The sequence below is a fragment of the Benincasa hispida genome, chromosome 9, assembly GCF_009727055.1.
Source record: "Benincasa hispida cultivar B227 chromosome 9, ASM972705v1, whole genome shotgun sequence".
Taxonomy (NCBI): domain Eukaryota; kingdom Viridiplantae; phylum Streptophyta; class Magnoliopsida; order Cucurbitales; family Cucurbitaceae; genus Benincasa; species Benincasa hispida.
In genome coordinates, this window is record NC_052357.1 from 83,353,518 (window position 1) to 83,425,606 (window position 72,089).

At 33.9% G+C, this 72,089-nt stretch overlaps 5 protein-coding genes across 5 annotated transcripts; all 5 read right to left on the reverse strand.

Annotated features, from left to right (window-relative positions):
- Window positions 1-15,428: 15,428 nt before the first annotated feature.
- LOC120087006 lies at window positions 15,429-18,155 on the reverse strand. The gene is made up of 3 exons (XM_039043848.1): window positions 17,165-18,155; window positions 16,540-16,887; window positions 15,429-16,450 (listed from the first exon to the last, which is right to left on the reverse strand). The coding sequence occupies exons 1-3, from the start codon at window positions 17,594-17,596 to the stop codon at window positions 15,830-15,832; spliced, it is 1,401 nt and encodes a 466-aa protein (XP_038899776.1). The 5' UTR covers window positions 17,597-18,155; the 3' UTR covers window positions 15,429-15,829.
- A 3,822-nt stretch (window positions 18,156-21,977) lies between these two features.
- Window positions 21,978-28,301, reverse strand: LOC120086228 (aspartic proteinase 39-like). Its single transcript, XM_039042774.1, has 12 exons — window positions 27,892-28,301; window positions 27,676-27,796; window positions 26,371-26,798; window positions 26,118-26,274; window positions 24,936-25,018; window positions 24,755-24,851; window positions 24,547-24,619; window positions 24,116-24,328; window positions 23,376-23,500; window positions 23,053-23,154; window positions 22,855-22,952; window positions 21,978-22,499 (listed from the first exon to the last, which is right to left on the reverse strand). Exons 1-12 carry the CDS (start codon window positions 28,284-28,286, stop codon window positions 22,325-22,327), a joined length of 2,067 nt encoding a protein of 688 aa, XP_038898702.1. The 5' UTR covers window positions 28,287-28,301; the 3' UTR covers window positions 21,978-22,324.
- Window positions 28,302-28,853: 552 nt separating this feature from the next.
- LOC120084943 (cytochrome P450 81Q32-like) lies at window positions 28,854-40,788 on the reverse strand. Its single transcript, XM_039040755.1, has 3 exons — window positions 40,718-40,788; window positions 30,296-31,229; window positions 28,854-29,504 (listed from the first exon to the last, which is right to left on the reverse strand). The coding sequence occupies exons 1-3, from the start codon at window positions 40,786-40,788 to the stop codon at window positions 28,854-28,856; spliced, it is 1,656 nt and encodes a 551-aa protein (XP_038896683.1).
- A 7,829-nt stretch (window positions 40,789-48,617) lies between these two features.
- On the reverse strand, window positions 48,618-52,163 carry LOC120086634 (cytochrome P450 81Q32-like). The gene is made up of 2 exons (XM_039043374.1): window positions 51,004-52,163; window positions 48,618-49,364 (listed from the first exon to the last, which is right to left on the reverse strand). The coding sequence occupies exons 1-2, from the start codon at window positions 51,913-51,915 to the stop codon at window positions 48,750-48,752; spliced, it is 1,527 nt and encodes a 508-aa protein (XP_038899302.1). The 5' UTR covers window positions 51,916-52,163; the 3' UTR covers window positions 48,618-48,749.
- Window positions 52,164-64,524: 12,361 nt separating this feature from the next.
- Window positions 64,525-64,845, reverse strand: LOC120084944 (uncharacterized mitochondrial protein AtMg00810-like). Its single transcript, XM_039040756.1, has one exon. It carries the CDS (start codon window positions 64,843-64,845, stop codon window positions 64,525-64,527), a length of 321 nt encoding a protein of 106 aa, XP_038896684.1.
- Window positions 64,846-72,089: the final 7,244 nt, after the last annotated feature.

The following is a 72,089-nucleotide window of genomic DNA, read 5'->3' on the forward strand; positions in this document are numbered from 1 at the left end:
ATGTGTGAGAGCACGTGAGCGAGAATAGAGGCTTAGAAATAAGGCCTCGCGACACCATCTTATATACATCTCATGCATCTTCGTCAAGTGTGTATAGCATGATCGCATAGCTTGCGTTGGCTGGGGTTGCCCTTGCGGTCAAGCTTAGTGTTGCAATGAAGGCATCCTCGCCATTTTATCTATTTTTCCATGCATATTGCTACGCGTTAACAGTTGTCGTGTCTCTACCTCTCAGTCATACTTCCACCGCTTAATCTGATAGTTAGGAGTAGGAGTAGTGCGTAGCTCATAACCCTCAACATTTTTTTATTCTTCACCACAAACACATTACCGCATAACATTTAGCTACAAGTCCCTAAGTTCGACCTCGGATCATCCGAGAAACTTGCGATCTCATTATACTTGGCAAGAGCGCAAGAAAACTTGTGATAGAAACACATGGTCATTGCACAAGAGATTAACGCACACTTTCCATTCCAATGCATGACCACCGACGCATGAAAACAACCGCATAATCTAAGACATGCACATCACATATGCGTTCCATAATTTTCCAATGCATGACCACCGACGCATGAAAACAAACGCATAATCTAAGACATGCACATCACATATGCGTTCCATAATTTTCATCAACAGTGAGGGTTGACTCAACAATATCGGCTTAATAAACCTCAATTTCAAGGGTGACCGGGTAGATAATTGGGGACATAGGGTGTAAGAAGGAATTCGCTCCTACCCGCTTTTAGGGATAGTAGAGAGGTTGTTCCCTTAAAGTGCTAACTCCGAGTCTTGAACAAGAGGCCCCACCCTCTCATTGGCCCAAGAGGGACTCAGTTACTTGATTGGATCACAAATCAATTGTTCATTAGAGGATCAGTGGGATTTAAGGAATAAGAGGTAATCTCGGGGGTAAAACAAACATTTAACCTAACTGTTATTACGAACAACCTGTGAAGGGTTAACTTACTAATCATGGTTATATTGAGTAGACATAATATATCTACAGTGAGGATAATTCAACTATGGGCTTTATTAGAGCAACCCATTATTAACGAATGGGGGTTAATTCGGTATAATGAGTTTAGCCACACGATCTGTAGGTCTACGAGGTCCCCCTACTAGCTCGTTAATGGATTAGCTTTAGAGTAGCATGATAAGTTAATTTGAAACGTTCAAATTAGAATTAAAGGAATCAGTAATTATATGAGATATAATTATACGTTTAATTTTAAGAATTAAACGGAATAGGAGAATTAATATTTAAATATGATTTCAATATATGAAGGTGGATTTATGTAAAATTAATTTAATATTTGTTATTAAATTAATTTATTTAAATAATTATTTATTAATTTTATTAGAAAAAATAATTTTACAAAATTAATAATATTTTCAATTTTAGAAATCAAATTTATTTTTAAAATCATTTTGGTAAAAATTGAAAAAGTTAGAAAAACACAAAAATGGAATTATGGTTTTTTCCAATTACACCTTCAACTAGCCCACACAAAACCCACTTCATTTGGCTTCAATAACTCCAAGCATGAGCTGCATCTCATGCAACCATCTTCTTTGCATGATAGTCTGCAGTATATTGAGAAGAGTGGAGTGGAATTGAGGCATGCATCTATAGATTTTTTGTTGAAAAATTCAAGTTGAAGAAGGTGTTCTTCAAGTGGGTTTTTCTCCAAGTTCCCTTCATTCAAGCTTATTTTGAGTCCCACAACTCAATCTAAAGCTCTAAGAGAATAGTAGGGAAGATCTTGAGGTGGTCTACAACAAAATTTGGAGAAATTTGCAGTTGAGAATCAAGATTTCAAGAAGTTCTTCAAAGGTATGGCTTGAAACCCTCTTGTTTTAGTACGAGCATGCTTTAGTTACTGCCAGAATTAATGAATTAGAGTGTTTATTGATCCTTGTTGCTTCCGCTACCTGTTGATATACTCCAACACTAGTTTATTGTATTTTTATTTTATTCTTTTATAATCAACATTGTACAAATGTAAACCCACTAGAGTTTTGTCCAAGTGGGAGCTTGTTGGGTTGTATGTTCTAAAACTCGCAGTTTGTAAACATTAAACATATCTATTTTGCAATAAAGATGTTATTAAGATACATTCAGTAAAATTGTTGTTGAATAAGTAAACTGCACTTGTAAAAGTATAAATCCAATAAACTAAAGAACCCTTAGCTATAGCATGAATACTTGAACCTTATATCTACACAAAAGTGGATCAAGTTTGAGTATATAGCTAAAACGGTTTATAAATATAGGAGTTGGAGGTACTTTATCCTAAAAACACTATGAATGCGACCCACTTTGTATTTAAGACAAACGATGTGATCCTGAATCGTTCATATAGAGACATGTGATTGGGGGCATCTTATGAAAATGCAAAAAAAAATTGCATAAGACTGGACCACGATATAGTCACTTTTCTTTATAATACCATTTACTTTTCAAACTGACTGTTTCAATTTAATGAGCTAAAGTAAATTAATCTTGATCATGAGCTAACTATGAACTCTTGTTTATTCAGGATTATCCTTTAATCTGTATGGGTGATAGCGGCTCAACAGCGCCGACTCAATAAGCCTCCTATTTTAGAGGTAACACCGGATAGATATCTGAAGACATAATCCTATAAGATAGAATTCGCTCATACTCGATTTCAGGGTAAGTAGATAAGTTGTTCCCTTAAGTACTGACTCCTAGTCTTGAACAAGGGACCCTGCCCTCTCTATGACTGAGAGGGACTCGGTTTATTGGTAGGACCATAAACAAATTATTCATTAATGGATCGGTAGAGACTTAAGGAGCAAGATGTATTACAGGGGTAAACTAATAATTTTAACCCAGTTGTAATTATGAACAACCTATGAACAACTTACTAATCATGGTTAAATCATGTGGACAAAAATATATCTATAGTGATGAGAGTGCAACTACTGGGCTTCAATGGAGTATTTCGGAAGTTAATGAATGTTGGTTAATTAGGTTAAAGAGTTTAGCCAGTTAATCTCGAATCGTTGGAGCTTGTGATTTGTAGGCCCATTAGGTCTCCTTACTAGCTCATATCAGACTAAACCTTATAACAGTGACGTGTGAGTTTAAAGTGTTCATGCTCAAATGTGGGAATAAATGTTAAATATATGCAATATATTTAACGACGTATCATTCAATTGGAAATTGAATGATAAAGAGAGAGTTGGAGATACTTAAATAAGATTTAAATATCAAAACTATGAATACGAATTCATTGGCATTAATGTTGGTTTAATAATTGAATATTAAATTAAACTAATTAAATTGTTTAATTAATTATTTAAAATAATTTTGAATTAAATGGAATTAATCAAAGTTGGACAAAGTCAAATATTGACTTCACCATGATTTAAAGGTCAAAGATCAAAAGTTGACTTCACTAAGTGGAAAATTTCAAAATTAGTGAAAACATCCAACTTTTAATGAATTAGTAAGTAATTCATTCTGCAAAGTATTGGTTCTACAAAATGTCACTTATTCCACTAAATTGAGTGCATTTTTTGAAGTGTTAAAATTTGGTTAACTCAATTTTGCATAAATTACATGTAATTGCTCTATAAATAGGATGGATAGAAATTAATTCTTCTTGGCCATTTGGTGAGTTTCAAGTTGAAAAACAAATTCTTCTTGTCAACTTAAAGATTCTAAAAGAGCTTTAGAAATTAAGTCAATTCTCTCTCAATTTCTATACTAAATTTACCCCTACAAAGTTACTCATCGGATTCCACCATCCCATTCTAAAGCCGAAGAATAGTCTGAAAATCTCTTGTAGTGGCTCATAGCCGGTTCATGAGGAGATTGGAATGGAATTAGTGGTCAATTTAGAGCTATAAAGGTTGTAACTCAAACCCTAATTTCAAAATTATTTGCATGCATGTTTAATCTTTAAAATTAATGAAATTTAGAGTTCTTAAGATTCAATTTGTTTTCGCATGTGTGTTGTTTATTCTAACAATTACAACCCAATATAATGTTTATACAACTCCATATCTAACTTAGATAACCTTAACTCCTAGGTTACAAAACTCATAAAGAGCATACTTTAATCCAGAAGTGTGGCTACAGTGTAGTAGACCTTGACCTCAACAGCACCCTGAAACTTCTCTTTTTAACTACCTAGGAAGAAAAACATAAAAGAAAAGAGTGAGCTAAAAGTCCAGTAAGTGGTAAACAAACTACAGGATCTCTTTCAACCGTTAAGAGCAAACGACTCAATAATAGCATATTAACACAATGAGGTCATTATTTAAACCTCAGGCTTGAATGTATCCATTTCCTACTATCTCTACACACAAGGTAGACAATTAAACATTTTCTCTTATGTGCACATAGCTCTACACTATGTAGGCTCATAAGCTAGATCCATCGGTCCTCAACCATCCTACATGAGGTTCTTCCATAGGCTCAGGAGCTAGGTTTTACGACCCCCTGACCATCCTGTGAGATTCTGCCACAGGCTCAAGAACTAGGCCTTATGACCCCCCCCAACCATCCCATGCGGTGTATCCTTTATCACCATGCAAATTACATGTATGGAAATTCACAATTACAACTAAAGACAACTCATAGTTTACTAGTAAGGTTTTCCCCTTCTTCGAAGTCTTTTGGTTTCCTGGTTCCTCCTTATATCTCGAGCCAACTGCAACAGACGTGAAATTAGGCCTTGAAAAAACCTAGGACAACAGTGGTTGCAAGGTAGCCTTCCTCAGCACTAGTTGGATACATGGTTGCCTCCCCAGGCAAGTTGGACGCATGGTCCACCCTCTTAGTTGCATTTGCTGCCTTCTCAACTCATCTCAGACTCAGTTGGATGCCTGGACTTCTTTATGGACGCATGGCTAGTCCACTATAATACATAGCCTACCCTTAGAACCCTAACTCTCTCAAACACACCCCCTTTTTAATCTTATTTGAAAGAACTTTGAATTGTGAGGTGAAATTAGGCTTCTTTGGGGTATTTATAGGCAACTTAGACCATCTTTGTCACTAACTCCAAGTCTCCAACGCATGACACCTCATTTTGCATGAAAATCCTAAGTGTCAACAGTATGCAAGGTCCAACACAAGGTTACTTGACACTTCATACTTGCATGCAAGACTTAGATGTCTACACCTTGCATAGACAAACGCATGCTACCCTCTAAGGTGTCAATCCAACACTTTGCATGCTCCACATTACACCTTGGGCGTCCACATCAAGCTTTGACACTTAGTCAAATTCATGTCATGTTGCCATTTAACTTCCTAAGGTGTCCACCTCGAAGTTGGCCACCCCCTCTTTTGAAATTTGGTCCAACTAGTGTACGCATAACCTAATTCCTCATCCATCATGCGTCCAATTGTGTCCATTCCTCAAAGTATGCATCCAACCACTTCATTTTCCACCCTCTATGCATCTAACATGCCCCTATTAGAGTGTGTGTCCAACGAGCTGTCTAACACTTAGTCAAATTCTCAACTTGGACCTCTCAAGCATTCATTACCTCAGTACTATACGTCCAACTCTAGTTTTCTTACCTAGTTATGCATAGTTTAATGCATGGTTGTCCATCACTTAACCATTTCTTCCTGTATGCGCTCACATAGCCTTAGACATCCCAAGATGATTCATCTTACTCTAACATGCATCCAAATGAATCTATTCTTGTCCAAGCATGCGTTCAAGACCCCTACAATTCCAATTATGCTTCCAACTCTAGGGTAACTCATCAAAATCTAAGCCTTTACTTCTAACATACTTAGTACATAATCCAAATTTCTTATTCTACCTTGGACTATGCGTTCACATTGTCTCTCAACACTTAGTCATTTTGTTATCCTTTATTTTCAGGCCAATTCTTGCCTTTAGGCTTCTCTAGGTTCAAAGCATATTTTGAACACTTAGCCAAAATTCTGACTCCAACCTAGTATCCCCCCAACACTTAGAAAATTTTCCCTAGGTACTACTATTTCCTCCAAAGCATAGTTCAAACTCTTAGTCAAAATCTTACGCTCCAAATTTTCAGCTTGCGTTCCAACTAAATATTCTTAATCCCAATGATTATTTAATGATCTTTAAACTTAAGTGGAGGGAAAAGAAATCGAAGGCTTACACATGTCTTACTTCAAGTATATATTAATTAATGTCTAACATACTTATATTTTATATATGATATACGATGGATGAACTTAGAATATCATGCTTATAAGATGAAACACGTGGTATACTTCAAAATAATTTACTAATTGAACGTTGATTATTTTTAGGCATACTGTAAATACACTTTGAATGTTGATTGGTATTAGATATACTGCTGATATGCTCATGTTTTACTTCAAATATTTATTGAATTGATGTTTGATATACTTATGGTTTATATTTGATATACTATGGATATACTTGAAATATCGTGCTTACAAAACAAAACACACATGTTTTACTCAAAAATAAGTTACTGATAGAATCTTGATTGATGTTAGATATATTGTTGATATACTCATATCTTACTTCAAGTATCTACTGATTGATGTCTAATACACTTATGTCTTATATCTAATATATTGTTGATATATTTGCAATATCATACTTATAAAATGAAACATGCATGTTTTCCTTCAAAATATGTTTAAAGATTGAATGTTGATTGATGTTAGATATATTGTTGATACACTTGAAATTACTATTGATATACCAAATTTAAAGTAAACATAAATATTAAAACTTGATTTGAATTTAAATTTAAATTTGGTATATTAGTTATAAATATGACATACCTTAATTTAAAACAAAAAACAGATTGATTCGTCAAAATCTAAATCGGAGAAAAAAAATATTAAATCGAACAAAATAATATTAAAAAGAAACACAAATATCTCCTATAGTTGAACAAACAAATAATAAATGAAAAAAGAATCGAACAAAAATACAATATATGGTGAAGATGAAAAAAATTGACATGTTATTAAATTTTTAAAAATAAAATACATGTTAATTAAAGAGAGAAGAAAAATGATCAAAATAAAAGACATAAGATTCAGAAATTAAAAATAAATTAGTTTAAAAAAGTACACCTAAAATGATGTACATTAGTATTTACTGCTACCAAAAGCTGAAATCGAGAGGAAAAATAGGAATTAAAAACGTGGTTAAAAAGGAAAAAATCGGCATGCATAATAAACAAAATTAAAAGTTTTTTTTCTTTCTTTATCATGTGTGTAATTATGAAAAGAAGAAATACATGCTTGCTATTTAAGAATTCATATGTCTGGATTTGAGATAGAATTGAGTTCATATGTCTGTATTTAGAATAAAGTTGAGTTGGAATATCCAGTACAATTTTTTGAACTCTAAATAATATTCCTTTATGATGACTATTTTAGTATTGAAATTTTTTTATTCAATAATTCTATCCATGTTTGTGTTAGATAGATTATGAATTACAAGTTTTCTTTTAATTTTTAAATTTTTTCTTTCTTTCTTTTTTCTTTTGGAAAATCAAAGAAAAATCAAAAGTTTTTATTCCTAATTTTTCTCTATGAATTTCATCCTCATCTTTTTTTTCTTCTTCCTCCTGGTATTGCTATGTATTTCTACTTTGTCATGAATTTTTTTAATTGAATCTCCGTCACCATCTTAGCGGTCAATGAATTGTCATCACATTTCTTGTCAAAAAAATGTTTCAAGAAAAAAATCTCCATTTTATACTTTTTTTTTATTATGTGTTACATACTATTTAACTACATACATGTTTTTCCAAATATTAGTATCACTCATTTGATATGTGAATTTAGTTAAATAAAAATATATTTTACAAATTTCTACATATAAATATCGCATTTAATGTAGACAATACTATTATTTATATAATAAACAACCTTAAAACATACTTTAACAATCATCAGTCTTATAATAATAAAAAGTGATTGCCGAAGTTGATTATCGAAAATGATTTTCGTTAAAGTTTGTAGTTGGGAGTAGCTGTTGGAACCTGAAGTTGTTCGCATGAATGTGGTAGTGGAGTTGGTAGCCGAAATTTGTCATCGAATGTGGTTTTTGGAATCCAAAGTTGGTCACACAAAGGAGGTTGTCGAAGTTGATTATTGGAGATGCTTTTCGCGGAAGTTTGTAGTCAGAGGTGGTTGTCGGAGCTCGAAGATGATGAAGGTGGTATTGGAATTGGTTGCCAGAGTTTTGTCGTCAGAGATGGTTGTCGAAGTCTAGAGTTAATCATCAGAGTTGGTCGCTTGAAGGTGGTTATTGTCAAAGTTTGTAGTTGAAAGTGGTGGTCAAAGCCTACGAAGGTGGTTGTCAAAGATGGTTATCGAAGTTTGTTGTCGAAGGTGCTTGCCGAGTCCGTCGGAGTTGGTCGCGCGAAGGTGGTCGTCGAAATTAGATCACAAAAGTTGTCATCAGATGTGGTTGTCGAAACTCAAAATTGATCATTGGAGTTGGTCGTCGAAGTTTTCGTCAGTTATGGTTGTCGAAACCCAGAGTTTCTTCCCATATTGTGGCAATGATAGTCGTCGACAATGGCCGATGGGTAGAGTCATTGAAAACATTGGAAGAAGGAGAGTTGGGATGAGTTGGTAAAATATACCAACTTAACTATACCAACATTTAAAGTTTGTGGGCTAAACATTGAGTTGGTATATTATACCAATTAAATTCAAATCAACTCATGTTTGTGAGTCAAACATCTCCTAATAAATAAGTTAATTTTAGAAAGTATCAAACTGGCCAAAAAAAAATTCAATTTTATTGACCAAGTACGCGCAATTGCAAATTTAAAAACCAATTAAATACTTCTATTTAACATTAATTTATCAAAAAAAGTTGTATTTACAAGTTAAACACTAAGGTCTAAAGTTCAAATCTTGCTAACGAATTTTTGTGCAATTAAAATCATTTACATTAATGACATCTTACAAGTTCCAACTGATATCAATTTATATTTTTCATTTAAAATAAGATATTTGTAATAAATAGTAAAATAGGGGGAAAATGTAAAAAATTATCTTGACTAGTCAATTTCTTATTTTTTTTCAAATTTCCAGTTTCATCCTCTCTTGTCTTGTTGCACACCTTCTTTCATCTTTTTATTTTCTTTCTTTTCTTTGATTTTTGCTTCTTTTCTTTTTTATTTTCCTTCCCTTTCTTTTTTTAATTTTCTTTCATTTCTTTGGTTTTTGTTTTTGTTTTTTTTAATTTTCTTTCATTTATCTGGTTTTTGTTTTTGTTTTTTTAATTTTCTTTCCTTTCTCCAATTTTTGCTTCTTCCCTTTTTTTTCAAAAAAATAATCTTTCCTTTATCCAATTTTTGCTTCTTTCATTTTTTCATAAGATTTATAAGGCTGAATTTCGTACCCAATACTTGAAAGTACCCCATTCATAAGTGAATTAACACCAACAAACCAATCATCCAGTTTGATTATTATAACGAAACATTAAATATAAATAGCAAATGAAAATGGATTTGAAAGATACTATTTTTTTTAATCCACAAATTTGCACCATTTTTAGAAACATTTCATAAAAGTTTGAAATAAGAAATGAGAATAGTTATTAAACAAGTTTATTTCTCAAAAAATAAAAAATGTGAATGATATCAAATAGGTCAAAAGTCTTTTTCTTTTTATAGGACTTTAAGAGTATGATGTCTATCAGAAATAAACTTGAAAAAATAGCATAGATGGCCCAAAATGAAGAGCACAAATTGAAATATTTGTGTACCATAATATTTGTTTACAAGATTAAACAAAGAAGAAGAGTTTGGTTTGGTTATTCATTGTTTTTACGAAAGTGCCCTTGAGAGGTATCGAAAAGAAAAGGGACTGCATGAATGTTTGAAAATGATAAGGAAAGGGACAATAAGGTGGTTAGTTGCTATCATTGATAGAAGCTAACACTGATAGCACATTATCGATGATAGAAGCTACCACTGATAGCATGTTATCGATGATAGAAGCTACCACTGATAGCATGTTATTAGTGATAGAGAGCTATCACTGATAGCATGATATCAATGAGATCATTGATATCATGATATTAGTGACATCATTGATAGCATCTTATCAATGATGTTATCAGTGAAAGAAGCTATCACTGATAACCACGATATAAGTGATATTAGTGATATTGGTGATAAAAGTTAGGTGACATCTATATATCGAGTTTTTTTGAAATTTCATAACTAGTTATAGAAGTCTATCATTGCTAGCCTTAAGTGTTAATATTTCAAGGTTAACTCTAATTGATGAAAGTCTATCAGTGATAGCGGTTGATAACTGCAATCAGTGATAGCCACAATATAAGATTATTAGTAATAGCTATTGTATTAATCTTTCAAAGTTGATAGTCATTTATGAAAGTCTATTAGTGATAGCCACTTATAGTTTTCCATCACTAGTATAGTTCACTCTTTCAAAGTTATTGGTATTGGGATTGATGTCTTAAATCTTTTGTATTCTCGTAGTTTGTAAACATTGTATAAACAAGTTGTTATTAATAAAATAATTGTTATTTTATAAGCATGTATTCAATCCAATAAACTAAAGATCCTAGGTTATTTTATGTTATTTAAACAAGTATATAGAGAAATACAGATAGATCTTGTTTAAATAATAACCTAAATGGTCTGTAGTAGATGGATAAGGATGGATGCCCTATCCTGGTGACACTACTGATACGTCCCGCTTTGTAAGTGTTACAAGTGTTGTAAAGTGTTACAAATGATCTAATCCTAATCATTCATGTGGAGACACGTGAGCAGGGTATCCTATACAAAGAGTTTGTATAAGACCGGACCACGAAATGATTAGTCTCATTATATAACGTTGTTAATAATAGACTTACATTTCACTAAGATGACCATAGGTGACATAATATGGATCCTAAGTGAGTTATGAACTCCTACTCATAAAGGCAGTCCTTTGATTTGTATGGGTGAGAGTGACCAGACTACCAACTCAATAAGCCTACCATTTTGGGGATTCGTCTGACTAGGGAGCTGGAAACACAATTGCACAAGACAGAATTCACTCATTCCCTGAGTTATTCTTTTAAAGGCTGATTCTGGGGCTTGAACGTAGTGGTCACACTCTCTCCTGGTCCGAGAAGGACTTGGTCATGGTTGGACTATGGCTTATTGTTCATTAGAGCAACCAGTGGTACTTAAGGAGTTAAATGTAACTACAGGGGCAAAACGATAATTTTGGCCTAGTTGTATTTACGAGCAATTTGTGAAGAGTCATCGCGTTGTTGATTAGTTATATCCAATGGATACAGAAACATATCTGTAGTGCGAAAAGTGCAGCTCTGGTCTTTAGTAGAATGATCAATAGTTAATGAAATTGGGTAATTTAATTAAAGAGTTTAATTAATTATCCAAGTATAATTAGAGTTTCAATCTACAGATCCATAAGGTCCCTTCTATAGCTCAACAGGGATTTAATTGAGAATTAATATTAGATTAATCTGAAGTGTTCAAATTAATTGAAGAAATTAATTATATACGATATAATCAATTAATATAATGTATTTGACACATTATGATATAAGGTAATATGAGAGGAATTTGAATATGATTCAAATTATATGGATGAGATTCATATAAGTAATTTAGTGTAAATATGATTTATATTAAATGTCATGTATAGTTAAGAGAAAATAAATCTATAGGTTATATTGTATTTGATATAATATGTAACGATAGATTATGTGTTATATGGGATATAACATATAATTGATATACATATAATAAGGTTGTTATTATATGTATAATTATAATTATTATTAACTAAATTAATATTATTTTAATTAAAGGGAGGGAGTTGTAACCCAACCCATACGTGTAGTATGTGGGAGTTATGGAATGAGTGGGTCACTTCTTCATCTCTCTCCTTAGATTCCTGGGAGAACTGTTCTAAAAAATCACACAGAAAGGTTCTCTGAAAAATCCTCTCATTCCCTCTTCCAAATCAAAGACAGAGCCCACAACTTCTATCAATTCTCAGCCCTAGAGAATACAGAAGGCTTCATTTGTGGTGGTGTCCCAATTAGAAGAATAGATCGTGATATGTTCGAGGGAAATCTTGAAGAATTGTTCTTCAAAGGTAAGTCTTTCTTCTCCATTTTCCCTTTTGAATAGCATATTGTAAATTTAATTTTAAGGCATAATTTGTTTTCTTTTAATTCAGTAATTTCATAAATTTTTTGAAAAACGAAATTTGGATCGATCCCCACTTTCCGCTGCGAAAACCTTCAATGGTTTTCCATTCGATTGGTTTTCTTTCAATGTTGATAACTACTTATAAAAGTCTATCATTGATAGCCACTAATAGCCTTAACTACTAATATTTTAAGGTTGATGTCAATTGATGAAAGTGTTTCGATGATAGCCACTGATAATTGATAGCAAATTAAAAGCTAATGTTTCAACATTGTATTAATTTTTCTCAAATTGAAAGCTACCACTGATAGCAACTATTAGTGATAACAGTTGAAAGTAGCTTGACTATCACTAATAGTTGCTATCAGTGATAGCTTTCAATTTGAGAAAATTGGGAAGGAGTGACCAAAATGGTGGCTAGGTGTGGGCTTTTTATCTTTTACCATTTTTGTTCTATATATACAATTATTTTGTCATTATACTACATATTCTATTATTTTGTGAATTCCATTTATACAATTAGCCCTTCAAAATAATGAAAATTCGAAGGAAGATAATGATATGGTAGTCCTTGAAAACACTGAAAAGAATATTTTAATTTTTTAAAATTTTAAAAATTAGAATTATTTAGGCCCCGTTTGATAATCATTTAGTTCTTTGTTTTTTATTTTTGTAAACCTATTTCCTCTCAATTTGTCACAATCTAACAATGATTGAATTCTTCGCCAAATTTCAAAAACAAAAACAACTTTTTAGAAGCTACTTTTTTTAGTCTTCAAACTTTGACCTAATTTTTTAAATCATTGGTAAAAGTAGATAACTAAAGAAGAAATTTGGAGGTGGAAGTAATGTCTATAAGCTTAATTTTAAAAAACAAAAACAAAAAATCAAATGATTACCAAATGAGGTCTTCTTAGTTACGTCTTAAATGTGCTCTAAAAAGAACTATGCCTTCAAATCAAAACAACTAGCAAAAATGGGTTTGGCATATTAGAAGCACAAATCTCTTGGAGGGTGTTTGTTTCAAGGGTTGGGATTGGATGGGTTAGGCTTAGCATCTTAAGCCCAATCCTTGTTTGGGCATGGATTTCGCTTCCTACATCCTTTTCCCATGGGTTTGAATAGTGTTTACTATCCAAAGCCATGGGTTACCTCTCCCCTTTTTTTTTTCTAATTCAATCTAGGAAGTGCGCCAGTCAACCTCCGGACACCACCTTCAGTGACTACCGTGGCCAACTCCAACGAATGTTGCCGGTCAACTTTGGCACCACCTTCGACGACCGCCACTGAAAAACTCCGACCCCCACCTCCGACAACCGCCACCGACCAACTCCGATCGCCACCTCCTACAACCGTCATTGGCCAACTCTGATCGCCACCTCGTCGATTGCCATCAACCAACTCTGGCCACCACCTTGGTGACCGTCGTCAACCAACCTCTAGTCGCCATTGGCCAATTTCGACCACCATCGGCCAATCTTTGGCAACCCCCTTCCCCCACTGGCACAATTCTGACCACAACTCTACTGGCCCTGTCTCTTATACACATCTAGATGTGTATAAGAGACAGCTCTTAGTATATAATAAACTAGACAAACATATATATAAAAACACTTTTAAGAAAGAATTGCAATACATGTATTTTTTTTTTTTTAATGAGTTTTTATCAAAAATGTTTAACTAAAAATGAATTTTTGAAAGATATATTTTTTCTAAGTCATTCCAGATACGGCAATAGACTGCAATTGTATAGTTATATTTATTTAGGTTATATGTGTAGAACTATATATGTTTGAAAGCTCTAACTTAATTTAATAATTTTTTTTTGTTGGTCAATTTATGTAGCTCGAACACTTATAATCATTTTCTATACGTAAAGATTTAAAATGTTTAAAACAACTTAGCGATCAAATAAAAACTAAAACTCAAAATTTATTATTTTTTATTCTTCAAATGTAATTTGATAAGAAAAAAGTATATTAAAATATTAGTTTATTTCAATTTTAAGTTAGCGTATTATGTTAAAAAAAATGATCATTTTCAAATTAGTTAAAGTGACAAAAGTTTATGAAATTTTATTTCAAAATCTAGTAAGTTTAGAATATCAAATTATTAAAATAATAGACTAAATAAAATTATAATTTTAATAAAAAACTCTATTTCAATTTTTTTTAAAAAAATTCTCTTCTAAATTTTTTAGTTTATGTTAAACTTAACAATATTAAGATGACAAATTTAAACTAATCTAAAATCTAACTAGTGATTAAATAAAAAAATATTTCACAAACTAAATATTTATAAATCTGCACTTCATTCACAGACTACTTAAGTTTGCACTCCAATACAGTCTAAACCCCCAGTCTAATCCCCTAAACTTAACATTCCCAGGTTTAAGATTTCAAACCTGCACACCAAACCCTTTGTTGGTTATCAACACATACTTATTGTTAGGAGTGCATACAAAGTCTCACACTAATTGGGACAAGAAGTGACCATGAATATATAAACTTGAACAATTGTTTTTATTAATATGAAGCCTTTTGGTTGGTATCAAATATAAAATCTTGAGGGTTCATGCCCAAAACAATAATATTCATGACCGTTTATGTCCAAAATGGACAATATCAGATCATTATGGAGATAAGTGAAGGTTTTGTTGTTCTTATGACGTATGTTATTTAGCTGTGCTCATTTTTACACCAATTTCTTGGTTTTAATTTTTTGAATGTAAAATTATAAATTTACTAATAAACAAAATATTGATGGAACAAATACATTAAATAAATATAAATTTATTTTTTTTATATAACATGAGAAACAAATTATGATCACTATCTGATGCTCTATTTTTCAAATTAGGGAAGGAAATAAAGACAAAAATGGTTTTTCCTTGCAAACAAAGAGAAGGCAAAGAATGATTAACAGAAATCGTGGACACCAAATATCCAAGTCATATAAATGAGTTTATCACGAGGTACACGTCTCTTTATCATTCTCAATATCATCTTTAATAATTATATATATTGTTCATCATTATTATGTTTTAGTAAGTCCACTATAATCTTATTTAATATAATACATTTTTTTAAACTTTGTATTGCATCTGATTAAAATAAAACAGATGGTGACGTTTCATATAATGAGATTTTTTTTTTTTTCAAACATCGATAACAAAGTGATGGACCAAACTGTCATTTAAAGCTTGATCTTGTTGAACAAAATATGCTCCATTATTTCAAGTTGAAACTTAAACACAATCCTCATTCTGTAAGGCTGTACTATCAAGTACATTCCTTAAGAAAACAAGAGCACAGAAGAACATTTACATTCACTAATACTCCTCACGTTGCAAGAGAGAAAACAATGGTGATTGAAAGATTGAAAGAGATTTTCTGTTGGATTGGAAGATAAGAAAGGTAAATATAAAGCCAGATTCGGGAGAGAGCGAGTCGCTCAATCACCGAATAAAATGTGTGAGAATGACTATTGATCTATTTACAATTTGCCGCGTAAAATAGACCACAAGTTCTACTACATTGGATTTGAATCCTCTTCTAAAATAGTTAGCGTTGTCATCAATGCACTTACCTTGGCAAAGCATTTGCTTGCTTGCTAGGAGTTGTTGGCTGCTGGTTCAGATATCTGGTTTCCAGATAACTTTGACCTTGCTGTCGTGATTCTTCTCTAGAGCTGCAACTTTGGCACGATATGCTGCTGCTGCCATGGCGCTTTTAAAGCCATGTCCTCGAGAGAAATCGCAGGCTTCACTCATGGAAGCATATCTGAGTTCAGCAGGGGGAATGAAACAATCAATGGACAAACCAGGGACGTTAAATGCTACTTCCTCAATAGTCCAAGCTTCTTCCATCCTGGTTTTTGTGTGACTCATGGCTGTTTCCCCAAATCTGAAAAGCGTTACTACAGATCGACCGGAATGAGCAATCATGATCCCCTCTACTGGTCGGTAATCATCAAGGAACGAATTGATTGTGGTTTCCCAATAGACAGCATCGCTTCCATTGTTTTGAATTCGGGTTAAATGTGAATCTTCTAAATGTACAAGGAGCCCAGATTTCTGGCTGAAGTATCCAAACATGGTGTGTCTGATTATCTCTGCAGGTCCTTCACTTCTTGCCTTCAATGTTGAAGGATCTGTACAGAGCTTGAGGATGAAACAATCTTCGCTATTAACACTTTTCTCCCCAATGCATCTTGCATTAGCAAACATGCTTGCTGTAGTTTTTGGATCAAGTCCCTGCATATAATGAACTTGGTCAAGAATGCTTCAATGATAAAGCCAAATTGATAATATAAAATGAGTTCGGTCTAAGACAGCGGTGTCACCTGAAGGGCACGGCGAAGGGGTCTAACAGGCCCTTTGGCGGCATGAGCACCGAGCCAAGGTGTGTGCCTCCACACCAACTTCCCATTGCAACCAGCATGAACCTTGCTACCACCCAATGCAAGCTCAACATACCACATATCTGGCTTCATCTGCCATAAAACAAATCCGCCTGACTCTGCATCTTTGGAGGAATTCCGGGTCCTTACCACTTTGTTAGCTGTTTCAAACTCACATGCTATCATTTTCACCTTTCCCATGGCATAGGCATTGCTAACAGAGTTTTGAAGCTTTTGCCCTCCCGAGGCTGCTGTGTACTGCTGCAATATATATTGAGCAGATGAATTTTCCTGCAGGAAAAACCCTTTTGAAATGTTATTATCTAAGACTCATCCTGAAAACCCAGTATCCAGAAAACATACCATACATCTCATCTTGAATAAATAACACGAGACAGAAATATTAAGATCTCTCTCAGTGTACTCTACATTATACAACATTATTATCTTGAAAACATATAATATACAGAGATCTTAATTTTGGAATAAACTTGAGTGCCAACATAAAAGGAAGACAAGACTTCTCAGTGGAAAAAATTAGCTTAGAGAGTGAAAAATTAGGACTAACAATAGGGATGTCTTTAATGGCGAGGTGGGGCTGAGGCTCGGTGGAGCTAACATGAACAGGAGCTAACGGAGCACCCAAAACTCCAAGCAGCAGCCTCAGATCAGATCGTTTCTGGGCAGAGCAAGAAACAGCCGAAGGTGCCCTACAAAGCTGACCCCTCATCCAGTTTCCCCATTTCCCCTCCTTCGATTCTCTGCTCTCGTTCCCGTCAGGCCCTTCCTTCAACGGCGACAATGCCTCCTCCGGCCTTAAGCTTCCAGATCTTTCAATCATCAAGTCCGGTTGCGACATTTGGTGGTTCTTCCTCCGCCGTAGTAAACCCGACATAGGAGACGCACTTCTCGCCGGACTTTTGGCTCTTGACCTTCCAGGTGAAAGCCCTCTCACTATCTCTCCCTTTAGCGCCGAGAAGAATCCTTGTTTTCTCTCCATTTCAAAATTGAAACAATTTGAGAAAGAAGAGTGAAACAAAAAGAAGACGAGCTCTCGAACTATATGATGGAATGAATATCGTAATCAGCAGCAAAAACGGTGTACAAAGTTCACTATCTACCGAATAGCTACAAATCCAGAGGGGGAAAGAGAACGCCGTTTCGCAGAAGAAAACAAGGAGATTCAAAGGCTAATAATAATGATAAAGAATTGGGGTTACACTTCACTGGTAGACAAGCAAAACTGTAGCCAGCTTCAGGGTATTTTATATAATTACGATCTGGGTCGCCCTGTTTTGTCTTCAATTGTTAGTCACTAGGGTCGTTTACTATACTGCACTGCTATAGCCTTCGAAAGTGGGGTTGGTCCTGAAAGACGAGAAGGATCTAACAGTGACGGAAACTTGCAGGAAGAAAAGGGATTACAGCGATCTCCGGGCGGCGGGATCTTGGGAAATGGAGACGAAGAAGAAGAACCCAAACGGTAGATAGGGTTGGAGGAGCGGCTCAAAGCAACGGTAAAAGCCACTGGGAGGTCGTATTTGGTCAACACTACACCAAACTTTAGAAGGAAAATTGAAAAAGTAAAAAAAGAAAAAAAGAAAAAAAGATCATAGGGCAGTGTGCAGATTAATGCTGGGCCCACCCGCGGACATTAGTAGCGTGCCATGCGCTTGCGTTAGCCATTTTCCATTTTCTGTTCATTAAAATAGTTCTTTCGTAATTGGAACAAAATACGGTAAAAACCACGTGATAATTTTGACCATTAAGATTTTTTAGTATTCAAAATCTAGCCGTTCAATTTAATTTTTTATGAAATTTTTTATCCTTACCCTTACTTATAGGACCAATAATTTATTTCCAAAACTTTATTACATAATGATTTTTTTTTTTCTAGTTTACCTCTAATTTAATGGAGGATATAATATTTTAACCAGATCATTTAATTACTAACATGGGTAGGCTGGTGAAATTCATTGATTTGTTGTTTTCAGTTTGGACCTTGCAGAAATGAGGTTTATTTTTAATATACATGTGAGATTTAGGATGTTGTCACATCAAAGGATTGCTAAATAATATAGTTAAGAGAACATTATTTTTAGTTTTTTTTCCCCCAAATCTATGCACGTTGGTTTGGATATGTGGGAAGAAAGAAGATGGTGCGTTATTTGTTACCGGAAAGAGGATCGGCAATCACGGAAAAGACAAATGGGGTTTGCAAATGTTTGTCAAAATGTAGTTGGGAGTTTTCATTTGGAATCGCAGTGTTTGGCAGCTACCAAACACTTGACTTATCCCTGGATTATACAATCCTTTCTTCTTCTTCATATTTTCCCTGGTTCACAAAAGTCCATTTCACCGCAAATCTCGCTGAGTAGTAGCCAGTAGGTAGAGAGCTAGGGGCATTTTTGTCCAACTCTTCAAAGTAAACCACTTTACAGAAGCTATCTCGAATCTCGCTACCTGTATTATTATTATTATTATTTATTTTGTTTTGGAGAAGAGATCATTTCATAACCAATCTATATGCTTAAAAGAGCTGCAACTGCAATAGCCAGCCAGCTTCCTCTTCTGCTGCGGTTTGGCTTTTTGGGATCTCTATTTTGAGTTTTCTTGATATCATCAACCCATGTGGTCTCAGCCGTCTGATTGGGGATTTATCACATCATATTTTCACACCAAAACAAAGCTGCTCAAAAGACGATGAATCTTATCTCAGATGTCATACGCTTTATCATTGGGGAAGAGACCACACAACACAATTTTCATTTCCCTAAAAATACCCCTTTCCTTTTATTCTTTCTTACCTTTTTCTCTATGAGCCATCCAAAATCACGCAAATGGCATTTAGTTTAGGTCACCTTTACATGTGGATCTTCATTTCAATTGGACCTTCCATTGAAATGAGCTCCAATGCTAAATCTTTGAGATTGTGATTGTTGGTGTTTATTAATCTAATTTTTCAAAAGCAATATGATTCTAATTGAGCTTGTTTATTTCAAATTATTTATTCAAAGGTAGAACAAAAATGATGAAAACCCCATCACGCCATTTCTGATTGACAATGACAACATCGAACACAACCATTCACCCCTATTTCAAACAATCTATCGGCCGTTTTAACCCGCTATTCTTTACTTCCTCACAATTCATCTTTCGATTTCTATTTTCCAGTTTTCATCGGTCATTTGTTTGCTCGTCCTCATGTAAGTGTAACATATTCTACTTTTTACTTCGATTTTTTACTTTGTATCAACTAGCAGTCGTCTTCAATTAACTGTTCATATCACATACAACTAGGCTTCGAGGAACATATACATCCAAATTCCTAATGTTATTCGAAACTTGAACTTGCATGTTTGGTATCGTTACTTTTCAAGTAGTACAAATTCGTCATTAATCTGGCCAAATATCAACTCTATTTGATTTTTTATATCTTCTGTTTATACTTATCGATGTAAATATCGACTTCCTTATCGTCTATGGTATGGTTGTGTGCTTCACTGACAGTCATGTCGGTTAAGTCATATAGTAAGTCAATATGAAGAAGGATAAATAAATCAATCAATAATGGTTAATCATCACTGGATATCGATCAGTTGCCCCAACGATCGAAAAGGGAAGGGGAAGGTGGATGAGGTGGGGAGGAAGCGCCATGTTGGAAAAGGACCAAGCGACACGAAGGTCCAAAAGAAAAACTCCAAACGAACATTGGTGGTCATATCAAGTGACTCTGAGTAGGGTTCTTCTTCTTCTCGTAGGGTTGGGGGGTTAGGGTTTGCATATTCCTTTTTTGTTTGTCTGTTTTTGTTTGGTTTGGTGAATGGCGAACCCCAACCCCATTAACTCTCTTTTGTATGGTCATCTTCTCCATTGTATTTAACTCTAGTTTGTATAAACTTTTCTTATACAAATGAACGAATATTTCTGCTTTCATCGTTTGCTATTTTTCCTTTCCTTTATTCATCAATATTTGGTTTGTGTGATTGATGGAACATTATAGCGGTAGATCGACAACCATAGCACGAATGTCATTATAACAAAAATTTAAAAGTTCAACATTTGGACCGATCAAACAAAATAAAACTGATAAAAGTATCGGTATCTTAATCACTATCGACTTCACCATAGTAATCAGTAGATCGTTAAGACGAAGAAAGGGTGTTATAAATATTAAAGGCGCCAAAATCAATACCAATAATTTCATCTATAAACCGGTATCTCTTTATTTCAAAGGGCAAATGACGGAAATTGAGGCATAAATATTCGTACAAAATATGTGGGTCTCACTGCATATTCAAATGTAATAGGATTATGGACCTTCCCAAGCTCGATCAAATTACAATACTTCATTACAGATGTTACGGTAGACCTCACTTTTAATTACAATTACAGATGAACGTGTAAACAAAAGCTAAAGTAATCCTATAGGACACACAAACCGAATTGAGATTTATTTATACCCATTCCTCTATGTAAACGTGACCTTAATGTTAATTCAATTTGGTTGTGTTATCTCATTTTTTTTATAATCATTAATCGGTTATATAAAGTTGAAATGTACTCGCAAGAATAGGCCATGAGAAGGGTAGGTCATGTGACATGTGACACACGTGACATGTATGCCCCCAACCCTTCATATATTTATAGGGGTTCTAGTAGGGGTAAAAATGTGAATTCAACAATCCAAAACATTATATTATTTTGCTAAATCATAAGAAAAAATATCCCTTCTTTCAAAAGTTACAATATTACCTTTCACAATTATAAAAATTTCAAAACTATCTTTTAAATATAAATTCATTAGAATTTTGGGTGAAAATTGAGACACAAGTAGTATGACAATAACAAAAAAAAAAATTGAAACCAAACATTGTCACACCATTTTCAAGTCAGTCACACCCCTTTCAAACCTCAATTTTCATCAGATATAACAACATATTTTCTTTAATATTTCAACTTTAGAATAAAAATATTAATTTTTTAAAAAAATAAATGTCAAAATTCAGGGTTTATATTGAGCCTATTATTTTATATGATTTGATGCTTCTAAAAACTTGAAGAAATTAACATTTGGATGGGGACCAGTACACAGTACACACTGGCTCTGAGGGGCATACATGGTCGAAATTCTGAATTGGGAGTGGTGTCTTCCATTAGTGAAAAACTGCAGGATTTAATGTTGTAACCTGTAACCAATCCTTTACTATGTGGTATGTACAACCTTAAAAAGTCACATAAATATTTTGTTTACATTACAAAAGATTCGTATAATATTACCTTTGTTTATTGTCCATAAATCAAATCTGCCTCATGAGTCAAACGAATATTCTCAAACCAACCTGTAATAACAACAATGAGCAATGGTAACAGGTCAAGGCTGTACAATTTTGTCTCTGGTTCAATTTCTAAAATACAGAACTCATTCCAATAAAAATTCATGTTTTTCAACATATGTTTTTGTTTGGTGTGGTTTCTTTTCCTTCTTCCTGTGGTTTTTACTACAACTCTTTATCAGTGTACAAGGTTTCATCCCTACAGTCCTAAACCTTTCATAGTATGAGTGACGGTGTGACGCTACCATTATACACTCAGATTTAGAAAGCTATTTCAAACTCCACTCTCCCTTCCTAACCAAATCATATCTTTTCTTTAATTCTGAACTATACATCTGATAAACAGAATCATAACTTCAACCAAAAAAGGAAAAAAAAAAAAAAAAAAAGATCTATAATGGCTGAAGCTCTTGTTCGGGTCCTACTACACCAACAGGCTCATAGGAACTCAGTTCCCTCCGTCTATATCTCCAAATCAACCACGTGCTTACGGCTGCCAATCCAACTACTAAGGTAACTGCTACTCCAATAGTCATCATAGACCAGAAGTGCTGCTCCATCCATGTCCTGTATAAATCCGGATCAGGAGAAAACAAGAGTGAACATACAAACCACACATAAATGGGATTAACAAAACTGATCAATGGCATTTTTTAAGACTATATAACCTACCAGGCTGAAGGCAAATTACTATTTAAGAAGACGCATAAGGGAATACAGATACGAAACTTATTAGCAGTTACTGCAATTTAGATGTGAATGTTAAGCTTTGAAGGATTTTTCCCCGAGTACCATGCAGATAAATCCTTGCCCTCTCATTAGAAAATATATTCAAAAGATGAAGAAGGGGGGGATGTGCTCTAAATGCAGTGGCCAGTAAGAACTGAAAGTATAACATTCAAGAATATGGAATATATCTCACTTCTTTAACGGAGGTTCAACATTCAACTCAACCAGCTGATAACTTCCGAATTTTTCAGGAAGTTGCAAGTCATGTTCCTTTAAGCGAGAAATTATGTCCTGCAAATCATCATTTATAGTAAAAATATAGCTAATTGATGATATTCCAATGTCTTCACTTTGTATAAATAACCTCGGCGCTTAAGGACATAGCTTTTACCATTGCCGTGGTATTAGATATATAACCAGCAGGGTCAGCAGGGAAGATGGCCCATCTAATGAAGAATTCAGTTTCCCCTAATGTAAAGTTCAGCACATGAACCTAAGATCAGACAATTGGTAGTATTGTGTAAGAAAAACTTGAAACCGCAGACACTACAAAGAACGAGCATAAAGATATAGCAACAGCAGTGCAAGTCTTTTACGAGATTAAGTGAGAACATGAATTCTTCTTAAGTTGAGTTTGCACCATTAATTGTTTCCTTTTACGAGATTAAGTGAGAACATGAATGGTAAAAAGGTTAGCTCTAAATTCATTATTACCTGTGAGACATTAACTTCAAGCTCATTGGCAATAAATTCTGCAAGCTCAGTGATGTTAAGTTTCACGGAGGATTTGTTTACATGAAGCATCATATTAAATGTTATGACTCCAACCTGAAATTCACCTATACATGGAACAAAGGAAAACATAAAACACATACAGCAGAGATAGTACATAAATACTGCATAAAATAAAAGTCATCTGGTATTATAATCTTGAAACAATTAAGAGCAAAAAGACACTTCAACTTAAGAAAGGTAAGTTACTTAAGTCATAGGCAATCTCAAAATAAAAACTTGAGAACTAGGGATTAAAAACAGAGTTCTTTAATGTTTTCAAATATTGTTTTGGTAGCAAATACAAAAACTTGATTTCAATTTAAACATGTGTACTAATTGTGTTTGATAATATATTTATAAATCATAAAGCTAGTTGTAGTTACCCACTAAAATATTAGGTTAAATATAAACTATTATTAATTAATTTATGAACGTGTTTTAGGTTAAAAATTTTGTATAATTATTATTAGTTTCATATAATTTATAATACTTTACAAAGTATATATTTTAATTCAAAACAAAAATAATTTAATTTACAACATGAAATATTATATTTATTAACATTGTTATCCCTTTTTTAATAAAATTTTGCATTTTAAAATTTCAAATTCAAAATTTGGATATACTGAATACATTTTTCATAACAAATACACACACACAAACCAATAGCAAAACCTTACCGGAAAGAAATGGCACACTTGGAGAACCAGGTGGAGGAACTTCTTTACTTGTATTCTGACCATAGGAAGGTAAAGGAGCTGGAGGAGGAGCTGGAGGAGGAGCAGGAGAAAGATAATGCAGATTCTTCCAGAGTTCAGAACAGTTAGTCTTCCAAAACCCAATTGTGGTGTTCTCTCGATCATAAGTGACAAGAGTATTACGAACGATAATTCCTGCCGATGGAAAGAAACCATGACGTTTTACTCTAAAGAAGTACTACTTTGTTTTTCTTTTATTAATTTTGATGATCGTGATTATTGAACACCTAAGTTTTATCAAGGCATGCAATATAAAACCATCATATATACACAACCACAAAAAGCTCAAGAGAAAAACAATGTATACCGAACAAAAGAGAATTATCCAAAAATCCAGCAAAACTCTGCCATACCTCCCAAAAGTGTTGTCTGATCATTCCCATTTTTAAAGACTCCCAGACAATATGCACCACTAACCTTAGTATGCTGCAGAGATGGTTGATGAGAAGAGAAGGTATATACAATTTATGTAAAATTTACTACAAGTTATAGAAAACTGGATATATCATAACAATACATTGGAGAGGGAAGGCGAAAAAGAATTAAATCAAAGATGAGTACCCGGAACAAGTAGTTTTCTGGAGAAAGTGAAATTTTCTGTCCATTGGCAAAAACCATATCAACCTCTGGAAAAACTTTTGAAAGTTCAGTGACATCCCTAGCACAAAAAACCGATGCTCAACAATCAACCCAGAAAGGATAAACCTCAAATATCGGTGCTCCTAGCAAGAAATAAAAATACCTCCCAGCACCAGAGAAACAAATATCTTTAAAATTCGGGTCAGGACCACCAATTTGTTTCAGGAAACTAATCTTCTTCATTATCTGCAAATTAAACCACAAGTTAACAAAAAAAAGCACCATGTTTTGTAACAAAGAGCTGCAGAATAGAACGGGGGAGCAAACCAGGAATATGTACCAAACAATTGAGTCAAGAAACCAAAACTTCGTCATTCACGTGAACGAAAAAGTTAAAAAAATAGCATTATCCCTCATGCAACAACTGTAGAAAACCTGTTTTTTCTAATGAAAACAACTCTAGAAAAAAAAAAAAAAAAAATAGAAGAAGAAGAAGAAGAAGAAGAAAGAACGCCTTTTTTGCTAAAAAGAAGAGCTCAAGATGAATTTGGTATCAATTTCAAAATAGACATCTAGATCAGATCTTTTTGTCCAAAAGAAATTACAACGTTACATTCCGAATGCCAAAAACCGTACCCAACTCCTACATGTTTTTTCAACCATGAAACAGTCCCTCAACTGGGAGTCAATAGCATAAGCTAAGTGTCGCCTACTAGATGACAGCCATCCGTATGAGGAAAAAACAAAACAATTGCATATCATAACTATTATGTTTGGTAATAACAAATAGAAGACATCACCAAAATATGTTTTGAATATGTAAGAGTTCTTAGATAGTTGCACTAACGATATGTGATTATAAAGAACTACTTGAAGAAGTCTTCATTCAAAGATAAAATATAAAGGTAAAGAAAATAGTCAAATCAATGCAGAATGGTAAAAGATGAGATATATAACACACATGAATGAAATATTGGGACTGGGTAAACTCCAAACTCTCGATTGATCTGATTACACATAGAAGATCCAAATATCCTTCATAATAGATTTCTCAACAAGCATTTATACAGTTTCAATGGCTTTTAGGTGTTCCAAAATTCCATATCATATGCAGAATGAATGAGATGCTGAATCTTACTGGTGACAACATATTAAATTATAGGTGTATGTAACAGGCCCCAGACAGTAGATGAGCACTAAGAGTTAGCGAGAATATCGTGATAAGCACAAGGGTGCCTTTAAGCAGAAGGAATCATAAGTAGCACAAGAATGATATGCTTTGGGTGAAGGCAAGACCCTTTAAGATCAGAAACCAGAGATCAGATGTCGGAGTTGAAAAACTTACAGCATCCTTGAATGCATAGTAGGCTTTTTCTGGAAAATAAGCATATGTAGTTCCACTATCCAAGATAGCACCATACTTCCCATCAAAAGTGCTAGGATTCAACTTCAACGGCTTCCCAGCAACATGTATTTCCTTCAGCTCTATATTATAATATGGGCTGTTTCCATCCCAATGCTAGACTGTATTTATGAGATGTACACAAATATAAACCAGAAAAATGAATAAAACAAAGGCAGATTCAAAATTACCATACCTTCGAGATGGGTCTGAGTGGGTGAATACCATACCAGGGGGTGAAGAGATCCCGCCAAGAACCATTGCACCCCCACCAACATCCATCCCACCATAACATAACGAAAATGAATTGCTGATAACTCGTTTCTCAACAAGTTGGTCCATCACACTGAGTGTACCACGGCCCAAACCCATAATCCCATCAGCACGTTGGGTATAAAGATCACCAGTTTCCATAGTTTCACACCCAAAGACAGCACGCTGGGGTACAAGTTCACTTTCTTTTCCAAATGACATGATGTCCTCAGCAAGCACACCACTGCTAGTACTCATCTCTGCATACCGTCTCTCGTACGTACACTGGACTCCATTGTCATCACAGTTACAATCGACATTGCACTTAACAGGTTGATATGTGCTAGACAGCTCTGGTTGGAACCTTGGATCCTAAAAATAGCATGGTCTAAAAATAAATCAAGTGAAAACTTGTTTTAACAAGTTATATTGGTTTGTAGGGTATAAATAGAGTAGTCAGTAGTTCAAACTATCTAAACGTCCTATGACAATCAATATTTTATATATATATAAGACTATGACAATCAATCTAAAGCACCTAGTCCAATGGAACATGCATAAGCTTTAAGTGACTAATCTAGCATGATCTTCCAATGCACACCTCAGAACTACTATCCGCTAAACAATTTGCAAGGATACTAGTAAATTGAATGAGATTTGAACTTTCACATGAAAAAATATTTTGAAGGCTTCACATTTCCTAAAATGACAAATTATGACCAGAATTTTTCAGTGAAGCCTTTTTTTTTTTTTTTTTTTTTGAGCTATTCTCACAAGAGATCCTACTACATTTGGTTGTCAAGATAACTTCTAGGATATTAAATACTAAGTGGGCAGCCACCGTAACTAACTCATTTCCTTTTAAATCCTTTACTGTTTACATTAGTGTCCATTGATCACTGGCCAACCAAAAGTAGTTTTTCACCTTGTTGGCCCTAACTGGTTTGATTTTTGTGAACCCATACACAGAAATTCACTTCCAAAGAAAAACATGTACGAAGCCGTGATCCCAGATGGATCAGATGCGCGATCGCTAATCTCTCCTTCATCAGCGATTCGACCAAGCCCAGTTCTAAGATCCCATGCTTACACCGTCCTCGACAGTTATAGACTTTGAAGAAAAAAGTTTCAAGTAACAGTATCATTATCTGTAGGCCCAAATTCGAAGCCACAAAACAACTTGCAGATATTTAGATATAGATAGCAGAACTGAAAAAAGAACGCAGATCAGCAATCAACCGAAAGAAACCTGATGATTCCCGCACTCTACGCAGTTAGAGCATGGAACATACGTCACAGTACTTCCGGTATCGACGATAAGAGCAAATTCTTGTGGAGGAGTCCCAATCCAAAGACGTGTCGTGTAATACCTGCGGATATAAATGCCCAGAACCTCCAATTCTCGATAAACATATAAATAATTATAAAACAGAAACGTAAATTCGAAAATTTCTGAAAGACGGACCCGTTGGTAAGGAGGTCATCGTGGAGCCTCATTCGAGCATTTGACGAGTGGGGCTTACCCAAGTTCTGCAGGTGCCGGAGACGGTGATCACGGTCCAAAACGCGCTGATGAGTAGAATTCATGGGCGAGATATAGAGAGGAAGAATCACAGGCTGTTGCTGATAATCGAAATCTCTCGCGTGCACAGAAGAGGAAAGAATCCTGCCTAGCAAATTAAAACCAACTAAACAATAGAAGACGATGGCAGAATATGAATCGGCCCAGGGCGGCGACATGGTGTGCCGGTGAACCGTACGCGACGGTGCAGACGGGACAGAAATGACGGAAGAGAGGACTCGGTAATATGCCCTCTCCGCCTTCCCCCAAATTACTGAGACTGAATGAAATAAAGCCATTGCAATCTTTTCTTATTTTCCAAAAAAAAAAAAAAAACTAAACTAATATAATGATAATAATACTAATAATAATAATAATAATACTAATAATAAAAATAACGTATGACTTCAAGAAGTCGCTAACCAATTGGCTAATCAGACGGAGCCACGATGACGACAGAATGGTAATGTACGAGATGGGGCACACGGTCAACGGCAAGCCCACGACAAGTTGGAAGTTGAAATTTTTATGTCTCATTTTAAAGAATTCATATTTAAATATTGGAAAATTTTTAAAAATAGAAAAAATGTCAATCTATTTTTAAAAATAACAAAAAAAAAATACGGATAAATTTTTATCACTTCTATCAAATAATATTAGGATTTTATTATTTTTTGTAAATAATTTTTCTTATTTTTCTATTTTTAAAATCCCCTTTTAATATTTCTTTAACTAGTACATATTTATATAAACAAAGAGGAGAAAAATAAAAAGAAAACTCAAATGTACAATGCTGGAAATAAACGTAATGTTTATTATTATTGCATTAAAAAGCTTGACCATGGGGCTATAGCTGCTACGCTATACTATACAATAGTCGATGGGCGGGGGCTGGACTTGGTTTGTGAGAGAAGATTGACAATTATGGGCCTGGGCCTACATTTAGCATGTAAGTGTTGGGCCTTGGGCATAGTGATTGCAATCCCTTCTGTCATGTCCACCAATTGTTCACTAGGACGCTCCCATTCAAAGCATTGAATCAATGAGCCCAATACAAGCCCAATCATTCGTAGGCCCAATCCCTCTCCTGGACACCCCCTTCTACCCAACCCAAATGGCATCAAATTGAACCTGTAATTTTCACTTTCATGCCCGTTAAACCTGTCGGGGTCAAATTTTCTTGGGTGGGCCCAAATTTTGGGGTCGTTTTGAATGGCCCATATATTGATGTATAGCACAGTGCCACGTGGAATATGGTAGCCTCCAACAGAGCAGTCTTCTGATGATTCATGAGGTACTAGTAATGGAGCTGGAGGATACATCCGAAGGGTCTCGTTGATTATGCCACGTAGGTAGGGAAGGTGGGCCATGTCGGATTCGTCAATCGAACGTTCGTGGCCAACTTGATGGTCGATTTCGGTTTGTGCTTTCTTTAAAATTGTTGGATGGTTTAACAAAAGAGATAGAGCCCACTCCATTATGCTCCCTGATGTTTCTGTACCAGCTACTAACATAAGCTGTCCATGTACGCAATATATAATAATATTAGAATTGTGATGTGATATACGAGTCATAATATATGTTCATGAAATATTAACTTCAACATTTTTGTTAATGGTCAAATATTCATCTTTTTATCAGTCCCACAATATATGGGATAAAATTTAGAGATTCGAATTTCTTGATCATAATATATGTTTTAAGTCCGTTGAATTATGTTTTTGATTGAAATGCTATATAAAATTTGAAGGGAAATATACGTAGAAAAATATTCATAGAAATAGCATAATATAAATTAAACGTGCATTTATTATAATAATTGTATAGAAATTATTATTTTAATTTACAACCAAATTTCTGAGTTCCCAAGAAATTTATTATATGATATAATTATTATACACCCAAAGCCACTTACTACATGACAAAATTATCGTGTAAAATTATATTTCATATTGATTTTCATTTTAACGTGTTCATAGTTGTAATGTTTTTATTGGTTTTTGTTTTTCCCTAATATTTTAATATGAGTTGACTTACACCAAAACCGATGTCACATGTAGGTAGTTCATATGATATTGAAAATATTATATTAGCTAAACTTTATTAAAATTATAGAAAAAATATATCATTTTCAATCGTATAATTGTATCTATTAAACTTTAAAAAAAAATAAAAAATAAAAATATTTTTTTAAGAAAAGGATAAACTTTTAATGGGCTCTTAAACTTTTAATTGGTATCTAATTCCTCCACACTACCATTAATTTGTTTAGACTAATTGAAAATGATAAAATAAGAGAGAGAATTACTAGCATTAGTGCTCTGATAGTTTCATCATTATATTGTTCAGGTTCAGATTCTTGTAACTCTAATAATACTTCAATCATCGTCTTCTTCCTTCCATCACGAAATGAATCGTCGATTTCTGTCATTCTTCTTCTTCGATGTTGCTCAATTAAACTTTGCATCAAAGTGTCTCTTCGATTTTGACAATTCATCATATCTTTCTCCAAAGTTGAACCAAATCCCAACCATTTTATTAATGGAATAAAATCTCCTATATTAGATTTACCAGACAACCGAGTTGACTCAGCTTGTAACTCTCTAAATAATTTTGCCTCATCAACATCATCCACGTCATCTCCATAGAAACGTTTCCCAACAATCATCCTCAACATCAAGTTGAAAGTTAAATCGAAAAACTCATGCTTCATGTTAACTAATTGATTTTCACATTTCAACAACCGTTGAATCAAAGATCTAACCTCTTCCAAACGAACAATAGAAAGCATATGAAGGCGATGAGTGGACAAAATCTCAACGGTGCAGATTCGACGGAGGTTGCGCCAATGGTCCCCATAGGATGACCATACGAGATTCGTATTGTTGTACCCGAAACACTTGGATATGAGGAGACGAGGTCGGTTTGCAAAGACGATGTCGTTCTTAGTCAAACATTCTTCGGCTATAGAAGGAGACGACACGATCAGGATCGAGCGATACCCCAATCGGAGGAACACAACGGGACCGTAGCGGTGGGAGATGTTGTATAGAGAGCGGTATATGGGTTTTTTCAAGAGGTGGAGATGGCCAAGGATAGGTATTGATGGGAAAGGGGTGGGCGGGAGGTTTCTGATCTTGTGAAGGAAGTGCTCCGTTAATATATACAGTACAAGAAACAGTGGGATGTAAAGAAAGATAGCTCCTATAGCCATAGCCATGAGATTCAGTTTCGCTGTTCGTCTGAAGAATTGCTTAGAATTAGAAATTAAAGGAAAGACCTAAGCCAATTGGTCAATTAGATGAACCCAAAATGGTAATATATAACCAACCACTTGAGGCAGGATATGAAGGAAAGTTGAAAGCTCAACGAATCTCTAGCCTTAAGCCATTTGGCAACAACTTGAAAATTAAATAATAATAATAATAATAATTAATAAATAAATAAAAACAAACCATTTATTTTTAATATAATCGAGAGTAGATGATGCAAATTACAAACTTTATGGTTACCAATACACTCCTATGTCAATTAAGATATGTTCAATTTGACATAAAAAATGATATGATGTGAGAAAGATATCCTCATATTTATAGTGATCTTATGTGTGTGTATAATAAGCATTTCATTAATATTAATGGGCCTATATCATTCTATATTTTAGTATTGGTTGAGCTATATATCATTTGACTTCCTTTTTTTCACATTTGAGTGAGAAAAAAATTAGTTAACTATTAATTCTAAAATTTGCATGTTATATTATTAAAAACCATAAATTAACAATTATATCATGTACAGTATTAAACTTTTAAAAGTGAAATAATTCATTAAATCGAACATGATTCAATTGACATTCAAATATATTAGTAACTACAAGGTATATGGTTCAAATATCTTAATCTTAGTTGTACTTAAAAAAAAAAAAAAAAAAAAGTGAAATAATTCATTACAAAAAATGTAGATTTTTTTAAAAACAGATAATATATAAGAGATTTTTACATAAAAAAACCATCTTTAGGTCCTTGTTGAATGAGAAATTTTAGACCAATCACAAGTTGCCACGTCATTTACTAAATTAATGATGCAATTCAAAATCATTAAATTTGGGCTAGAGTTGACATATGTCCTGAATTGAAGTTGAAGACAAATTTCGATGACGTCACGTGGTTTTATCATGACCCTTGAATCAGATAAGATTAATTGGACCCAATTTGATATTATTATTTAGGTCAAAGTCCAACTAAGTCCAAAAATAGGCTGAATTTGACCCAAATGTCAAATCAGGCCTAAATTCGATTAATTGGGCCCAAAGGCCAAGCCCATGGATCAACCAAACCCAAGCCCACTTGTGAACTCTATAAATAGATAAATTCTCCTTATTTGGAGGGGTCAGCAATTCTATACTCCAGAAAAGCTTATAGAGAATTCTTTACAATCAGAAGTAAGATGCAAGCATTCTAAATACTGAAATCCTTTGAAGATACAAGCAATTCTACATTTAGAGAGTCCTTTGAAGATACAAGCAAATTTTACATCTAGAGAGTCCAAAGATAATTCATAAGTAGAAGGCTCCCAAGACTCCTAAAGCTGCACTCACTTCAATTCCACGAAATAAGTTTCTCTGGAAGCCTTGTGCGAACACTAATTCTCCAAGAGGATCAACAAGCCCAAATGCCGGTCTTCCAAGAAAATCAACAAGTCCAAAGACCGATCATCCAAGAAGATCAACAAGCCCAAAGGCTGATCATCCAAGAAAATCAACAAGTACAAAGACCAATCCTCCAAGAAGATCAACAAGCCTAAAGGTCGATCATCTAAGAAGATCATCAAGCCCAAAGGCCGATTATCCAAGAAGATCAACAAGCCCAAAGACCGATCACCTATCAACGAGCCCAAAGGCCGATCACCCAAGAAGATCAACGAGTCTAAAGGCCGATCAAGATAAATAAGCCCAAAGGCCGATCACCGAAGAAGATTAACAAGTGTAAAGGCCGATCGTTCAAGAAGATTAACTAGCTTAAAGTTTATAGTTTATTTTGAAAGCATTAAAATACTGTGTATTAGAGATTATACTCACTTTCCACAAAATTAATACAAATACAAAGTTCAAGTTCCACGAAATAAATTTCTTTTGAAATCTCGTGCGAATAGTCCTATATTTCAAAAATGAATTAAATTTGAATTTTTTCAAGAAAGACTTTTAATATTATTTTTGGACAAATTTACCATTTTTTATTATTTTTATTCTCGATTTTTATATATATTTATCTATTTTCAAAACTTTCTTAATGATGGAGAGAGAAGATTCAATTGGTATGATTTTTTGTCCTATTTTCAAATGGAGAGAGAAAATGTATTTATTTGTTGAGATTTTTTCATTTATTTAATTTAATTGGAGAGAGAAAATACATTTAATGAATTTTTTTTTCTATTTTCATTGGTTTCACCTTTTTTTCTACGGATTCATGGTTATTCATTTTGTTAGGAATTTTAAAATATTCTAACCAATATATGAAATATACCACAATATATAAATTCTTGATATAAATCACCATATAATGCATTTATTATGGAAAGAAAATGCATTTATTATGATTTTTTTCCTTTTTTGATTGTAGAGATAAAATGCATTTGATATATTTTTTTCATTTTTATTTAGAGAGAGAAAATGACATTTAATATGATTTTATTTTCCATTTCATTTTTCATGTTGTTTTTTGTTATTATGTGAAATATTTCATTGTTTGTTCACTTATACATATAATATATTCCGTTGTTTATTTGTACATGTCAATTTATTGGATTTTTTTTACAGATTAATGATTATTTTAAATATACCTTAGAACATTTTGATGGATTTATTATTATTTTAAATATACCTTAGAACATTTTGGTAGGCATTTGAAAATATTCTAACAAATATATAAATATACTATAATTTATAAATTAGAGATTGACTCAATGCTTAACATAAATCACAGTATAAATTATATGAAATATACTATAACATATAAAACTTCATAAATTTCATTTACACCACAATATATATATATATATTATAATACTATAAGTCTAAATAAAAAAGACTCATTTATATCAAATAAATTAATACATATATATCACAATAGATATCAAATTTCCTACAAAAACTAAAAAAAGTACACATATAACAGTATATATAAAAAAAATAGAAAAAAACAAAGTTCATCTTCATATAGGGGTTTATAAAAAATAACCATCCATCTTCATCTCTTTTTCTTCAGGTATGGTTGCCACGGATCTCTCTCCCCGTCATCGTTGATCAAATTTGCTCGCCTCGTCGTGCCGTCAATCGAATCTGCTCAACCTATCACTGTCAATTCACCCCACGTCGTCCACATCATCGATTTGTCCCAAGTCATTCGTGTCACCTCGTGTTAAGCCATCAATTCGCCCCACGCCATCATCTACCACCTACAAATCACATCGCCGGAAAGAGAAAAGAGAGGGAAGAGAAAGGAGAAAAGAGAGGGAATAAGAAGAAACGAGTGTGAATTATGGGAAAAGAATATATGAAATATATTATTAGGGGAGAGAGAACATATGCATGGAGGAGAGAGAACATACATGAGGGAGAGAAGTATGCATGGAGGAGAGAGAACTACATAAATAAATAAATAAATAACTAACTATATACATATATATATATATATATATAATATTATTGAGATTGGTGTCCTACTTCTCCTGGTAGTCTTGTAGTCTGTAAACACTCTATAAACATATAGTTATTAATAAAATAAGTGTTATTTTATAAGCATTTACTAAATCCAATAAACTAAGATCCAAAGTTATTTTATGTAACTCAAGCATGTATGTGGAGACATACAAGTGGATCGTGCCTTAAGTAATAACCTAAATAGTCTGTAGTGGATGGATAAAGGAGGGATACCTTATCCCGATGACACTACGGATACGAAATGATTGTCTCTTTATATAACGTCGTTGATAATTGAGACTTATATTTCACTAGAATGACCATAGGTGACATGACCTTAATCCTGAGTGAGTTGGGAACTCCTGCTCACGAGGGCGGTCCTTTGATTTGTATGGGTGAAAATGGCCAGATTGCCAACTCAACAAGCCTACCATTTTGGGGATTCGTCTGATTGGGGAGATGGGAACTCAACTACACAAGACGGAATTCACTCCTTCCCTGAAGTAGGGATAAGTAGATAAATTTCTCCCTTAAGAACTGACTCTGAGTCTTGAACATAGTGGCCACACCCTTTCCTAGCCCGAGAGAATTCAATCATAGTAGGACTATGACTTATTGTTCATTAGAGGAATCAGTGGTACTTAAGAAGTTAGATGTAACTAAAGAGGAAAAATGGTAAATTGGCCCAACTATAATTACAAGCGATTTGTGAAGGGTCATCGCACCATTGATTGATTATATGGACACAAAAGTATATATGTAGTGCAAAGAGTGCAATTTTTGATCTTTAGTGGAGTGTCCGACAGTTAACGGATGATGAATATCGTGGTTAAAAAGTTTAATCAATTATTCACGTACGGTTAGAGCTTCAAGCTATAGGTCCATGAGGTCCCCTTGGTTGCTCAATGGGTTCAAGTTGAGAATCAGATTTTGAGTTAGTTTATGTGTTCAAATTAACAAAAGGAAATTCAATTATATGTGATATAATTGATATGATGTATTTGATAGATTATCATTGGAAGAATTAATATAAATATGATTTATATTAAATACCATAAAATAAAAAAAGAACTATGGTTTATATGTTTTATATGATGAAATATTAAAACTATAGGTTATAAATATAATATGATAAGTTGGTTATTGTATTTATTTTAATATATTAATTATGTGATAATTAATTATTCTTTTTCTTTAATAACTGACTTAAGTGGGAGGTTTGCACGGTTATGGTAACTGTGAGATAAAAAGGAAAATAGTTTTCCAAATCGAATGATGATTCATTGAATCGGTATCACAAAAGAAAGGCTACTGAATAAAAAGGTTTTACTAAATGATAACATCTCACAGACTAAACAATTGAGTACCGAATTTATTATACGATCGTTACTACACGATCGAGTAGCAAGTCTATATGATAGGCTTCTTCTTACTACACAATCAAGTATCAAGTCTATATGATAGACTTCTTCCTTACTCAATCGTCTATCTCATTCATTCCTCTATCCAAAGTCACACAGAGTCCACAATTCCTAGATTCTCACAACGAGAATACCAAGGTAACTCTTGTGGTCGTGTTGTTGGTTGTTCTAATCGTTGCGCTCGAGTTCTTCTTTGGACGCATTGGAGATTGATTGAGGGATACTTGAAAAAAGAGTTCTTCAAAGGTTTGCATACTCTATCCCTTATTCATTTAAAGAAGCATTTTTGTAATTTATTGTTTATGCATAATCTCTTCCGTTAGACTGTAATTGTTTGGATTCTTACTTAGTGGAATTTGAAACGATCCGCTTCCGCTCACTGGTTCTCTATTTGGAGTTCCTTCGTGTGTGTGTATATATATATATAACATAGGTGCGAGCTAAATTGTAAATAGCTACTAATATTAGTGAAAATAGGGATGTCAATAGGTCTTTTTTTTTTTTTTTTTTTGTAAAAAGGTGAAATGTTCAAGACATTAACGTAATATGTGCCTATTCTTAAGGCCTTTTATGTAGAAACCCTTATATATAATTCTCTTACATGTATAGACTGGTTTAAATATAAATATTGACATGGTAGAGTATATTAGAGAAAAATGTTGAAATTCCATGGGTAGCATTGACTTTTCTTATTGTGAATAATTACATTAATTATAATTTTTTTTAAAGAAAAAAATTACTTCTATTAAGCCTCATGGACACTATATTTCATAGCCCATACAACAATATCATTAGCTACAAAATTAATTTTACGATTTATATGAATAAAGGAAAATTCTTGAAAACCCTTAGCAAGTGCCCAAATCTCCTCATATATACATTGAGCTTCACGAAGAAAACAACTCTATGATTTAGAATGTTTAATGTCGTTGAACAATCAGACTCAATGATGACCTTGAGAAAACCCATTTTAAGAGAAAGATGCACACCCTCTAAAATGGCTTTCAACTCTAAAGAAGAGGATTGAAAACTATATTCAAACAATATTAGGCGATAGCTTTGAGATCTCCATTAAAATCTCAACAAACAATCCCAATACCCATTAAGGAGCATTTCTGACTCCATTACTTTAATCGTTCTAAATGGAGGCTTCAACCACTTTAGGTCAGTAAAAGATTGAATTCATTTTGAAGAATTTGAAATGATATCGATGGGATCTTACCTCCTAATATCTTTTTCAAATAATTTTGAACTCACATGGCTCGACACTTAACATTTGTGATGGAGTGACTACGAATGGTTCTATTATGATCAGATCGGATTGCCCAACACGTAATAGTAAAAAGAGCTAAATCATCTTAAGTCGATATATGAATCCATTGGTCAACAAAGCTAAGATTAAAGTCTTCAAACACACCTAGGCAATTAAAGATCATCAACCATATGGTAACTGCTTTAGGACAACAAAAAAGAAAATGATCAATATATTCTTCTTCTTCATTGCACAAACGACAGAGAGGTACCATGTTTAAGCCTTTTCGTTTAAGTTCAACTATTGTTGGAAGGACATTACGAATAGCCCTCCATAAAAAAATGTTTAAATTTTGGAGGAATTCTTAGTTTCAAAAGTAATGCCAAATATGAGCCATTGAATCTTTGCTAGATGATTATGCATCCATAATCTTCTTCATAAAGAGTCGTTAGCGATTTTTAACTGTATAAATTCTAGTTTTTTCAAGCGCCATATAATTTTTTCTGGAATATTGATATTTATTGGAATATTCTTGGTACAAGTAACATTGTCTTCACTCAAATTTTCATCCAGTTTGATCACATTCCATGCCCCATTTGGGAGAATAAAATCAGAAACTCTACGACTTGCTAAAAGGGATTAAAACAAATAGATTTAAAGGTGATGGGACAAGGGATCCAAGGATCAGTGAACATATTGATAGAACCACATTTACTAATTCTAAAGTGCAACCCCTTGATTAATAAGTCTCTTCCTCAACGTAGACTTTTTCAAATAACACAAGAGTCTAAAGTACAGTTAGCTTCCAAAATTGATTCATTTGGGAAATATATACTCTTCAAAACCTTTGAAACTAAAATATTCGAATTCTCTATAATTCTCCAAACTTTCTTGGTGACAAGAGCCTAATTAAACCTTTGTAAGTCTCGAAAATTTACACCACCAAAAGCTTTGGGAAGACACATTCTTGTCCAACTCATCCAATGAGTCTTCCTATTATTAAAATCAGAACCCCACCAAAACCTTGAAAAGGATCTTGTAATATCACAACAAAACTTATTTGGTAGTATAAACAAACTCATGAAGACGATAAGTCTCCCATTGTAGCAGAAAAAGAAACCTAATTCTTCATTATCTAGATTTCTTTTAACGTCGAGACTTATTGCTCTGATACCATAAAATGTTTCAAAAGGACATAGGGAATTGATCACAAAATGAGGAGAAATCTTATTGATGAAGTGATCAACACACTAATCATTATATAGTAGATCAACGTGTGAAAAGAAAATAATCAACCTGTACAACTAAATAAAAAAATGTAAACAGATTTTTTCTAAGTTATAACTAATACATAATATATAATTTTCCAGCTTAAACAACTATTCTTTCAAAGGGTGAAATATGGGAAAATTATCGGTTTTGACCCAAAAAACTTTTTTCCCATTCAAAATAACCTCATCTTTAAAATCTACTTTTTTTAAACTCTTTTTCCAAAGTTTCAAAACTTTAAGTGGAGGGATCCACCACGTAAAAAGACAATTTTGTCCCTCAATAAATGATCATTCAATTGCCTTGAATTTGAAATCACCTAACTTACCTAGCTTACATATCTTAAAATAGAAACTTCAATCTTTATTTTCATTTTGTTTTCAATAGTAGAAATGCTTGATGTGAGGTGAAGATCCCAACTTCAGAGGAATAATCCTTTTCAGATGGTCCCGAATTCAGAGGAACAATTTCTTTCCTTTTTTAAAGTTTCAAAAGAGACAGGCATGTTGAAAAGTAGTTTTTTATTTTTTTAAAAAAAAGTCATGAAAATGAAGCCAAAAAATTACTTTTTAAAGAAAGTTCTCAATAAGCAACGAAATTCTTACCTTTTTTTCCACTTGTATACGTTATAAAGGAGAATTGTTACGGTTGAGAGAAAATTGAAAAGTGAAAAGTACTAGAACATGATTGAACGTGGGAAAGTTATTACTAATGTTCTGTGATTTGTCTCGTGAAGTTTAAAGCAGATGTCTTGTGAAGTTGTCTTTCTCATGAAGATGACTTTGTCTAACTTTACGTGGCAACTCTTTTGTTCAACTTTTGTCTTGTTATTGCGAAACTTTTTCCAATGTCGTTTAATTCCCAAAAAGATCCGCAAATCAAAAGAAAATTTGTAAAGATCATCGAACTACTCCTATTACTACAAAAATGTAGCAATAGTGGTAAGTATAGGGTCGAACCACAGAGAGGCCAAAAATTAAATCTCTCCTAAGTTAAATTTGACTTTGAAAAACAATAAAAACGGGATTTTGATTTTTTAAAATTGAAAACATGCAAGAAATTAAAATGCGACATATAAATGTAAACTAGCATTAGTCTATCTAGTTTCTAGAGTCATACAATGTAGTTTTTATCCTTTCCTTTTGTAACTTACACATGTAACTGATTTATGCGTGCACATCAACTCACTCGATGTGATCTAACTAGCCTCTATAAAGGCGGACGACTAGCAAGGATCAAACTTAGGGAGTGTCCTAAACATCATTTGAGGCTGGAAAGGCCATACCCCAACTAATCTATATGTTCCTAAATCCTATTGGGTTCGATAGCATCCATATAGAATTTTTTAAAAAAATGTGCATTATGAACAAGAATTCTATTGTGTTGATTAATTTTCAGGAAAGCCATATTCAATTAACCAATTTTATCTTCGAACCTAGCAATTCATGCATCCTAGGAATAACCATCAAATACACAATTAACTAATGCTACTTGATTTATTTTAGCTAGACATTCAAGTAAGAACGGGATGTAACTAAAAAAACGATTAGCCATGCACGATTATGCGTGAACAATCAACCTCACAAGCATGCTTTTAGAAATTAAATCGAATTCAAAGAAAACACAAATTTAACATGTCATTCATTCAAAACACATAATTCTCAAGAAATAGTAAGGAATTAAAACTCCAAAAGCTAGATAGAAAATCCTTACCTCGAAAAATCCGTAGACAAATCGAAGAGAAAAATCCAATCTATATTTAACGATCCAAAATAAAGTAAAATCCTAACCTATTGATGCTGAAAAAATAAGGGGAATGGAAGAAAACTAGGCCTCTCCTCGGCCTCCATAAAAAAAAAAAAAAAAAAAAAAAAAAAAAAAAAGAAAACCCTTTAACCTAGACAGAAGAGAGAACTTATAGAAATCGATCGCAGTGTTGCAACCCCATGAATAGCGTTGCAACGCTGCCCTGTGTATGGGTTGAAAAAGAGACGCACGTGCGGACGACTGGGTAGCGTCTAAGGATCTAGAGCATTTCAACGTTGATGGCAACGTTGCAATATTGCCTTGCGAATGCAACTACTGCCTTACAGTGTGGGGCGAGCATTGGGCTTAGACATGTAACGAGCGTTGCAACGCTCTAATAGAGGCATTTCGGTCATTTTCACTTTTTTGAAGCCATGATGCTCAAATCAATTCCAATTTGCTTTAAATCGACCTATTTAGCTCCAAATGCTCGACTCTACCTCTTGGTTGCTTGGTACCTGATAACATGCAGAAATGCATGTCATTTTAGGCCTTTTACTTAGAATTAAAAAGGTTGTTAAGCAGAATATGCGACAATTGTGTTAGGAATTCATGAGAAAATGAGCTTGCGTCGATTAACATTAAAGAATATTGGCTAACCCGTTATTATGCATTATTATGCGTACAATGTTCTATTTTTGTAGCTAATGCATAAAGTGGACGCAACTGCGGAAGCCGGACCACCGCATAGATGACAGCATGCAGAGAAACTCTCCATCGCAAAGGCAAACGCGTCGATCAATGCATGGATGTTGCGGTAATCAGTCGTATGTGTCCATCACATGAGAGTTGCACTCGTTAAGCGATTGCGGTCATCGTGTAGAGTTGCGGTATTTAGCGGTTGCGGCTACGTGATAATGCATGATAAAGGGATCAACGCAAGGTTAGAGGAATAAACGCATCAACGCATCTACTTCAAGAAAATCAAAAGATGATGTTGACATTTCACTTATCACGCCGTTGGCGGCAGAGGCTCAGAAAGGACTAAACGCGCCGAATATCATAATTAGAGCAGTCCATTAATGCTGTCGGCAATCCGGGTTCTATATAAAGAAGTCGATGAGCAGAAATTCAAGTTATCCAGGGTTTTCGCCCAAGGTTGAATCCAAGGTTTTCGCCTAGGGCAAATCCTTGTGATCTAGACAAAATGCGTGAGAAGACACTTGAGAGTTTTTCACCTCTTTCATCTATTCCGATTGACGACTAGAGCTAGATCTCGGGAGAGTCAGCTCTACCGCCATCCATGGCACCACCGGCAGCCTTGACGTACATCCGCTGGAAGCAAGTCTTTGCTTCCAGCCGGTCATTTCATTTTTCTTTCTTTTCTTATATTGTATTGTATGACATTTTATGATTAACGAATTAATCCAATTTGTTTTCAATGCATTTCTTTGTCTCCTTCGACTCTATCTCCATCTTCTTTGCTTAGCATCTTTACTTTCATTGCAACACTTAGTGAGATTGCTTGGGTATCGCATACTTAGTCATGTGGATTAGGGATATGAAGCATGTAGCAACCCACCGAGAGGTGTGCATTGCGTGAGTGTGTGAGTAACCTTATTTTCTTAGTGTGAAGCTGCGAAAACGCATGTCCATAGGCTAATACAATGCTAGTCTATGAGTAAAGTCAGTAACAACCAACTGCCCAAAAGGGTAAGTGGTTGGTCGCATTAAGCAATGTATGCATTGTTCACTAGAGATAGGAATAATCTTAGATCAGCCAAGTTCATGCGGTTACCTTGTCCTATGAGCACATCATTCATTATTTAGGCATACTTAGGAGAGTAGTCTAAAACCCAAATTTAAGACTCGAGAGAGCGAATTGGAACGCATAGGCAAGAACGGAGAACTTAGAGATAAGCTCCGTTTGCTAACCTGCATCGCATGCACCCTAGGAATAGGTATGATATTATATGGTCGCCATATTTGTGTGTGTGTCACTTTGTCATCGCTAAATAAGAATAGAGGCTTATGTGTAGGTCTTATAGACTTATCGCATATACCGCATGCGTTCTAGCATTGGAAGTCGTAGCATTCGCATCGAGAGGTCATTTACTATTGTATGTGTATTACATGATCGCATGGCTTGCGTTGACTAAGGTTTCTCTTGCGATCACTCTTAAGGGTTGCAATGAAATCATCTCCACATTTTATCTATTTTTCCATTCATTTATTTCATGTCAAGAGTTGTCGTGTCTCTACCTCTCATGCATATTCTCATTGCGATGTCTATTAAATAGGAGTAGGAGTAGGGTTAACTTAAACCTTCCCATCCATTCTTTTATTTAAACCGCCGTATGCACATTATCACATTCATTTTGCTACAAGTCCCCATGTTTGACCTCAGATCACCTGAGAAACTTGCATTCGTGTTATACTTGGCATGAGCGCAAGAAAACTTGTGACAAGACGCATGGTCATCTCATACATTTGTAAACACATAATCATTCCAACGCATAACCATCGATGCATGACTATCAATGCATACCTTAAGAACATGCATCGCATATCGCGTCCAAAGGATTTTAGTTGTCGAGTATTTGACGTCTAACTTCCCGTCATCAGTACCTAAAAAAAAGATAATTAACCCATAAAATCCCTTTAACGAGTCCAAATTAAGCAAGGAAATGTAACTCTTTTTTAGAGCTATCACTCGTGTAATTTAACCAATCGAGTTGTCTCGTGAAGTTGACTAGGTCATCTTTCTCGTGAAGTTGATCAAGTCAACTCTCTCGTAAAGTCAACTTTCTCCTAATTTTTTTTTAATATTTATTTATACATTTTCTTTTAGTAAGTTTTGTCTTCACTTACAGAATGCCTTGTGTGTTTGTTTGCTACAGTGGTATTCAAAATGAGGATGAATGAGTATACGCAGGCGGTAATCTATGGGGTTTGAATGTAAGAGGTGACACTTGCTTGTAAGATTTCTTGTTGGAGTCGTATAATCTAAGTGGGATTGACCCCAAAAAACTATAATCTCACCCTAAGATGTCTATACAATTTTGGATCTAGGGTTCCTAAGTATTTGATATGAAATGATCAATAACTTAGGTTATTTTTAAATGGTAAGGACGCATATAGGTCCCTTATCTATTTATCAACAAAATCCAAACCTATGTATGGCGACAGTGACTTAAAAAACCCCAGTTGCTCATACCAACCAAGCTTTTCATACAATTTAGCCCAAGAATATTCACCCCTTTATTATCCTACACAACCTTCCTTCGAACAAAACTATCCATCAGACTATGCTACATCACTAACCCCTTTAGATAATAATGTTGTCCCATATAACCTATCCGGTTGGATTTTCTTTGTTTATCTATACAATCCCGAGGGTAATGGTCCATCCTCCTCAATGTACGGTGAGGAAGATACTGGTTGTGTAGACAGGGGGTTTGGGCATAATATAAATGAAGAGAATCAGATAGAAGATGAAAATGTATGTGTTGAAGGGGTTTTTAAGCATGGTGTAAGAGAGAACAACAGAAACTCGGAGGAGAACATGGTTGAAGACAATTTAGACTACGAATGGGAATTACCAAAGGAATTGGATGATGAGTCTAATGAGTCTGATGAGTCTACGAATGGGAATTACAAGTTTGAACGTTGTATTGAAGGATGCTAGAACATTGCCAATAACTAAATTTCTTGACCACATAAGGGGTCTATTGCAAGATTGGTTTCATTGGCAATGAACTTACACATCGAGTCGTCAACGATGCTTTCAAATTTTGTGGAGGCGAAAATGGCGACGATAGAGTACAAATCTAGAAGACATTTTGTGAGGCCGATTGATCAACACATTTTTGAAGTCATTGATAATCACTTAGTGGAGTTGTTGACTTGAATCCACATACGTGTACATGATAGGATTTCGATTAGTACGACATTCCATACTCTCATGCGATTCCAGCAGCCCATTACCATAACATTGATCCATACACACTTTGTTACCCTTGTTACAACATCCAAGTTGTTTACGAATCATATGCATAACTTATTTTCCCTGTAGATCATATTTCAGAATGGCCTCGGGGGGATGATTACGAAGACATCCAGATATTGCCACCGATGTGTTTACTCAAATTGGCCGCTACCAGGAGATAACTACCGTTTGTAGAAGAGGTCACTCAGATTCACAAATGTACTAGGTACGGTATGTGTGGCCACAATCGAGTAACTTGCCGATAACCATTGACAACGACGCGAATTCAATTTATGTTAAAACTTGATTGGGTTATTTTACGGTATAACATCTCGTAATAAAACTAATGTGATAGTGTAATATTTAACTATCTCAAGCAAAGTATCAAAAGAAGGCGTAGAAAGCAAACAACATTGAAGATAAACAAATGCACTAATAAATAGCTTTCTTCATGTATATTTGTACAACAAACTGACGTATGAAGAAATCCATATTTGATTGAGTCAAAGTGGACATATTATACCTAGTTACAACATACTCAAACATCTTGGCACAAAATATACCACAATCTTCTCTAATTGGTTGCTATGGTGCATACTCAAACATCTTGACACAAAATATACCAAAAGAATTTCAATCCATTACCCGTCATGTCGTGAAGATATCTCTGCCCAATGAGGCGTATGTTAGATTTTTCCTGCCTCTCCCATCGAGACAAGCGTGGAATGGCTGTCTCACTAGTAGGAGTTACCACAATATTTATAAGCATAACAATCGTCTCATACACCCACCATCTACAAACAGGAAGATAGAGTTAATGCATGAATAATAATTGATGATAATAGAGAAGGAAGCACACGTAGAATTCGTATGTGAACTAACCTGTAAGGAAAATAGGAATTCGTACAGGTTGTATCTAGCTAGAGTCCCAGGTCTTACTCAATCAATAGCACTGGTGAAAGCTCTCTTAAGACTACTGATAGTCTTCCAAAAAAGCACACTATTCCAATTATGATTGCAAAAAATCTCCTAGTTATCCACAATGCCAAGGATGCTATAGTCAAACACTTTTTTTTTCTCCCTCTCCATCATGACTAACTCTATGAAATATGCAAGTGCTATTTTCACCATATCCTTATCGCTTCTAAAGTCCATGGCAAGAAAATGTTCCTCATCTTCAAACTATTTCAATCTAGGCCTATCATTGAAGTACAAGTTTCTAAGCTTGGTAGGGTTAGGATTCTGCACCACTCGCGTTTGTACCCTAAACCCAGTGATGAGGTCAAACTCATTTTTACCACATGATACCTTAGTCTCGAATAGATTAAAAGAAATTACATTCTATCTATCATCCATAATCTCCCTTAGAAGTATGTGATGTATCAATTGTCTATTGAGGGAGAGAGTACTATATAAAATGGGTCCGAATAGGGTCTGCCTAAATATGTCTAACTGGACCCTCGATAACTTCATCAGATCACCATACAAGTCTTAGCCAGATGAGAACACGAAGATAACAAAGCCTTAAAGTATTTTGCTAACTCGATCCTCGGCTTCATAACAATTACCTATACATGTCACAAAACATGGTACAATGTTAAAATCCGTAGTGAAAGAAAATACCCTTTAAAAGGACAAACTTCACGAGAAAGAAGCAAGAGAGCCATCACCAAAAGACAAATCTCGTGAAGTTTGTAAAAAAAACTTCAGGTGTACTCTCTGTGGTTTATCTCGTGAAGTTGAGTTGATTTCTATCTTTTGTCTCGTGAAGTTACTTCACGAGACATACTTACAACAATACGAGACAAATGACAGAGAGCTTTCAAGCTATTTTTCAAACTTTCCACTATTGCGAATACTTCAAGAGACAAATATTTGCAATAACCTCACGAGATATTTGTCTCGTGAAGTTCAGTAAACTCGAAAAATGTGAAATGAAACATAGATGGACATATATCCCTTATCCCATATATTTTATAGGTTCTTTTAAGTTCGTTAAAGTTCAAAGGATGATAAAAAAAATAGGTTTTGGGTTTTTCACTACACATTCATACCAGAAATCATACAGACTCCCCCTATAAATGATAGAATTGATACATTTAGAAAGAAAGAAAAATGGAAAAGGTACCTTTTGTCAAAATTCGAATTGGACAAAGGGGTAACGGAAGATGAAAGATGGGTACTTTTCACCGAGGTAAGGGGTCTTTTTGAGAAGAGAATCTACCAATGGTGAAGAAAACTCAACGAAAAGAAGAAGAATAAAAAACCCTGACTTTCCACATGAAGATAAATTTTGATTTTAACTTTTTGAAATGACCATTTATTGAGGGACAAAATTATCATTTTACGTGGTGGGTCCTTCAACTTAAAGTCTGAAATGTTGGGAAAATAGTTAAAAAATAGATTTTAAAGATGAAGTTACTTTTGAATGAGGAAAAAGTTTTTGGGTCAAAACCGAAAATTTTCTTGAAATATGTAATGAAGCCCTGCGGAGGAAGAGTGTGATGACGACGACAGAGGATCAATTTCCAGTTGGGAGTTGAATGACGCTTTTGAACTCCTCATAATGAAGATGATCTTGGGAGATCGAAGGTATACAGTTATTGGATAACGACAATCACGTTGGTTAGGAATCAGAAGCGAAGAGAATTCGTTCGATTTCTTGAAAATCTTGGTGGAGGATTTGTTCACCTTCAATGGCGGCAGCCTTGGACTTCTCAAGGCAATTGATTCCTTGTGGCGGTGGAGTTCATCATTGTTATGCAATTACATGCTAGGGCTTCGTAACTTGGTTATATTTCTTCTTCGTCTTCTTCTTTGATTTCACGTCTTAAATTAGGAGCGAAGGAGCTTGTAATTTATGTAATCAGTATTGATAATCAATAGATTTATTTCAATAGCAAAAGGGCATTGGAGAACGAAATCATTTTCGGGTTAGATGCAATTTTCCTATTGCAATTTATGATCTCCTCATATTTTTCTTCATTAACTTCTTGAATGAAGGCCGTGCAGGTAATGGGTTTATGGTCTAATAATCTTCCTCTCCATGATTTAAAAAGAAGAAGAAGAAGAAGAAGAAAAAAAAAAAAAAACTTGTTTACATCCGAGGATGTGGAAGGAAAATCATTAATTTCAATATCATCACCTTAATTTTGAAGTTAAGGTTTGGGTTAAACAAAGAAGAGAGAGAAAATGAAAGTGGGCTGACAAACTTCATCCCCTTTTTTTTATATATATATTTTTTTAATAAAATGACAAGTTTGCCCTCAAATTCTTGTGTTCATATATATTAATTTAATAAAATGGGCTAACATGCCACCGTTAAGAAATCATTAGGGAGATAAGTTTAGGTGTGGTTTATGCAATTTTTTCCATAATTAAATTTGGCATAACTCATTAATACTATATCAGATCATATAAATTTTCATTCCAAAACTAATTGATAATAATATAAGTATCTTATAAAGATTGTGAGGTATTTGATTTTATCAATGTAGGACACTCGACAAATTGAAAAAGTAAGGATGTTCAACTACTAAATATGTCAATGTATACCATATTTAATCATTTATATTATGTACGCGTCTTAGCGGGTGTTTGGGATTGATTCTAAAATTGTTAAAAAATACTTTTATAATTTTTAAAATGACTATAAAACATGTTTTTAATCTTTCCAACTAATTTTGATGAGAAAAAACTTTAATAAAATTGTGTCATCTTGCAATTTTGATTAAAAAAAACAAAAAAACAAACAATAATGTTATTACAAATTGTTATATTTTACTATCTAAAAGGGAGGGATGCATTTTATTAGCCTTAGGCTGATTTCATATATAGCAAAATGGATAATTTATTTATAAATATAATAAAATAGAAAAATGTTTTCTCAATTCATTGAAAAAGTTTTTTTTTTGTTTATATATATAATTTTCCAATGTTTTTATCATTTAAAATAATTTCCTTATAAAAACTACATTTAAAAGTATAAATTTTAATATTAAATTAATTATGTTCGGATAATTTTAAAATCAATTCCAAACATAGATTTAGTTGTAAAGATTTGGTCATTTGGTCATTTTGTGAGTTAAAAATTCCTATTATTTAAAATAGGTTGGATTTGAATCCATACCTTTTAATGCACCAATTTTAAATTTAATAGAACAATCAGGAAAAGGAATTAGGATTGTAATTTCTATCGTGTTCAGAATTTTACTCTATTAATTAGGTTAATTTATCCTCTAAATTTTTGTCAGCTCACTAAATTTCATAAACTTATTACAGGCCTACATTTTGCGACTAGGAATGAAAATGGTGTAACTGAAAATGACAAAATATAAAGAAAAAACATTCCAAATTTAAAAACTGTTAAACTAAACCATGCATTTTGAATCAGATTTGAGGAAGCAAATGTGCGACATTTGAACGGGGTCGGCAAAGGGCGTGGAGGGGGAGAGCTTTGGGCAAGGTGAGGCCACCGCCTTCCCTCATATCAACACATTCTCCGCCCACTGACTCCCAATCAAAGCACTGAATCAGCGACCCGACGGCCAATCCAACGACGCGCAGCCCCAAGCCCTCGCCGGGACACCTCCTCCTCCCAGCCCCAAATGGCATCCACTTGAATCCTTCTCCCTCGCTTCCAAATCTTTCCGGGTTGAAATTTCCAGGCTCCACCCATACGGTGGGGTCGTTTTGGATGGCCCACACGTTCACGAATAGCATTGTGCCAGCGGGGACACAGAACCCTCCGACGTGGCAATCCTCCGATGATTCGTGGGGAATCAATAATGGGCCGGGCGGGTACATTCGAAGAGTCTCGTGGATTAGGCTACGCAGGTAAGGAAGATGGGCCAGATCAGATTCTTCCAGGATCCGATTGGATCTTCCCACGACGTCGTCGATTTCCATTTGGGCTCGTTGAAGACAATCTGGATGGTTGAGTAATAGTGACAGAAGCCACTCCATTGTATTGATCGAACCTTCTGTTCCTGCTAATAGCAACACCTACAATTATCCAAATTCATGAGCTTCATTCTTACATTTTTTAAGATTAAATTATCAAAAAAAATATTCATAAACTTTGCACTTTTGATCAAAATTATCATTTAAACTCTTAAAATTTTAAAAATATCCTTCAACTTTAAAAAAGAGTACAAAAATATTATTATTGTTAGTTTTGAGTGAAACCATTGAAATTTTGTTTCAAAAATACTCACAAACTTTAAAAAATTTAAAAAATACTCTTAAAATAAACAAATAAATAAAAGTACCCTCATATGAACCGAAACCGTTAATAGTTCGTTGCAAAATAGGTCTAATTTATTTTTAAGTTAAAAAATGCTCTTACCGTTATTATGATGAATAATTTATTTGAAATTTTTTTTAGTTCAAAATGAACCAATTTTAAAAAAATATATATAGATTTTTTTTCATATAAATACTCTTGTTTTTTCAATTTCTACACAAATTTTTTTAGCAACCAAAATAAATATCAAAATTCTAAGTTAAACATAAAGTTCCACAAAATTATAAAATTAAAATTTTCCCTTAACACGTACAAAAACGATAAATAGTTGAACAAAAAAGTTAGTATTTGGCTCTTAATACACTTAATTATTAACTTACAACTTTATAAAATATTTAAGTTCTAAAATCTTTTGATACTTTCATTATTCTCTTTCTTGTTATTGTAGTCCACATACCTTAATTGAAGTTGGCAATTTTATTTATTTGAAGAAAAAAAAATACTTTTTTTGTCCCTCGATTTTGAATGTAGTTTTTATTTGGTCCTTAGGTTTCAACATGTTGTATATTTAATTCTTAAATTTTGAGTTTAGTTTCAATTTAGACCACGAATTCAAAAAATGTTACAATTTTATCCTTAATATTTGAGTTTTATTTAAATTTGGTCTCTAGGTTTTAAGATTTTACATTTTTAAATTCAATTTTTTTTATTAAATACTCAATTCTAATCATTCAAGTAAATATTTCTTAATTAATTTAAAATAATTATGAAATGAAGTTTTAAATTTTAATGTTAAACTTGATAAAAAAAAATAGTGAAACTTTATTAATTATAATTCTATTAATTATTTTGAATTTATTAACATACATTAACACTAAAGACAGAAAATGTACATTTAGTAAAAAATCAAGGTTAAGAGTGTAAATCTTGAAATCTAAGGATCAAATTAAAACAAAACTCAAATGTCAAAGATAAAATTGTTACATTTTAAAATCGAGGGACTAAATTGAGATCAAACTCAAAACTAGACCTAAAAGTTAAACACCAAATTATAAATAAACAAATGTCAAACAGTTAAAAAAAAAAAGAGTAATCGGATATTGAAGAAGATATGAGATAAGAAAGAGGAAAAAATAGTGAAGCGAGACCGTATTTAACGGTTTCTATTCGTATAACAATTTAGGAATTTTTTAACTTTTATTTAAAATTTAAATAAAACTTTGAAACTCTTGAAGGTCAGGATATATTTTACAGAAAATATTAACTATTTCGTATTTTTTTTAAAACCAATTTTGCAAGTTTGAATGAATTTTTTTGAAAGTAAATATAAAGTTTAATGGTAAGTTGTATAATCTAGCCATTTTTTAATATGAGTTAACGAGAAGTGAGGTAACTCACGAGCATGAGGCCTCTGATAAACTCGTCCTTATAATAGTGAGGTTCCATTTGTTGCAGGGAGAGGAGAACCTCAATCATAGTCTTTTTAGCATCATTTTGAAGAGAAGTAGAAGTATTATTCATTTGCTTCCGATGTTCTTCAATCAAACTCTGCATCCAGACATCCCTCTTCATCTGCAACTCCCTCAATTTATTTTCAAGCCCTTTGGATAATCCAACCCATTTCACAACCCTCAGAAAATCCCCCAAATTAGTCTTGCTACTTAATCGAAACGTCTCCTCCTGAATCTCCCGAAATCTCCCTACCTCCTCCGTGTCCGCCGCCACATCTTCCCCGTAATACCGTTTTCCTGCTATCATTCTCATCATGATATTGAACATCAATTCGAAAAACTCTGTTCTCATGTCTACGACGTCGTTTTTAGCGTTGTACAGTCTCCGGATCAGCGTACGGACTTCATCCACGCGAATACTGGAAAGCGTTTGGAGGCGGTGCTTGGAAAGGATTTCTAACGACGAGATTCGACGGAGGTTTCGCCAATGCTCGCCGTACGGCGCCCAGAGGAGGCTCGTATAATTGTACCCGAGGTATTTGCCGCTAAAGAGACGAGGCCGGTTGGCGAAGACCACGTCGTTTTTGGAGAGGCAGTCCTCGGCGGCCGACGGAGATGAAACGACCAGGACTTGGCGGAAACCGAACCGGAAGAAGAGGATTGGGCCATGGCGGTGTGCGATTTCCGACAGGGTCCGGTGGAGAGGGCTTTTGAGGAGGTAGAGTTGGCCTATAATGGGTAGAGAGAGATATGGGCTTGGGGGAAGGTTTCGGATTCTGTGAAGGAAGTGATTTGTGAAGATTTGAAGTATGAATAAAACCAGAAGATATAGGAATGGGATCGCCATGGACATTTTCATGCGAGAATCATATGTTTATAGTAACCTTATTTGTTTGGATGGCCAAAGAATCGATGAGTTCTGCGGGAAATTTTCAATTTGCTTCTTACGTGATAATTCAATTTTCAAACCTTCCAAGTCACATTTATTGGGCAGTATTGAGTCTTGGGGGTTAAGGTCGTCTTTACCAATTAATCAAAATTCTTGTAATTGAAATAGGATTTCATGTTCAATCATCATAGCCTCAATCCCGATCGTATTGAATTACTTTTGGTCACATTTACTTAAATTTTGTATTTATGGTATTATTATCTTCTTACATTACTATTATCATTAATGTCTATGGTCAATCTGTCATATAAATTTATAATTTTCAAATTCAGTTGGATTTGTCACCCTCACCTCTTCAATCGGATTGTGTTTGTTGATTTCAGATTTGGCTATGACCCCCTTATTTCATTTCATTACAATATAACCAAATAAAATTAATCAAACGGAGCTCAATTCTCGGAAAATTATTTTAAATGACAAAAATAGTTATGATAGGCAAGATTGTCATACCCCCTCCAAGATTACCTCTTTAACCTAGTAGGAGATGTGATGACGGTAGATAACTCTTATGACATCCACTGCCCATCTGGACCTTAACGATATGTACTCTCAAGTCTCGTGCCCTGGTAAACAGTTTATAAGCATGCATTCGACTAGGCACTCCTCAATAACATACGTACCCAACACAAAAATACGAGTTATGTATATATATATATACACACACACCAAAAAAAAAAAAAAAAAACAGCTAACACAGATGTGGAACCCATCTTGTTTACCTTTATCTTTAATATGCACATGATAGTTTACTAAAACAAGACAAGTTTAACCACCTAAGTTCTTCTAGAAGTCTCAATCTTTGAATCAGCTAGGCTTCGAGATGTGGACCACTATTTAAGGAAAAGAAAACATTAGAAAAGGTGAGCTAAATGCCCAACGAGTGACTTTAAAACATGCTTTTAGTAAATAAGATATGAAAACACTTTTATACTCAAGCACTAATTATTGGAACTTAGGGTTCAACAAACTTTAAAACATCACGGCATAATAATTTTCTAACAATGTTAAAAGAACCCTGGAAACGTTAACTAACATTCACTTCATTTGGAAAAACATCATTCTCTAGCCTTAGTTGAAGGAAAACCCTTTTGCTCAATCACCCAATGTCAAATCCTTAGCTGACATAGAGTAATCTCAATACAATCAGTGTCGATGATGTTAACCTACATGCACGTTGTTAAGCCTTTGATACTGTCATATCTTAGGTACCAGGGGACCTAGATGAAGGAATAAAATATAATGCAACAGAAGGCTACATAATCAATAAGCACTTAAACTACATTTAATTTGAGTTTTAAGCATGTTGGTCATATGATATTTAACAAGTGGGTTTGAAATATATATTACCTTTGAAGATTCCTCCACAAATTCAGCTGAAAAACACCAAGATAGAGTTTGAATCACCGAGAGGACTACCACCGAGATCTTCTCTACTATACTCAAGCTGGAATGTGAGGTGGAAACACTTGAACGAGTTGAATGATGAAGAACGAGAGTTGGGTTTTCAGGTTATCAATTTAGAAAATATATTTCAGCAATCTCTCTGATCTTCATGCATGAAGCTTCAAAATATAGGTAAATAACATGCAAATGTATAGGGTTGCATGGTGGGTAGCTCCAGCTTGAAGATCATCACTAAAATCAATTGGAATTTGATGATATTCCATCAAACATGTTAGTGGATTTTTTCTAAAATTGGAAAACCCCATTAACCTAAAATGATTTTAAAAAATCAGTTTATTTAAATTAATTCAAAATAATTAATTTTAATAAAACTAATTTTAATTTATTTTTTTAATAATATTAATTTAATATCTAAATATTAAATTAATAAAATATTAATATCACCAATGACTCAATTTTATATTTAAATCATAATTTAAATATTAATTTATTTTTCAATTCCGTTTAATTTCAAAATTAAACAATTATAATTGTATCATATACAATCAATCGAAAACCCTAAAAATTAAATTTGAACATTTCAAATTCATAACCCTAATCTCATACATCAATACTCAATTTGTTATTCCAATTTAATGAGCCAGTAGAGGGACCTTATGGATCTACAGATCATGAGCTCCAACGATCTGTAATTAATTCAAAAACTCTTTAATAAAATTAATTACTATTCGTTAACTATCAAGACACACCAATATAGCTTGATAATTGTACTCTCTTCACTGTAGATATATTTTTATCCATATAAACCATAATCAGTAAGTCGATCCTTCACATGTCGTTCATAATTACAGCTGGGTCAAAATTACCATTTTACCCCTGTAAATACATCTCGTTCCTTAAGTTCCCACTAACCCTCTAATGAACAATTTGATTCATAATACTACTTATGAATCATGTCATTTCTTTATCATGAGAAGGCGGGGTCCTGATTATTCAAGATCTGGAATCAGTACTTAAGAGAACAACCTATTTGCTAATCCTAAAATGGGTAAGAGTGAATTCCATCTTGCAGGGCTATGTCCCCAGCTATTCATCCAGTCTTATCCCCAAAATGGAAGGCTTATTGAGCAGTGCTGTCAGACTACTCTCACCTATGCAGATCAAAGGATAATCCCGAATAAACAGGAGTTCATAGCGAGCTCAAGATTAAGATCGAGCTATCCTAGGTTACCTTAAGTATGAAATAGTCAGTTATAACAGTAAATAGTTGTTATAAAGAAAAATGATTGTTTCGTGGTCCAGTCTATATGCAAACTCATTGCATAGGACGCCCCCACTCACATGTCTCTACATGAATGATCTATGGATCACATCATTTGTATTACCTATACAAAATGGGTCACATCCAATAGTGTTATCAGGATGAGATACCCAATTTTCTTCATATGCTTATAGACCATTTAGGCTATATACTATTAACTTGATCCTGTTTATGTCACCACATAAAGTTAAAGTATTCATATTATAGTCATGGATATGTTTATTGGATTTTCGTAATACAACAACTTTATTGAATAAAATACTCAATAATATTTTATTGATAAATATAATGTTTAACACAAAATTTATGAACTGAAAGTTCTAGGACATTCCCAACACCAGATACCTTCATACATTCAGTATCGGGTTTCCTCATTAGAACTTCATAAAACCTTATTTGCATAAAGAAATTTAAACATCAAGCATTCTAGTAGCACATATATTAAAATATATAAATAATGAGAAATAATCTTAATTGAAGGAATGCTTCGTAAAGCATGTTTTAAGCATTTAAACTTAAGTATCCTTTAGAAACCTCATTTAGAATTCATCATGCGTAGGCTAAAAAATTAGCTTTGAAAGCTAGGAAAAAAACATACTTTAAAACTCATAGTAAAACTCAGTGAAAGAATGTTCAATCCCATATAAAATTCTTAAACTTTAAGGAAACAAAGGGACCATGCGTCCACTTCTCAAACTCAAACTAAGCATGCGATGAAGTAAACTTAATGAAAGCATGCTCTATTTAGGAAAACTCATCGCATAGTTAACATCTCAAGTATTTGAAACATTTTCAAGAAAACATCCTCAGAACTTATGAATTCAATCATGAATCATGCTCAGAAAATTCGTAAGTAAAGCATTCCTCAAACTTATGCGATGAAAACATTAAGTAAAGAACATTCAGAACACGTCATTCACTGTCTTTGGCTACATCTTCAAATGATGGTAAGCTTCCCCTATTATCATTTGTCCTATGACATCAAGTACCTTGGTTAATGTCACTAGTTCTTTCTTTAGCTTAACTTTAACATTTAAACTTAACGTCAACTTAATAATTCCTTATGATTTCTCAACACATAGCTCAACTCAACACATCACCATACTGAACTGTGCTTAACGCATTCTCCACACTTAGGTAAATTCAACACAACACCAAACTTATCCAATTTTACCTTGTATTTAGATTGGTGGGTGGCAACACATGCATATGGGTGTTCACTTGCGCTAGGATGCACCCGCCTCACCTATGTGTTGAGCGATTGTGGCCACGAACCTCGACGCGTCTTAACTATTGCTTGTAGCCTCTCGCTTACACTGCGAAAACTTCACAACTAATGCTCATCACACCAACGCCTGCCCTTCAACAACGTGTGCGCCTGTCCACGCACATCCTTAGTTGGTCAGCTGCATGTTTATTCTTATGATGCAGCTACTTGCTTGCTCAACCTATCAACATTCCATATTCAACTTCCAATCTAACTAACTTAATTTCTAGGCCTCATCTCACAAAACTTCCTTCTAAGAACTCGTTTCCAAACATCTTAACTACTTTATCTCAAAATTTCAGCCTCTGATTCCTTATAATAAGCTCAGAATTCTTCAATCTTTCTAGATTTTTCGAGTGATTTGAGAGCCTTGAGCACTTGTGAAATCCTTCAGCTTCCAGCTCGATTCCATGAGAATTTTCTCTTGATAGCCCTAAATCAACTTCAACAATGTTCAAGCTTCGATTTGGCAGTAATTCCTCTTCTTTTGCACGATTAATTTGCACAAGTAACTCCCCGTTCTAGACTTCCTCTTATACTTGGGGCTGCATGACCAGATTCTTCATTAAGGTGCAACCTGTCCCACTAATCTTTGTTTAAGGCCTCTAACCCAGCCTCTTAGCTCACTAACCGAATGATTAAGCAGTATGCTTCAGCCTTTCCTCAACACATAAGCTTGCGACCATGTAAGCCTTCCCTCTTAACCATCACATCTTAGCATACACTCCATTGGCCATCGCATCCCTTCTATCCATCATCACACTGTCTTACCTTTGGCATTCTTTACAAGCCTCATCCGATCATCCTTGTCTCAATTAACCTTTCATAGCATACTTCGTCGCATCAACGGAGAGATGCCATTTACCCATGCCATTGTTTAGGCCCACGGTAGCCTTGCTTGGTAACTGCTACCTTCCAGTTGGTGCATGCCTTGCGCCTCACCTAGCCTCATGCCTTAACGTCCCTTCTAAGCGCTCATTTAGGTGACTTAGCTGTCTACATGCTGCCCGCATTAACCTTTACTAATCTCATCCGAGGCTACTCAAACACTCCTTCAACACTTCATCCAATAGTCGTTTTAACCTCCCTATTGTAAGAATGTATCAACAACAACGAAAGCAACAAGGATCGTTTAAGCACTCTAATTCATTAATTTTTACAAAATATAAAGCATGCTCTTATAGAAAACAAGTGAGTTTCATGACATACCTTTGTAGAATCTCTTCAAAGCACAATCTCCACCTACAATCTTTTCCGAATCTTGTTGCAGACCACCTCAAGATCTTCCTCACTATTCTCTTGGTACTCTAGATTGAGTTGTGGGACTCATAACAAGCTTGAATTAAGGAATTATGGAGAATTGCTTACAACATCAATCTTGTTGAAGAACACTTTCTTCAACACGAATTTTCTCTAAAATTCTCTCTTGATTGCATGCCCGAAATTCACTCCAAACTCTTTAATATATTGCAGACCATCATGCAAGAAAGAGAGTTGCATGAGTTGCAGCTCATGCTTGGAGTAAATGAAGAAGAAGAAATGGAAAATGTGAGAGCATAAAGAAGATGGATAATGGAAAAACTTATTTTTCCATTTGTGTATTGTTTTCCCAATTTCCCAATTTTATCTCAAAATCAAAACTTGAGTTTTAAAAAATCCATTTTGATTTTAAAACTGAAAATTTTAATTTTATAAATTAATTTCATACATTAATTTTTAAATAAAACTTAATTAATTTAATATCAAATATTAAATTAATTTTTACACACATCCATCTTTATATATTTAAATCATATTTAAATATAAATTCTCCTATTCCGTTTAATTCTCAAATTAAACATGTAATTATATCTCATATAATTACTAATTCCCTTAATTCTAATTTGAACATTTCAAATTAACTTATCACGTTATTTTAGAGCTAGTCCAATTACGAGGTAGTAGGGGGACATCGCGAACCTACAGATCATGGGCTCGATCGATTCAAGATTAATTGGCTAAACTCATTAGACTAGATTATTCCTCATTCGTTAACTAGTAGGTCACTCCACTAAAGCCCATAGTTGCATTCCCCTTGCTGTAGATATATTATGTCCACATGATTTAACTGTAATCAGCAAATCGACCCTACACAGGTTGTTCGTAATAACGGCTGGGTCAAATATCTGTTTTACCCCCAAGATTATGTCTTATTCCTCAAGTTCCTACTAATCCTCTAATGAACAACTAGTTTGTGATCCAATCACTAAACCAAACTCTCTCAGCCCAGTGAGAGGGTGGGGCCCCTTGTTCAAGACCTGGATTTAGTACTTGAGAAAACAACATTTCTCCTATCCCTAAATCGGGTAGACGTGAACTCTGTTTTGCACCCTATGTCCCCAGCTATCTATTAGGTCTCACCCCTGAAATGGGAGGCTTATTGAGTCGGCCCTGTTGAGCCAATCCTCACCTATGCAAATCTAAGGATAATCCCGGATAAACAAGAGTTCATAGTTAGCTCAGGATTAAGATCGAGTTACTTAGGTCATCAAGGTGAAATAGTTAGTCTTATACAGTAAACATTGTCATAAAGTAAGAGTGATTTATTTCTTGGTCTGATCTTATGCAAACTCATTGCATAGGACGCCCCCATTCCCCATGTCATAACATGTACGAATTAGAATCACATCGTATGTAGCACTTTACAACTCTTTGTAAAATCATTAATAAGTTTATTGATTATAGAAAATGTTTATCATTTTACAAATTGCGAGTTTTAGGACATAAAACCCAACACTTGTGAGGCTAATTCATCCTTGGCAGCCTCGGCCAGGTTCTCCCTTACTAAGCCCACTAGCCTTAAACATCAACGCATGCCTCACACCATTACCTGTCTAACATCCTTCCTCTACTCTTGGGTGCATAGCTTGACCAGTGGCCTTCTTTCTCAAACTCTTCAATACTTCTAAATGTCAGATTTCCCTATCTTCACCCGAGAGCCTCAATATTCTTTTCTTAGGGTATTTCCTTCCCTCCTTTGGCTTAGCTTCATGCCTAACTTCCTTTTACTCACAAGTCTCAATATTTTACTAAGTGTTGGTTGTCCGATAAGACACACCTTCTCAACGCTTAGAGAAATTTCACTTCTTTCTAACCCTTACATACATGGACATAGCTCACATTTAAGTTTAACACTTCCAAACAACATAAGCACATAATTAAAAGAAGCTTAATCATAATTACTTAATAAACTAAGTTTAGGGGTTTACACAGATAGTAGTCTATCGTTGTCTATCGTTGTCTATCGCGGTCTATCACAGATAGATTGTGATATTTTGCTATTATTTGTAAATATTTTGGTTCATTTTTTTATATTTGAGAACAACTCATTTTCAAGAAATGATGACTTTGATAGAGATTTTAGAAAAAATAAAACACACACACTATTTATGAGATTCGACGAAATTTAATTATACAAGAGATCATTTGACTCATCAACTTTTTTATTTGGGTTAGACAACTCAATTATTCGATAGTAAACCATATTGAAGTTTGCAAATTTATAAAGTAACTTCATTTTTTCCTATAAATCTACTTTTTACAGTTAGTGAAGAATCTATCTTACAATTCTACCCTCTAAACATTAATTTATTAACTTCACTTGGCAGGGTAAACACCCCAAGCATCTTTAGAATAGCCAATGGTTGATGTAGAAAATGAAATGAGATAAGAATCATTAAATTTGAAGGTGTGGTGGTGGCGGCTTGTGGTCGATAATGGGATTATCTGTAAATGAAACAAAATTTAGTTAATGAATGGGGGATTAAATAGAATAATAGAAGATGGAGTTTTAAAGAGAAGAATGACAGTAAAAATGAGATGAGATGTAGCCCATAATGGGTACCGGCGTAGCGCAGTGGGGCATAGGCAAATGAGGTGATACCAATGTGGAGGGCATAATGATCCGATGGGTAAATTCCCTGCCATCTCTTCATGGGCCCTGCCCACTCAGTGCCCACGTGGGGGCCCATGAGAAAGCCTCGTGCCAAGACCTAATGCCAAAAGCAATGGACGCATCACGTATACACTTTCTGTCTCCTTCTTGTTTCCATTTTGTTAATTTTTTTTTGTTAAAACTATAAATTTAAGAGAAAAATACATTTTTTTAATACTCATAGGGGTATTGGCTCTATTTAATTGTGATACTTTAAGTGTCGTTTAATAATCATTTTATTTTTTATTTTTTATTTTTAAAAATTAAGTATATAGATACTATTTCTACTTCTAAATTTTTTTAATTTATTATCTATTTTCTTACTAATTGTTTGAAAAATCAAACCAGAATTTGAAAACTAAAAAAATGTAATTCTTAAATATCTTTTTTTTTTTTCGGAATTTGGCTAAAAATTCATGATACAAATCATTGTAAGAGATAGAGATGAAATAGATTTAATTTTTTTTTTTTAAAAAAAACGAAATGGTTACCAAACGGGGCCCTAGTTATTAAATTTTGATTTTTATTTCAATTTAGTATATAAGTTTCAAGATGTTACAATTTTACCCTTGAGACGAGTTTCAATTTAATTCATAGGTTTCAAGATTTTACATTGATAATCTCGATGTTTCATTAAATACCTACTTTCAATCATGTACATCAATATTTATTTATTAATTTGAAAGAATTATGAAATTAAATTTAAATACTAATGAAAAGCAGTGAAACTTAATTCATTTTAATTATTCTAAATATTTTAAATTAATTAACAGAGATTTACACTATATATATGAAATGAGTATTAAGTGAAAAATCGAGATTAAAAGTTTACATATTAAAATCAATAAACTAAGTTGAAACAAAACTCAAATTTTGAGGGTATATAATATTTTGAAACTTATAGACTATATTGAAACCAAACTCAAAACTTAAAAAACTATATATGTAACATTCTGAAACTTAGACATCAAATGGAAACTAAATAAAAAAATGTAGAGACCATAAATATAATTATTGAGCTCGTGTTTAACATACCTCAAAACTTCTAAAATAGTATCATACATTTCTAAATTTTCAACTTTCTATTTAATAGATGTACACGATAAAAAAAATGTTGAATAGGTCCATAATGTATTTTATTAACCATTCATTTATCACAAAAATGTTAGTTTATGGACCACGATTTGATTTAACACACATTAATATTTTGGTTTTAAAATTTTTAATAATTAAAGATAGATTTGGAATATTAATATTTAAGGCTATCAGTGCTACCAATGACAGGCTTTTATAAATAGTTATTAACTTTGAAAGGAAACTATCAACTTTCAAAGAGATGAACATTTAAAACTATAAGTGTTAAAAGTCTATTAATGATATAAGTGACTATCACTTATAAAAAAGTCTATTAATGATATAAGTGACTATCACTTATAAAAAGTCTATTAATGATATACGTGACTATCACTTATGTTTATCTAAGTCATATCACTAACATCATTAATATAATTCATTTAATTGATATATACCTAAGTCATATCACGATATACAAATATTACTAATAGCTTATATTAGTGAATATCACTAATAGCCTCTATCAGTGGCTATCACCGATAGCTTCTAGCAGTGGTTATCAATGATAGACTTTCATCAAACATAATCAATTTTTTTATATCATTGATATCATCAATATATAGATATCTCTTAAGTTTTATCACTAATATCACTTATCACTTATATCGTGATTATCGATGATAGCTTCTATCACTGATAACATGTCATCAGAGATAACTTCTGCCATTCCTTTTTACCATCAAATAACATGTTGTCGTTGATGGTTTCTATCACTGATAATATGCTATTAGTGATAACTTCTAGGAGTCTCACTTATACTTCAGTTCAAGATTTAATTTTATTAATTAATTAAATTCACTAAGTTAGCTATCAATGATAGATTATGATAAATTTCTATACGTGGCTATTAACCGTGAAAGAAAATCATCAAAGATTAAGCTATTAATGATAGAAAATATTAGTGCTATCATTGACAGACTTTCTATTGACCTATTTGATAACATTCTTATTTCTCATTTTTTTGAAAAATAAACTTATTTAATAACTATTATCGTTTCTTATTTCAAACTTAATGTTTCTAAAATGGTGCAAATTTGCGGATTAAAAAAAGTAGTTCTTTTCAAATCCGTTATCATTTGCTATTTATATTTAACGTTTCGTTGCAATAATCAAATTTGATGATTGACCTGTTGGTGTTAAGTCACTTATGAATTAGGTATTTTCAAGTCTTGGGTTTGAAAATCAGTTTCGTAATTCTTACTAGAGAAAGGAACGAAATTAAAAATAAAAAATAAAAAAATTGGAGAAATGAAAGAAAATTAAAAAAAATTAAAAAAATCAGAGAAAGGAAAAAAAAACTGGAGAAATAAAAGAATTTTTTTTTTTAAAAAAGGAAAGAAAATAAAAGAAAAAAGGTGAAGAACTGAACGAAAAAACTGGAGAAAATAAAAAAAAAAAAAAAAAAAAAAAAAAAAAAGAGAAGAAGGCATGCAACAAGACAAGGAAGGGCAAAATTGGAAACTAGAAAAAATTCAAAAGTTGATTGGTTAACACTTTCATGTTTGCAAATATTTTAAAGAAGTGTTATATTTTTAGATTTTTCCCTTACTTTGCCATCTATTATAAATATCCTTAAAATAAAATATGTGACAGTGGAAATTAAACTTTATTGATCATAGAATAGTAACTTGAACAATTTATCTATGTTCAAGTTAACTTTTCTTCAGCTAAATACATAGGAGTTGTTTGAGGGTTCGCAATAGAATGAGTTTGGATTGTAATGTACTCTAGAATTCATATTTGGATTGAATGTTTTTGGTACAACTTATTCCGACGGTTTTAACCTAACCCTCTTTTCTACTGTTTTCATATTTCACGATTCCATTTCCATTTCACTTTTGATTCCTCATACATTCCAATACTTATCTTATTTCTAATAATCTTGATTACATTTCACTCACTCAAACAACTCTTTAACATGAAGTGAGAAATACGAGCTTCATATATCCATTCGTCAAACATCATCTTGTATGCCTATTAAATTATCTCATATTGATTACTCAAATTGACCTACTATTCCAATTCCAGTTGTACTTAACAAAATGAACCTACTTTTAAACATATGTACTTTAACATAGTATGGAGTCAAAATAGACTATCAAAGCTATTAAATATGTTGGATATTAATAACATAATAATTACAATAATTAAAATGATTGTTCTTCAAACACATTGATTAAAATATATACTTGAAAACTCTGTTTGTTAATACCCATCGGCCCTCAAGTCTTATGGGGAAGGGGAAGAAATCGAATTTTTTATGTTCGTTTTGCCTCAATTTTTCAATTCTAAGAGATGGGAATCCCCCATCTGTACTTTTGTTGACAGGTTACTTTGTCTTTGTCAAAATAATAATAATAATAATAATAATAATAATAATAATAATAATAATAATAATAAACTCTATGTCCGTAAAATTGGAGTACATATTTAATTAAATATTTATTGTATAGGTTCAAATTAAATGTGCTCATTATGACGAAATTAATATTCCACTCATTCTAACTCTCGTGAAGTTGGGGAGATTCATATAAAATTTTCTAGATCTAAGTCATGTGCCTAAATTGGTTGCATAAGAGATTGTCGTAGGATTTTAATATTTACTAGTAAGTAAGAACAAGTATTTAAAATTTGAAATACAAGTTCAAGAGAGATATGCATTCACTTCTTAAATATAATTTAAACTATTAAAATAAGTCAATTTATTAAAACTAAATTAAAATTAAATTTTATGCTTAATATGATGTATTAAATCAGAAGTGTGTAATGTACATCAGAATATAGGGACTTAAATATGAAGTATATAGACTAAAAATAGGACTTAAAAACTCTCTCTAATTTAACTAATTGGCCATAATATACGTTGACTATAATATATATTCACACCCTCCCTCAAACTAAGGTAGCAAAGTAGAAACCAACTTGAGTTTGTTAAGCAACTGATGGAAGCGTCTGGATCACAAAGCTATGGAAAAAATATCAACTAGTTGCTCAATAGTGGAGATGGATCACAAAAGAAGAGTTTTACTCAGGAGATGATGACAGACAAAGTGACAGTCATTTTCAATATGTTTGGTACGTTTACAAAAGACAACATCGTGAGCAATCTAGATGGTACTATGATTGTCATAGTTAATGATAGTCGCAGACTGTTGAGGGACTCCCATATTAGCAAGAAGCTAGCGGTGCCATAATAATTCTGATGTAACGTCAGCCAGAGCATGATATTATGATTCAGTACTAGAGCAGGAGATAACACTCTGTTTCTGAGCAGGAGATAACACTCTGTTTCTTACTTCGCTAAGAAATGAGAAAGTCACCTAGGGAGAAATAGTAACTTGTAGAGCGCTTATTAGTAGGATCACCAGCTTAATCAACATCGGATTAGCCTGATAACATCGGGGATGACTGTGAAGAGAACTAAATTTCATGCCCCGTAGTACCCTTGGCATAGCGAAGAATACAGAGAACAACAGTAAAATGAATGGTTTGTGGAGCAACCATGAACTGGCTAATAATATGAATGGCATATGCAATGTTTGGATGAGTTACTGTTAGATAAATAAGGTTGTCAACCAATTGACGATAGAGACTGACATCTTCAAGCGGAACTCCATCAAATGAAGTCAGATGAACATTGGGATCCAGTGGTGTTGGTGTTGTGAAGGAGTCAATGATGCCTAAGGCCAATAGATTAGAGGCATATTTCGCTTGAGACAACAAATAACTAGCAGTGCTCATTGACACCTCAAGCCCAAGAAAGTAACTAAGTGAATCCAATCTCTCATCTCAAAGTGTTCTCCAAGGTAACATTGTAGATCAGAAATAGCCTAAGGGCCATCCTCGGTAATAATCATATCTTCAACATACAGAAGAAGAAGAACAATATCATGAGGTGTTTGGCATGTAAAGAGTACCATGTCATGTGGACTGGAAGTATACTTAAGTCGAGTGATGGTGGAACTGAAAGTTGCAAACCAAGCTTGCAGAATCTGCTTCAAACTATACAATGCAAGATAAAGGAGATACACTTTATGGGGTAGAGGAGAAATACTCAATGGTGGTTGCATGTATACTTCCTCAAATAAGGCCCCATTAAGAAAGACATTCTTGACATCCATCTAAAGGAGAGACCACTGTTTGGCAACATGATAGACCGCCGATTGTATTTTAATATCAAAGAAGGAGAAATAAGGGTAATTTGGGAAATGAGGAAGCTACGTCAGTTAGGGAAGATGGGGACCACAACTAGTGAAGATTTTGATTCGCTTAGAATAATGTTTTGTTTAAAAGTAGGGGGAAGCGGGAAGAGAAAGGGGGAGATTGTAATCATAGTTTTGAGGGCAGGGAGCTTAACTCTCACATGTGAGAGGAAGTTGGAGTCATTTTCCTTTTCTTAGAGAGATTTTGTAATCGCATCGCTTATCACTTAGTTCGTCGTGTAAACGATCGTATAGTGAATTACTTAGTATATTAAATCGTCTAGTTAATCACATACTTGATCGCAAAGTTAATCGTGTACTCAATAGAATTCTTCTATACGATTTGGTTTCTATCAAATTGGTACCAGAGCATATACCTGGGCAAGAATGGCTCAAAAACGATTCGAGGAGAAATTGGAGTTGTTAGATCAGGAGATTTCTGATCTTAGGGTAGAGATGTAGAAACTACCGACAATTGAGGAGAACTTTGTTAGAGTAAGATAACATGTAGCGGAAGTATCCATAGGGTTCTGCGAAAAGAGGAAGGAGTACAAGACTTTTCTAAACATCAGGGAGTGTTGAAGTTCAAAGGGAGGTTAGTAATCTCAAGCACTTCTACTCTTATACCTATTATATTGCATACTTACCATGACTTTGTCTTTGGTGGACACTCTGGATTTTTTAGAACGTATAAAAGGGTGTCTGGAGAATTATATTAGGAAGGGATGAAAAGGGATGTTAAGAAATATGTGGAGGAATGCATGGTTTGCCAAAGAAACAAGACCCTAGCTTTATCTCCTACAGGGTTGTTGATGCTGCTTACTATTCCTGATGTGATATGGGCTGATATATCAATGGATTTTATCGAGGGATTGTCTAAGGCCAGGGGTCATGATGTAATTTTGGTGGTAATGGATAGGTTGAGCAAGTATGCTCATTTTTTAGCATTAAAGCATCCTTTGAACGCCGAGTTTGTGGTTGATGTATTCTGTAGAGAAGTGGTGAAGTTACATGGTATTCCAAAGTCTATTGTTTTAGATCGGGACAAAGTGTTTGTGAGTAAATTTTGGCAGGAACTATTCAGACTTTCGGGTACCAAGCTTCATAGGAGTATAGCCTATCATCCCCAATCGGATGGCCAAACAGAAGTAGTGAATCGCAGTGTGGAAATGTACTTGCTATGTTTTGTAGGGAACGACCAAGGCAGTGGATCAGTTAGTTGCACTGGGCTGAGTATTGGTATAATACCACATATGATGCTTCAACTGGTTTGACTTTTTTTCAGGTTGTATATGGACGTCTTCCTCCAACTTTGGTTTATTATGCGGATAATTGTACTTCAAATGCTACTTTGGACCAACAATTGCGAGATAGGGATGAAGCTTTGCATGTCCTCAAAGAGCATCTGCGTATGGCTCAAGATAAGATGAAAAAGTATGCAAACAGGAAGCGGAGGGATGTGAAGTTTCAGGTGGGGGATTGTGTATGGTTGAAATTGCGTCCTTATCACCAAATTTCAATATGACAAAAGAGGTATGTCAAGCTGTCTCCCAAATATTATGGGTTGTATCAGATTATTGAGAGGATAAGATTGGTCGCCTATAAATTGGAGTTTCCACTCACTGTGACAATCCATCCTGTCTTTTATGTATCTCAGCTTAAAAAGATAGGGAGGCATCAAGGAGAGAGTCAATCAGTGGATCCTTTCAACTGAGCTGGAGGAGTGTAAACCCCGAACTCTAAGTTTCCTATATAAGCATGTTTAGCCAAAGGAATGTTATATTAATTATTTGATAAGTGGAGATCCATGGTTACTTACAGGGGTTATGAAGGAAGGGAAGGAAAAACAAATTAATTGAAGGAGCTCACTAATTGAAATTGGTCGGAAACACTAAGTGCAGGATAAGGTGGCGGCTTGACCATTGAACACGGGAGGCGGCAGGAAGAATAAATGGAGGCAGAACTTCAGAAGCTCGGTTTTGGCAAATGACATGAGCAAATTAAGTGAGATTGATGCCATTTGAAAGCTGGGAGAATCTATTTTTTGAGGTTGTTTTTCCGGAGAAATATTTCAGAAGGAGAAGAACAAAAAGTGAAGAATTTGCAGAAGGGGAAGATTTTCAGATTAATCAGGGCTCGAGGTGAAGATTGGAAGCTCCAGGCCAAACTACAAGGAATTTTCGGCTAATATTTTAAGGTAAGAAATAATTCTAAACAAGTTTGTAGAAGGACATTTCTTAAAAAGAGTCCTGGATTTTGAGTTATGAATTTTTAAAGTTAAGTGCCAAATGTCGCTCATGAGAGAGCACCAAGATGTTTAGTCTGTCAAGAGGTGAAACCTGAGAGACAAAGACTCCGGCCCCTGATGGCCGGGTCCTTTCAGCATGTTTTGTCTTCACTCACATGCATCCTAGGAAACTTTGGAGTTCTTATGATTGAGCCACCAAAAAGGAAGGTGCACCTTGTTGGTATAGGTAGTAACTTTTAATTCTTTTAAGTCTTTCTTAACCATACTTTCATGTCCTCAGAATCCCTCTCATTCGGATGTGATATCGGTTCATTCATGTACCCCTTCTGAACTCGGTCATTACATGAAGAATGTAACATCCCGAATTTCAAGAAAATTTAAGTTAATTATCTAAAATTATTGAGTTTAAATTTCCTTTTCATTTGGAAAATTGGGGTTAAATTGAAATAGTTGAAAAACTTTTATTGGTTAAATTGAATTTAATTGATTAGATATTCGAATTGATTGTCTTGAAAATATTGAATTTTGGTTCCCTTTGATTTTGGATTTTAGGGCCAACTTAAAGAAAAAAATAAATAAAAGAGATAATTAATTTCATGTGGTTTTGAATTGATTTAAATATTTTGAAGGATTTAATTTGTATTGATGGATCTTATGCCCTTTAATTTTGGTTTTTGAAGCCTAAATTAAGATAATTTGAAAAGTTAATTGATTTCTAAATTTAATAGAATCTTTAGAGATTTGTGATAAAATATTTTATTTATTTTTTTAAATTTTGGAAAAAATATAAAAGAATTGAGATTTTTTTCGAAATTAAATGAGAGTGAAAAGAGGTAAAAAATTGGGGAGAAAGCAATTCGATTTTTCAGCAACAGCTTCCAAAAAATTGTCGATTGCCAGAGTTTGAACCGTTGGATCGTGCTCAAATTTGGTTAGCCTGTTCGAGACATATAGAGTTCATTTTGAACGGTTGGATCGTTGTTTGAAGCTTTGGTTTGTTTGTAATCGCTGCTAAATAAAATCTGTAAACTAGAATTTCCCCTTCTCTCCCACTCTCACAAACCCTCCTCATGTAAGACCCTCACTACCAGCTGCTAGCCTAAACAATTTATGCTTTCCGACAGCAACACACACTGCCTATCTATGGCAGCCACAAGTCAATGCATCGTCGGCCGCCATTGCCCCAATCTTTGCCGGAATTTTGAGGGAAACCTTGGGTAAGACTTATTTTTTCCTTATAATTTGGGAGATGAAGTTCACCCTTTTGATTTTGGGTTAAATTAGTAACCTCTCTTTGGTTTGAAACTTAGATTCAAGGTTTGGAAGTTTTGAGGCATTGACCATTAAGCTAGATACCATTTTTTTTTTGCAGAAAATTGGTGAAGATCGGTAAGTTTTGCAAGTTGAGGTAAGTAATCTTACTACTGGAACTGCCTTTGTACGGATAAATTTATGATTTATGTTAGGGATTGTAAGACTAGTTACCAGGATAATTTTGACTGTTCTGAGATTTAATGGACTGTTTAGAAAATATATATGAGCATGTGATAATATGTCTGAAGCATGTTAATGTATGAGCATAATTTAGAATTTTATGAGATATATTAAAAGGACGATTGAGCATGACCCTAAATTATGAGTTAAGTGACACTACTACGGGAATGTTTTAAAGTTAGGTAAAAGTTGGAGCATTTTGTTGATGTGCTTATTTATGTGATTTATTATGAAAGTGTGTAAGCTATATGATGTATTATGAAATTTCAAATGTTTGATTGTTTACATGAGTTAGTGCATGAAAGTGATGTACTAGAGTGGATCTATTAATACTAGATTAATTACGTATGTTGAGGTTAATTAACATGATCAAGACCTTTATTAGGAGATTTTAGAGAATTCATGATTATGTGAACGTTATATGTAATATGAAGTTAAATGCAATAACTTTTCCTTTTCAGACTATGTGACTGCATGAAAGTGATGCACGTCAAGGGCGCTAGTACATAAAAGAGATGTACTAGGGCTGGTGTGTATGAAAGTGATACATACCTAGAGAGTATTGGGGTGTACAAAAGAGGTACATACTCAGTGGGTTATGTGTATACAAAAGAGGTGTATACATAACCATGTGTACGAAAGAGGTACGCATCCCTACATTTATAGAGAGGATCTGAGGTGTACAAAAGAGGTACATACTCAGTGGGTTATGTGTATACGAAAGAGGTGTATACATAACCATGTGTACGAAAGAGATACGCATTCCTACATTTATAGAGAGGATCTGGGTGTACGAAAGAGGTACATACTTAGTGGGTTATGTGTATACGAAAGAGGTGTATACATAATCATGTGTACGAAAGAGGTACACATTCAGTGGGTTATGTGTATACGAAAGAGGTGTATACGTAACCATGTATATGAAAAAGGTACATATTAAGTGGGTTATATGTACACGAAAGAGATGTATGCATAACCATGTGTATGTAAGAGATTGTGTTTCCTTCGGGATTCACCAGAGGTTGTGGGTCCTACGGGACTTACTAGAAATAGTGGGCATACTTAACTACAGTAGGATAGAAATAAGTTTTTCATATGTATGTGTCTCATGAGGACTAGAGCAGTTTATATATTCCACTAGAGATAGGCATCTAGAGGACATAGATGCCTAGCCTGACCCCAGTAGTGGGGTTACTTACTGAGTATTTTATACTCACCCTTTCTCATGTATGTTTCAGGTAAGAGTAGGGACGCGATGGAAAATGACAAGCGAAATTCGTAAACGAGCCACTGGGACCAATTTTATACTTCCACTCATGAGATTTAAACTTCTTTTCATGTTTTTCTTAGCTTTCAGTGTTGATGTTTAAAACTTACTATTTAGAATCGCTTCCAGATTTATTTATTATCATTTATGATTTATGGGTATCCTACCGTTATTTTTAATATTTGAAATTAAATGCAAAGTCTTTTAAATTTACCTTATTTAATTAGCATTTATTTCACCATAACAGAGTGCCGTTTTAAGTTCCATGCATGCATGTGTTTAGTAACGGCCTAACTTAAGTCCTAGGGGGTCGGGTCGTTACATGAGGTTTACTTCAAAATTCTAGCCTAGTCTACAGAAGGCTATGGGCACAAAACTGTATTTTAGTTCGGCTTTTCATCCACAAACTGATGAACAGTCGGAAAGAACTATATAGACACTGAAAGATATGTTAAGAGCTTGCATGTTACAATTCAAAGGAAGTTGGGATACGCAATTGCCATTGATCGAATTTGCATATAACAATAGCTACCATTCTAGTATCAAAATGGCTCCCTATGAAGCGTTGTATGGTGACCTTGCAAGACCCTAGTATGCTGGAACGAAGTCAGAGAACGACAGTTATTGGGTCCAGAATTAGTTTAACAAACAACGGAGAATGTGAAGCTTATCAGAGACAATCTTAAGATGGCTCATGAAAGACAGAAGAGCTATGCTGATAAGCGAAGAAGAGAACTAGAATTTGAAGTCGAAGATCGGGTATTTCTTTGATTGTCCCCATGGAAAGGAATTCTCCGATTTGGGAGGAAAGGGAAGTTAAGTCCGCAATACATTGGACCATATGAAGTTGTGGAAGGGGTTGGTCCAATAGCATATAGATTGCAGTTACCTATGGAACTAACTCTTTCATGACGTATTTCATGTGTTAATGTTAAGAAAGTATGTGCCTGATCCTATGCACATACTGGCAGCACAACCAATACAGCTCAAAAGAGATTTTTCTTACGAGGAAGAGGCCATCGAGATTTTAGACAGGAAAGACCAGGTACTCAGAAATAAGACAATTCCTTTGTTGAAGGTATTATGGCGTAATCATGGAATCGAAGAGGCAGCCTGGGAACCTGAAGAGCTAATGATAAAGAGATATCCTCAACTTTTCTAATGATATATCAGGTAAATTTCGAGGATGAAATTTCTTTTAAGGGGGAGGTGATTGTAAACCCCGAACTCTAAGTTTCCTATATAAGTATGTTTAGCCAAAGAAATGTTATATTAATTATTTGATAAGTGGAGATCCATGGTTACTTATAGGGGTTATGAAGGAAGGGAAAGAAAAATAAATTAATTGAAGGAGCTCACTAATTGGAATTGGCCGGAAACACTAAGTGCGGGATGAGGTGGCGACTTAACCATTGAACACGGGAGGCGGCAGGAAGAATAAATGAAAGTGAAAATTTAGAAGCTCGGTTTTGGCAAATGACATAAGCAAATTAAGTGAGATTGATGCCATTTGAAAGCTGGGAGAATTGAGTTTTCGAAGGGGCAAATTCTCGGATTAATCAGGGCTCAGGATGAAGATTGGAAGCTCTAGACCAAACTACAAGGAATTTTTGGCTGATGTTTTAAGGTAAGAATATTAATTCAATTATAAACAAGTTTGTACAAGGAAGTTTCTTAAAAAGAATCCTGGATTTTGAGTTATGAATTTTTTAAGTTAAAACAGAAAATTTGTGCGTAAACAAGCAGCTGCTTAAGAAGATTAAGCAGGCAGTTC

Coding starts and splice junctions, on each gene's coding strand:
- LOC120086228 (XM_039042774.1), bottom strand. CDS start 28,286: ATGGCTTTATTTCATTCAGTCTCAGTAATTTGGGGGAAGGCGGAGAGG. Junction 27,797..27,891: donor GATGACCTCCTTACCAACGG/GTCCGTCTTTCA, acceptor TTATATCCGCAG/GTATTACACGACACGTCTTT. Junction 24,852..24,935: donor TGTTTCTCTGGTGCTGGGAG/GTATTTTTATTT, acceptor TTTTTGTGCTAG/GGATGTCACTGAACTTTCAA.
- LOC120086634 (XM_039043374.1), bottom strand. CDS start 51,915: ATGAAAATGTCCATGGCGATCCCATTCCTATATCTTCTGGTTTTATTC. Junction 49,365..51,003: donor TTATCAGAGGCCTCATGCTC/GTGAGTTACCTC, acceptor GGATAATTGTAG/GTGTTGCTATTAGCAGGAAC.
- LOC120087006 (XM_039043848.1), bottom strand. CDS start 17,596: ATGGAGAGAAAACAAGGATTCTTCTCGGCGCTAAAGGGAGAGATAGTG. Junction 16,888..17,164: donor CCATTAAAGACATCCCTATT/GTTAGTCCTAAT, acceptor TTTTTCCTGCAG/GAAAATTCATCTGCTCAATA. Junction 16,451..16,539: donor CCCTTCGCCGTGCCCTTCAG/GTGACACCGCTG, acceptor CATTATATGCAG/GGACTTGATCCAAAAACTAC.
- LOC120084943 (XM_039040755.1), bottom strand. CDS start 40,788: ATGACCGAAATGCCTCTATTAGAGCGTTGCAACGCTCGTTACATGTCT. Junction 31,230..40,717: donor CCCAATGCTCGCCCCACACT/GTAAGGCAGTAG, acceptor GCAATTCTTCAG/ACGAACAGCGAAACTGAATC. Junction 29,505..30,295: donor CTATCAGAGCACTAATGCTA/GTAATTCTCTCT, acceptor GTACATGGACAG/CTTATGTTAGTAGCTGGTAC.
- LOC120084944 (XM_039040756.1), bottom strand. CDS start 64,845: ATGAGCACTGCTAGTTATTTGTTGTCTCAAGCGAAATATGCCTCTAAT.